Source organism: Miscanthus floridulus, chromosome 19 (genome assembly GCF_019320115.1).
Source record: "Miscanthus floridulus cultivar M001 chromosome 19, ASM1932011v1, whole genome shotgun sequence".
Taxonomy (NCBI): domain Eukaryota; kingdom Viridiplantae; phylum Streptophyta; class Magnoliopsida; order Poales; family Poaceae; genus Miscanthus; species Miscanthus floridulus.
Window position 1 is genome coordinate 25,722,748 of NC_089598.1, and position 71,766 is coordinate 25,794,513.

The 71,766-nt window shown below is 48.1% G+C and overlaps 3 protein-coding genes and 1 pseudogene across 3 annotated transcripts; 2 read left to right on the plus strand and 2 right to left on the minus strand.

Moving 5' to 3' along the window:
• Positions 1–17,402: 17,402 nt before the first annotated feature.
• Positions 17,403–21,073, plus strand: LOC136525752 (uncharacterized; annotated as a pseudogene).
• Positions 21,074–26,502: 5,429 nt separating this feature from the next.
• LOC136527643 (ubiquitin-conjugating enzyme E2 34-like) lies at positions 26,503–30,760 on the plus strand. The gene is made up of 9 exons (XM_066520433.1): positions 26,503–26,867; positions 26,986–27,040; positions 28,696–28,734; positions 28,839–28,902; positions 29,071–29,132; positions 29,215–29,254; positions 29,570–29,597; positions 29,826–29,917; positions 30,287–30,760. Exons 1-9 carry the CDS (start codon positions 26,811–26,813, stop codon positions 30,567–30,569), a joined length of 720 nt encoding a protein of 239 aa, XP_066376530.1. The 5' UTR covers positions 26,503–26,810; the 3' UTR covers positions 30,570–30,760.
• A 2,244-nt stretch (positions 30,761–33,004) lies between these two features.
• Positions 33,005–36,738, minus strand: LOC136527887 (uncharacterized). Its single transcript, XM_066520744.1, has 7 exons — positions 36,457–36,738; positions 35,787–36,365; positions 35,427–35,524; positions 35,259–35,283; positions 35,036–35,156; positions 34,819–34,953; positions 33,005–33,558 (listed from the first exon to the last, which is right to left on the minus strand). The coding sequence occupies exons 2-7, from the start codon at positions 36,319–36,321 to the stop codon at positions 33,348–33,350; spliced, it is 1,125 nt and encodes a 374-aa protein (XP_066376841.1). The 5' UTR covers positions 36,322–36,365; positions 36,457–36,738; the 3' UTR covers positions 33,005–33,347.
• Positions 36,739–42,368: 5,630 nt separating this feature from the next.
• On the minus strand, positions 42,369–43,656 carry LOC136528162 (RING-H2 finger protein ATL60-like). The gene has a single exon (XM_066521084.1). The coding sequence runs from the start codon at positions 43,654–43,656 to the stop codon at positions 42,595–42,597; it is 1,062 nt and encodes a 353-aa protein (XP_066377181.1). The 3' UTR covers positions 42,369–42,594.
• Positions 43,657–71,766: the final 28,110 nt, after the last annotated feature.

A 71,766-nucleotide genomic window follows, 5' to 3' on the forward strand; every position in this document is an offset into this window, starting at 1 on the left:
GCCACAAAGCCGAAAGAAAGTGGCCACCGGAGCCAGCCGCGACTGAGGAGTGGGTGCCGTCGAAGACGTCGGCGGCGGATCTCGATAAGATGGTGGCGGCGGGCGTTCTCCCCGACCAGTCTTACTGCTGGATGGCGGCCAGCTAGTGGTAGAGCCCTTCCCGACACCAAATACTGATGAGGCTGTAGTATTTGAGGATTATTTCTAGCGAGGGTTAGGGTTTCCTGTCCACCCCTTTCTAAGGGATCTTATGGAGTTTTGGGCGATTAGCCTCTATAATCTGCACCCCAACACCATTCTGCATGTTTCTATCTTTATCCATTTCTGCGAGGCGTTTCTCGGTGTTCTTCCGCACTTCAACCTCTTCAGGCACTTGTTCTGTCTGAAGAAGGAGGGGGGTAGCGGTTCCAAGGTGGTCAGCGGTGTGTACCTGCAGCTCAGGGATGGGATGGCCAGCGAATATATCAATGTTCCGCTGAATACCTCCCTAAAGGTTGGAACTCCAGATGGTTCTATATCAAACAAAGTCACCCGTTGATTCATTGCGACGTCCACCACATCCCGGTTAACCATAGTAACTAGTCTGGAGAGACCCAACAACGCTGACATGGAGCAAGTAATGGAACTTTTGGAATTGAGTAAAGGCTTGGAGCTTAGGGGTGAACTGGTTGCAGCTAGTTTCATAGTTCGGCGCATCCAACCCTACAAAGAGAGGGCCCACCCGGCATTTGACTTTAAAGGTGACAACGACGGTACCCGTGAAAACACAGACCATCTGATGAAGAAGGAAGTGATAGACCGTGCCATGGATCTATTTTCTTCGAATGTCTCGTTCAGCTAGCCTAAAGGGACGAAGGCTTTCAACTGCACCAACCCGCCTCCTCAGGTAACCATTTCGCTTCGCGTCTATTAGGCATTAATTGCCGAGCATAGGACTGACTCACTTATGAAAAGATTCATTCGCTAGGATAGGGCAATATACTTTTCAGACGTGCCGAGAGCCAATTTGCCAAAAGGAGTAGATCCCCGGTGGCCACTGTAGCGTGAAGAGGGTGAGCTGAGCTCCTCATCGGATAGTCCATCCCCAATTTCAGAGAAGGTCCGTGGGAAGAGACCGGCAGTAGACGAGCCGGTCCAAAAAAGGAGAAAAACCGACAGCTCTCATGCACACAAACCAGGAGGCATCTCTCTTGGAGAGGACCGAGCAGCTCGGCCACGACAAACTGCTGTGCTGGAGTGGTCGGACGATGACGAGGACCAGTCAGCACTTCCGCCGAGCACGACGGAGGTGCCGGCGGATGATGACGCTCCCAAGCATCAAGCAAGGGAAAGTGATGGTCAGGCAACGGCGGACGCCCCTGGCTATGCAAACTATCGAAATCCCCAAACAACGCATAGAGGGTGGGGCCTTCCGAGCACCAAGAAGAGCGGCAGCCCGCTATGGAGGCATAGGAGTCCTTCCACAAGGCCGACCAAGCGGCCACGCCTGGGGGGTCAGGCAGGCATCGCCGATTCAAGAAAATCAATCGGAAAACCAAACCGTAAGTATATTTGCCTTGGAGTAATTATATTGTTCTTTAATTTCACCTTGTTTATGAAAAGCTGACATTACGCAGTGCGATGCCGAGGCCCATGACCTCAGAGGAAAAAACGACGACTGCTCCCGTCCAGGAGTCCCCTGCTGCTGGACGAATAGTAGACGGGCCAGCCGCCGCTCCCAGCAGACCCGGTGATGGTGAATCGTTGGCGCACACGACCGGCGCGTCGGCGACCGCAACCGCGGCTTCGACCGAAAAAAGTCGTTACCTTGGAAGCGGAAACTGTGGCTGTTGTTGATGCGCCTAGAGGTTATAGATGCGACTCCGTCAGCTGCTGAGGAGCAAACATCGTCACCCGCAGGGGTGCCAGGAGTGGTCAGAGCGGCAGCCCGACCATGGAGCCCCCCGAAGGTACCTCAAGCGATGGTGGAGGAGGACGAGGTCGTGGAGATCGAGCGTGCCACGCCTGAGCCCCAGTCCGTCCGGAATTCTCCGGAAACACGGGGAAGAGGTGGTAGTCGTCGAGGAAGAAAACACCTCCAGAGAGATAAAGAGGTTGAAATCCGCCGTCGCCGGAGTTATGACTCAAATCGAGGTGAGTGCCACGCCAATAACACCGATAAATGTTGTCGGAAGATCAAGGTTTAACTTTTGCATTGTTAATCCGCAGGGGATAGCTCGGACAGCTGAACAACGTCACCAAATGATAAAGAGGATGGAGCCCCTCGCCGAGGAAAATAAGATACTCCTGGGAGGCTTTAAGTCTTTCGGAGAAAAGTATTCAGAGGGCCCAGCATGAGCGGGACCTTGCGGAGTCGAATTTGTGGGACCTTGAACATCAAAATGGGGTTCTATCCGAGCGACTAACGGCTTCGTCTGAGCAGCTGAAGAAGACATCCGAGGAGCTAGCAATTGTATCCAAGGAACTTAAGAAGATGTCCGAGCAGTTGAGCAAGAAAAACGGAGAACTTGATAGTAAAACTGAACAGCTCGACCGGAAGTGCCAGCAGTTGGAGGATGCATCCAAGGTGAAATCGGGTATTCTTTTTCACATAATGTGCTTTGCAGTAAGTGGCCATATATTTTTCTGTTTCTTATCTTTTGTGCTTGCAGAGCAAGATGCAGAACTCAACCAGGCTTCGCCAGACCGTCGAACAAATCCGACAAGAAAAAACAAAGGAGTCGGATCGAGCTGACAAACTGGCCGAAGAATTGAAAGGTAGGTTTCCCCTGATCGGAAGTGACGCCGTAATTATTTTTTGCCGTGACGAACCATTGTAATTCTTGCAGATTATCGACATAAAACCAAGGCACAGTTTGATGTGCTGGTGCAAGAAGGCAAAGTCCAGAAGGACAACTTCAACACTATAACTGCCACAATTAAACCAGTGCTGGACTACGTCGACGTTGAACCAGTTCCCCGTCTAGATGGTAGGCAGCAAGGGCCAGACACCATCGTTCAGAGATGCAAGGCAGCGTGGGAGAACTTCAAAAACTTCAACCGCGACGTCTGTTTTGACCGCCGCTACTCATGCCCTTGCGGTGGTTCGGTCCCATTATCCGTCCGTCGACGTCCAGTCGATAGGTGGTGGGTTCACCGATGGGCTGAGCGACGCGCAGACCCAGCAGCTGGAGGATGACATTGAGGATGTGGCGAAAGTGCTTGTCGGCGATATAGACCTGTTTGGCGAAACATAAGCTATTGGCGAAGCTTAAAGAACTGCTCGGATATTACCGCCTATAATACTTGATTTATCTGGCTATGAAGAATCTGTGTATTATCAACCCAATGCACTTTTTCCCAATATAAGCTGTGTTCGATCATTTAGTTTTCACTGAACTAGATGCCTTAGTTAGGTCGTGATCCGTAACGCATAACGCGGAGCCCATGCGTATGTTGGAGAAATAGGCGTTGTAATAAGACCGTGTCCTGTCGGCCAACACGCCGAGCACCGAGCTCATGGTACAGTTTGGTGGGATGTTATAGCCTTGGTGTCCTCCAGAATTACTATTGCAGAAAAACGTTCTGCCCAGCAGCCAACGTGAGTAACTGTGGCGAGAGAAATGGCTAAAGCGGCGTCCGAGCGGTTAGTTCATATCTGAAATCTAGGCCTTGACTAGCCCATAGTCCATAACGTCGAGCGCAGAGGCGCTGACACGTGTAGGACAAACAGGCATGGCCAAGGAACCGTAGCCGACCAACCGTAACGCAGAGGGCGGAGCTCCTAAGCACGTGTAGGATGTAGTCAGGGGACTGGGTCGTTTCCATAGAAAACAGAAGGAAAAAAGATGTGTTGTTTGACGATCGACGGGCTATGTTGCGAATATTGAAAGTGCAACACCAGTCGTTGTTTTTGTAGAAAAAACCTGCGCGTCTCAGAGGAAGCATAGTAGGTGATTTTTGGAAAAATCAGTGTTCGGTGATTGGGAGTTAATGTGTTCAGGCGAATTGGAGATGTCGTGTTTGGCGAATTGGAGAGGTCGTGTTCGGCGAATTGGAGAGGTCGTGTTCGGCGATCGGGAGGCGAGCGTATTGGAGGCCATCGCGGAGTGGCTTACATCTCGCTAATGGTAGTTGAAGCTTATGATAAAGGAAAAAATGTAGAGAAATTATGGAGACCTAGAACTTTATTAATATTAAAGTAAAGAATACATATCTATGTTATTTCAGGGGTAGAATCGTATAAGGTGCTCTATGTGCCAGGAGTTGGGAACATCGAGTCCATCTAAATCGCATAAGCGATAAGACCCTGGTCGAGTAACACCTTTTACGATGTAAGGGCCCTCCCATGGTGAAGACAACTTGTGAAGCCCTTCGGTTTTTTGTTTCCGACGTAAGACGAGGTCACCGATCGCGAACGAACGACCTTTGACGTTACGGTTGTAATACCTCCGCAGACCTTCGAGGTACTTGGTTGTGCGAACGCAAGTAATCAGACGTTCTTCCTCGGCCCAATCAATGTCTTCTGTCTGAACAGCTGCATGCTTGGTCTTCATCATAGTTTTCTACTATGGGTGCTCGGAATGCAATATCCGCTGGAAGTATGGACCTCTGAGCCATAGACCATAAAATATGGAGATACGTCGGTACTGCGACAAGCTTGAGTGCGCAGTCCCCTAGACCACAGCTGGTAGTTCTTTGAGCCATCTGCCCAGGGTGCTTTTCTTCTTTCTGATAGAGCCTTTTCTTGAGGGCGTCGAGGATCATACCATTAGCTTGCTCGACCTAACCGTTAGCTCTAGGATGAGCAACGGAAACGTATTTAACAGAGATGCACCTGTCCTCACAGAAGTCCCAAAAATGATGGCCGGTAAAAGTTGTCCCGAGGTCGGTGATGATGCTGTTCGGGAGACCAAATCTGTGTACGATGTCCTCAAAGAGCTCGACTGCTTTCTTAGCAGTAGCTACGACGAGTGGTTTGTACTCGATCCACTTGGAGAACTTATCGATGGCGACATACATGTACCGGAAACCTTCTGGTGCAGGTTTGAAAGGCCCGATCATATCCAGTCCCCAGCATGCGAATGGCCAAGAAGCTGGAATGGTTTGTAATTCTTGTGCCGGCACATGTATTTGCTTGGCGAAAAATTGACATCCCTCACATCGTCGGACAAGATCTTCTGCATCGGTAATGGCCGTGGGCCAGTAGAAACCTGCTCGAAAAGCTTTGCCAACCAGTGTTCTCAAAGCCGCATGATTGCCACAGGAGCCAGAGTGAATTTCAGATAATAGCTTCACACCGTCGTCTTGGATGATGCATTTCTGTAGTATCCCTTCCTTGGCACTTTTCCTCATCAGGCTACCAGTCCACCAACACGTAGTGCTTACTTCGGTGAATTAGTCGTTCAGTTTTCAATTTTGTCGACGGGTACTTTCGCCGTTGGAGAGGTACTTGATGAATTGTTCCCGCCAATCGGCGATCTGCGAAGGTATCATGAGCACCAACTACTCGGCAGGGGGTACTTCTACAACTTCCTTGTCTTCCTTAATGGATGGTGTCAAAGGTCCTGAACTGAAGATCCCCTGCCAGAGCCATGGTACGAGAAGATCCTATCTTCGATAGTAGGTCGGCTATTTGGTTTTGATCTCGTACCACGTGGTAGGTACTCGATGCCGTAGAATTTTCCTTCAAGCTTCTGATTTCGGCGCAGTAAGCGTTCATCTTCTCACTGGAACAGGACCAATCTTTATTGAGTTGATTGATAACCAGCGCGGAATCCCCAGTATACCATAAGGCATTTGATGCCGAGCTCGATGGCTATACGGAGGCCATGGAGACATGCTTCGTATTCCGTGGTGTTGTTAGAGACCGGGAAGTGTATGCGAAGAACGTATTGGAGTTTATCCTTTGTCGGTGTGATGAACAGAATGCCCGCACCAGCCCCGTTAATATTAAGGGCGCCGTCGAAGTACATCACCCAGTGCTCACGGCAAGTGGCGGCGACGGGTTCTTGGATTTCGGTCCACTCAGCGATGAAATCGGCGAGCGCCTGCGACTTTACGGTCGGCCTGCTTCTGAAGTCAATGGAGTAGGTGCCGAGCTCAATAGCCCACTTGATGATACGACCGTTGGCCTCTTTATTTTAGAGAATGTCTCCCAGAGGGAACTCGGTGACCACGACGATCTTGTAGTATTCGAAGTAATGTCGGAGCTTGCGTGAGGTGATTAAGATTGCATATAACAGCTTTTGCACCTGAGGATAACGAGTTTTGGGCTCATTAAGTACCTCGCTGATGAAATAGACCGGACATTGTACCTTGTAGGCGTGTCCAGTTTCCTCGTGTTCGACGACAATAGCCGTACTGACAACTCGAGAAGTGGCGGCGATGTAAACCAGCAGAGTTTCATCTGGTCGTGGCGCTATCATGATTGGAGGTTTTGTTAAAAACAATTTAAGCTGCTTGAAAGTTGTGTCTGCCTCCTCCGACCAAGAAAAAAGCTCGGAGGCCTTGAGGAGCTTGAAGAAAGGTAGCCCTTTTTCACCGAGGCGCGATATAAATCGGCTTAACGCAGCCATGCAGCCTGTAAGCTTCTGTATATCCTTGACACACAGTCGGCCGTTTCATGTTGGTGATGGCGGAGACTTTATCAGGGTTTGGTTCGATGCCCCGAGCGCTGACGATGTAGCCGAGCAGGATACCGGATGGAACTCCGAAGATGCACTTTGAAGGGTTTAGCTTCCATCGGTATTTGCTTAGGTTGGAGAAAGTTTCTTCAAGGTCGGTGATAAGATTGTCGGTGGTTCTAGTCTTGACGACCACATCATCGATGTAGGCTTCGATGCTTGCGGCCGATCTGTTGGTCAAGGCACGTCTGGATAGCCCTTTGGTAGGTCGCGCCGGCGTTCTTTAGTCCGAAGGACATAGTGGTGTAGCAGTATGCACCGAAAGGACGTGATGAACGAATGTTTTAACCTGGTCTTCCTCCTTGAGGGAGATCTGATGGTAGCCTGAGTAACAATCGAGAAAGGAGAGCAACTCGCAGCCGACGGTGGAGTCTACAACCTTCATCTATCCGAGGCAAATCGAAGGGGTCTTTAGGGCAGTGTTTGTTAAGATCAGTATAATCAACACACATTCTCCATTCTTTATTCTTTTTCTTAACAAGAATAGGATTAGCTAACCAATCTGGATGATACACTTATTTTATAAATCCGGCAGCTAAAAGCCATTTTATTTCTACCCTAATAGCCTCCTTTTTGTCCAGCGCTGAATTCGGCGAAGTTTCTGCTTGATCGGCTTAGCGGTCGGCGAGACATTCAAGGAGTGCTCGATCTTCTCCCATGGTACCCCCAGCATGTCTATAGGTTTCCAAGCAAACACATCGGTGTTGGCACGTAGGAAGGAGACTGAGCATGCTTTCCTATTTGGGGTCAAGGTGAGCCCCGATTTTCACCTGTCTTTGAAGGGTCATCGAGGACCGAGGCCGATCTCCTTGACTTCCTTGGACTTGGCAGAGGCCCGAGGAGGCTCTGGGATCTCCATGTCATCAGTAGATGCGGTCTTGGCTTCGGCGACCACGCTGGCCTATCTGGATGGAGAGGTCGGTGGCTTTCGGCGAGGGCGAGACTTTCTGTCTCATAGGCATAGGCGATGGAGAGGTTGGCCCATAGAGACAGGACTCCTATAGGTAAAGGCATCTTCAACACCAGATACGCATAGTGCGGAACGGCCATGAACTTGGTCAGAGCCAGACTGCTCTAGTATGGCGTGGTAGGCGGTGTCGAAGTTGGAGACATAAAAGTTGATATGCTCCACTCTATAGTTGGTTGCCATGCTGAACTGTACTGGTAGGGTAATTTCCCCAAGTGGTCTAGATGCCCTGCCAGGTACCACGCCCTAGAAGGAGCAGTCTGAGGGCGTGAGGTCTGTTGTCCTGAGTCCGAGCTCCCTTAAAGCCCCGGCGAAGAGTAGATTCAAAGCGCTCCCACCATCGACGAGGACTTTTCTGAATAGCACCTTCTGGACAGTCGCGTCAAGGACGAGGGGAAAACACCCCATGTAGGGTATGCCCGCCCACTGGTCAGCTCTGCTGAAGGTGATGGAGATTTCGGACCATGGACGATAGCTAGGGTTGGCGGTAGTTTCTTCTAAGACTACGGATGAGCACTCGTCGGGCAGCGAGCTTCCGTTCCCTTCTGCTTTCGTTGGAGGCGAAACCCCCGAAGATGGTGGCGACCACCTTGTCGTGGTCCTGGAAGGCGTTATTATTATCCCCTGGTGGTCGGCGTCCTTCGTTCCCACCATTGTCGTCGTTGTACTTTTTCTCCTGGAACTCCTTAGCCACACCAAGGCAATCTTTCATCTTGTGTTTGGCGTTTTTGTGCAGGGGGCACGGGCCGTCGAGGATCTTCTTGTACTGCTCATCATAGTTGTGCTTTGCGCGTGGCTCATTGACGTTGGCAACAAAGTGATCTGGTCGGCGGTGGCGATTCTGACCAGGTTTGAATCCGTCTGGCCGATCACGTCCGCTGTCTCGGTGGAAACTACTGGTCGTCGTAGCGGCGATCATTGTACTGTCGGTTGTCGTTGCGGTCATCGTGGCGGCGAATGTTGTTTTGTCGGTCGTCGTGGCGGCGAGGCGGGCGATTAGTGCCCGTATCTTCGTTAAAACGCACCTCTGCTTCCTCGGCGTCAGCGTACTGGTTTGCGGTTGTGATCATCTCGCCGATGCCGGTAGGTGGCTTTCTATTGAACTTAGAACGGAGTTCTCGATGATGAAGTCCTCGGACTGAAGGCGGTGATGACTTCGGCTTCCATGATGTTGGGAATAGAATTCCTCATCTCGGAAAAGCGTCTGATGTAGCTGCGGAGTAGTTCGGACGGCTTTTGGTTGATGCGGTTGAGATCGTGCTTGGTGCCCGGCCGCCTACAAGTGGCCATGTAGTTGTCGGTGAAAACTCTCTTCAGATCTTCCCAAGAGCCGATGGAGTCCGGGGCGAGGCTTGTGAACCAGCTCATGGCGGCTGGCGTGAGCATAACAGGGAGATAGTTTGCCATGACGTTGGTGTCTCCTCCGACAGGCGCGGATGGCGGTGGCATAAGCCTGTAGCCATTGAGTTGGGTTCATCCTTCCTTCATAGGGCTCAACTCCGGTGATTTTGAAACCACGGGGCCACTGGAGTGTTCGGAGTGCCCTAGTGAACGCAGGGGGCCCTTCTGGGCTGCTGGGACCAACATCGGCAAGTGTTGCCGACGACGATCGGCTCCAGAGTTGAGTCTAGGGTTGCCGTATTCCTGCTCGTACTCCTGGCAACGTCGTACTTCATCTTCATGGCGCCCGAAACGTCGTTGGTCGATACGCCGTCGTGCGTCCCAAAGATTGCTGAGGTGCACTCGGGCATCCTGTTCGACCTCTTGGTCGTGCTGGCGATGATGCTCAGGCGCGGTGGCCTCCAACTCCCCCCTGGGGAGGTGGTGACTAGTCGGCGAAGCGGCTTTGATTGGGGCGGCGATTGGATCTAGGATCAACTGATCGGCGGATCACGCTTGTGGAGCACGAAGGTCTCTGAACTTCTCGGATCTCGTTAACTTGACTAGTGTGCCGCTTTAAGCATAGCGGCGACCTTAGCGAGCTCAGGGCGTCTGCGGGAGGTGAGCGAGTTCGTTGGCGGCCACGGCCAAATTAGCGCTCAGAGTCTTGAAGACGGCGTGGCCGTCAACACGGAGGAATTCTTCGTTGAGGTTGCGATGAAGGGGCCTTCCTTGTGAATCGAACTGGTTATCACGAGCGGCCTCGGCCATCACGTGATGTCACGTTCGTTATCACGCTGTTGCGTGCGGTTGGCAGTTCCTGTTTTCACAGGGCGGCGCGTTCCTCATCTGTTTCGCCGTTCCAGGGGGGCTGTCGATACTGACGTTGAAAATCGCGCCACCCCGGAAAGGTAGGAGAGGAGGTTGCTTGGTGAAGGTCTCGGTGAGGGGCTCGGTGGATCCTTGAGATTCGGAGTCCGGATTTTCCTCAAGGATAGTTTGGAGAGATGCTCCGAGACCCCGGCCGGTGTGCAGCATGTTGACGGTTGGTGGAAATTGGTTGGCGAGCTGGTCGGCGAATTTGCCCCTCAGGGCGTCCTGATATGTAGTTGCGGTGTTGGCGAGCCCGAAAGGCAGGGCGGCGGGCCCTAGAGTCTGCCGAGCATTGAACATTGATAGATCGGGATCAGAGGGTGCTCGGTGCTAACAAGGGTGTCCAGAGCCGACTCAGCAATGGAGAGGCAATCGGCGAGTTTCAGGCCGACCTGATCGATAGATTCGATCAGATCGTCATTGTTGACATGCCTCCTCTGGTAGCAAGGAAGCGAGCGGTGGGTGGCTGATGGAGCCGACCCTGAAGTGGTTCCGAGATTGGATCTGTAGTTGTAGATGCGAGGGTGGTCGGTGCAGAGCAGATCTGCACTGGCTCGAGAAGCTCTCCAACTCCATCGGCATTGATGACCCACGTGATGGATCCGACCGTGAAGATCTGGCCGGGCTGCGGGAGGGACGAAGAGCCTGTGGAAAAAACCATCTTGTTTGACAAGGAAACAGCACGCACACCCCTACCTGGCATGCCAACTGTCGATAGAATATCGTTGGCAGTCCACCGAGGGGCACCCCGCGATGGTAGATTGATCGGTAGAGGAGCGTGTAATCGAGAACAAGAAGGCAACAAAGACACACGAGTTATACAGGTTCAGGCCGTCGGTACGACGTAATACCTTACTCCTGTGGTCTGTTGGTTTGCATTAGCTATCGTATGATTTGCCGTGAATTTGTAGGGGGTCCCTGCCCGCCTTATATAGTCTGGAGGGCAAGGTTACAAGTCAGTTAGATATGAGAGATAATCGGAAAGTAATAACAGATTACAAGAAACTATGGGATCGTACATATCCTATCAGATCTCGTAACATCCTCAGGATATCCTCTCCGTGCCTTGCGGGGGCCGTCGAGCAGAATCATGCCCCGCAAGTCTCCTTCTTGCAGGCTGGGCCGCCCCTGGAGGCATAGCCCATGTGACCTGCCGTGGGTATCCGGGATCGTACCCCCCACACTCTTCCACTTCATATTTTTAGTGGAAGGAATAAACGGTAAGGCAAAAGCATTCCAATGGGATAACTTATGGAAGTAATAATAGGGTGAACTACGCTAAATCTTTTGAAAAAAAATCAAAATATTTTGCCGCATAATACTATGTCTAGTAATAAAGAAACCGACCTGAGAAAATAAAAAAACAATTATAGGGTGAATTACACTATGTGTATGATTGGACACCAGCAATACCTTGGCTCTTTCAGGAATCAGGTGACTCCTTGTTCAGCTCTTACACTCTATGAGCATGCCACGGCTCTGTAGATCACAAAATCCAAACACCAGTTAGAGAGTTTTGGGACCACTCGCATGATGTTTTCTTCAACCAAACAATCAATATCAATAGGTAGCGACTGCCTGTAAGACAACACATAATCCAGTAAATTCCTGAAACCTTAATGAAACTGAGGTGGAAGGTTACCCATTCTCCAAAAGGGTAGAGAAACAACAGAGCATGTAGTATCCTGTATCCTATAAGAAATATGGAAATATAATCGTCTCATATAAAATTATCAAGTAGAGAGTTGACCTATTACTATGTTATGGTCAATTGGTCATGGCATGGGCACTTTTTTGTTTCAATATGACCAGAGAGAAGGAAAGTCGGTGTCCACATATATAAAAGGAAATGATCCCAGATCTTAGTATTGTACAGGAAACAGGAAAATAACCTAGCAGATCAAAACATGGAGAGGGGCCCTAATTATTTGTAAACTGAGATTCATCAATTCCTTTGCACAAACCATAGAAGAGGAAATATATAATTGGGGGTACCTTGTGCACGAACCATTGATGGACACCTGCTGATGGTGGGGAGATGCTGATCTTGCATATGTGTTGAACGAAAAGTGCAGAAACATACTCTCTTTTTGCTTGAAGCTACTGATACCTGTGTACAGATCGAAAAGGAGGCTTGAAACTTGGTAGTAAAAGTAAAAGAGATCAACAAAAACACAACATTTTACCGCCAAAAGTTTTTTTGTGCTAAAGCACTGTCATAGGAAAAAAGACAGACGTTGGTTTCCTAAAATTGAACTGATTAACCCAAAAAAAATATAACATGTTTGTCAAGGTAACAGTATAGTATGTACCCTTGCACAGATCCCAATCCAAAGTTATCAAATATTAATCATGGCATTAACCTGCAGATCACTGGTTTTGATTCATTGTCTTTTATTCATGCAATCATTCTGTAAATGAGGCAGCAAGAACTATTGCAAAAACTACACAACATAGTGTTTGGTTCAGTGTAGGGTAACATGTAAAAAGAAGTATGCACAATACTATCAGTGCTTGGTAGGGGATGATACGAAAGCTTAAGGCATGAGTCTGCACTGATTTTCCCCCTACAACTAGCAATGGATGGCTTAGATGGTGGGGACGCTTGGGAAAAAGGATAAGCATGCATTAGTGTACTGAATAACTGTGCAGTACAATGTAGGCAAAAATGTTGCACATGTCGTATATGCACAGCTTGCAAGAGGAGTACAAATACCATGAGAAAAGGTGGCATTACTAGAGTTCGGCATACTTTCAGTAAGTATAGTAGAACGATGCATAAGTGCCTTGAAGATACCGTACTTGGGATCTTGATGCTGTTTGTCCAGGGGTCGATAAACAATCAGGTGGTTGTTGCCTCATCCTTTAGGTACAAAACGTGCCTAAAGTATGTTTTAAAGGAATTAAGTTGTGTAGTTGGGCACTCAACATCAGAGCAGTAGAATGGAATGGTAAAGGGAGGCATGTCTAGAGCACACTAGGTGTACATGAACAAATTAATCGTAGCTGGCCTGGTGTTCATGAACAAATCAATCGTAGCTCACAGCCTTGTATGAGCAGCGCAAAAAAGAAACTAATAAGATGGAGGACATGGAAAAAAAGGGAGAGCAAATTAACAAACTCAGTTTTGGTGTCTAATATCAAGTATGCAAACATTCATAGTATGATGAAGATGAGTACTAACTTTGTCTGCCTCTCTGTGGCATGATTGGCAAGGATCCTAAAGTCTTCTTAACATTGAATGAGAAGTTATATAAGGATTTTAGGTTTGTTCAATCTGCTACCTCAATCCATGGCATCAGATTATTGAGAAGCAATTAAAATAGACATCTGTTAGAGGTCCGTACGGTCTTACCGCTTGGATTTTGTTAAGAGCATTGGAAATAATGTTGCTTCACTAGGTAATGAAAATAGGACACTTACTAATAGATGTTGAATCTTTAGGAGGTTGGTATGCTCGTACAAATGCACATGCACTAAATTGGCATCTGCACATAACATCGGAAAATGAGAATAGAGAGGGAAAAAAGGGGGACGTTGTTGGTCCACTCATCGTGTGAAAGCCGCCGCTGCAGGAGTGAGCAAGGGCGAAGCGTCGTGAGGGAATGTCGCTGCCATGGGGCTATGCCGCGGCGACCGAGATGAGTCGAATGCGGGCCGGCGCCACTGTGTGGTCCGCGCCATGCCACCGCACCTTGGCGACGATGGTGCGGTGCTAGTGCAGGAGTGCGCGAGGACAAAGGGGCAGGTGAAAGGTCCTTGTGTGGTTTTGGTAATTGAGTGACAAGCTAGGTGGACTAATTGTGTTTATGTGAGATACACAGGTGATTAGTCCATAGGTACATGTGTGTGAGCAACATATGCCATGAAGGTGAAAATGGCTTAGGAGATGTTGCAAAGCTCACACATGTGATGATGAATGAGCTCATTGCAAATGAGACATGACATTGAGTCATGTGATTCAAGGTGGAGAAGATCAAGACATAACTTGGCTTGATGGACCAGGTTATAAGCGTGAAGGGTAAGTCGGAAGGCTTTGGAGCGATGGACCGTGTGGCGGTGAAGCTTGAGCAAGATTTGGCGCCGATCGACGAAGGCAACGGTGAAAAGCAAGTGAAGTGAAGATCGATGATCCAATATGATCATGTGATGATATGAAGTGGATCATATCATTGTTGAGCGTGGTGGTGCATGTGTTGCATCAACATTGGAGAAAATAGAATGGAATGCGCAAGGCAAAGGTATAACCTAGGACATTTCATTTCACCGGTCATAGGTGTGTAGCGAAGTTGATGACTTGGGTTTAGGATAGATGGCCGTACTATCAAGAGGGGCAAACTTGTTTGCATATCAGTCATCTAGTGCCACTTGAGTGGTCTAACTTTGCATCGTCACTAGGATCGAGTGGTGTGGCAAGTTGAGTGGCTAATCCTTTGGAAAATGATTGTGAAAATGCTAACACACATACACTTGGTGGTGTTGGCACATTTATAGAGGAGATGAAGATAGGAGTTGATGTGGATCAACTCGGTGATGAAACAGAGGCGAGAAGGGTTCAAAACTTCACTAGTGGAGTGTCCACCCGTAGAGTACGGATAGTCCGACAGTGCCACCAGCGCCCTATATAGAAAAGATAAGTTTTCATAGAGTGCACCGGACGCTGGTCACACAGTGACTGGACGCTGGGGTCTTATGTCCGGTTAGTGGCAGCAGTGAAGGCACAGGCGTCGATCTTCAACGGGACGTTGGGACACTTCGTGACCGGATGCTGGGTGGGTGCATCTGGTCCCGCTGATGTGGCAGCACATAGAAAAGGAGAAAGGACCAGATGCTGATGCTACGTCCGATCGTGACTGACCGGACGCGTCCGGTCGCGGTTGAGCAGCTCTAGGAGCTTATTGGAAGTGACCGGACGCTGGAGTCCTACGTCCGGTCTTGGCACTGTGTTGCGTCTGGTCATCACTTGACCATTGAGATCAAGCGACTAAGGTTGAATGGAGGCGACATGTGGCGAGCATCCAATGACTGAACGCTGAGGTCCTGCATCCTGGTCGATCTGACCGGAGCATCCAGGTCACCCCGAGCTGTGTCTAGTGAAGGGGTACAATGGCTCTATTTTCATGGGGGCTATAAATAGAAGGGGTCTCGGCCTTAGGCTGGTAGCTGGGCACACTAGAGCCTTAGGTGACTTATGTGGTGGTGCTTGGGAGCCCTCTAACTCACTCTAGCTTGATAGTGTTCATCCGATTGAGTGAGTGAGCGATTCTAGTGCGATTGCATCGTGATGTTGCATCGAGTGGCACTAGGTGATCAAGTTGTAAGTCAGTGGTGCTTGTTATTCTTGGAGGTTGCCACATCCTAGACGGCTTGGTGGTGGTCTCCGTCGAAGCCTGCAAGAAGCTTATGCGGTGCTCCAGAGAAGAGCCTTGTGAGGGGTATTGTGCTCGCCCCGCGGGAGCCACGAAGAGCAACTCTAGTTGAGCGTGTCATTGAGCTACCCTCACTTTTGAGGTAGGTTTTGCGGTGCCCGACATGCAGGCTTGGCGGGTGATGACAATTAGCCGTCGAACCACCAAGTGAGCGGTCGACACAATAGGGACGTAGCATGTTGGCAAGCACGTGAACCTCGAGAGAAAATCACCGTATCAACCTTGTTCTTCTTCCTATTGGTTTGCAATCCCCTTACACAAGCTTGTGATTACTTTTCTATACATTATGCTTGTGTAGTTGCTCTTGTAATTAGTTACCTTGTGTAGCTCACTAGTTACCTTCTTGCTTATGTAGCATAGAAGTAGCTCCCTTGCGTGGCTAATTTTATTTGTGTAACCTTGTTAGTCACATTGCTTTGTTTGTGTAGCTAAGTATTTGTTCTCTCTAATTTGGCATTAGGTTGCCTTGTTATTGAGCATTGCTAGTGAGCTTAGTTGGCTTTGTGCTTTTGCTTACTAGCATGTGTATGAGCTCCCTTATTACTTGAAGTACTAGTGGCATAGGTTTGTGTGACCTTGCTCCTAAAATTGGTTAAGTGAGCTCTAGCTAGCCCAACACCTTTGTTGCTTAATTAGGATCTTTATAAGGTGCTAGAGAACATAGATAGATGGGATGTAGTCTTGGCTAGACCGATAGTTTTAATTCTGCACTTGTTTCGGCTAGCCGGCAGCGATTAAGTTTTAGAAATGACTATTCATCCCCTCTAGTCGCCTATCTCGACCCTACAGTAAGGGCCATAGGACCTCGCCACCGTGGCCAAGGCGGGTAGGAGCGGCCAAGATGGGTGGAGGCGGGCGTACGCTACCGAGGAGCCAGACGGCGGTGGGCTAGAGGCGGTGCCATATGGATCGACACACGCAAGGGCATCGGGATGGGAAAGGGCGCAGTGGCCACCGTTCGAAGGGGATGGGGAAGGGCACCGCCACCATGGTCGCTGGGGAGCAGGGCTAGCGGCGTGGTGGCTTTGGTGTCGCATCTGGGGATGCATGCCTGTGGCGGACGCACGGGCGACGGCGGCTGACTGTGGGTGGGCACGGGCGTAGGGTGGCACGATGGGGGTGCGGCGATGGCGCGACCAGAATCACAGGGAGCAGGTTTTGTTTCCTTGGAGCGACGTTCAGGTGTAGGGGGGCGGAGAAAGATCGCATGGGCGGTAGGCAGGATGATGGAGGAATGTCGCATCAAAAAGTGTCCACGCTTTGTTCTTTTTAGTTGTAGGAGATATGGATCCACTGGTAGACGCGTATGCGTACAGGAATGTCTACTCGCGTTAAGTCTCTGCCTCCTCCATTAGACGGAGGTCGCACCGTCGTCGCTCTCTGTTCCTCCCATCCCTGTTCCCCTTCTTCCCTCTACGACGATTGAAGGCGGTGGTGCCTTGGCCTTGGGCCACATCCAGGACACCACCGAGCAAACGCAGGACAGCGTGGCAAGCCACCTCCGGCAACGCGGCGAGCAGCGTGGTCGGCGGAGCTTCGCGAGCTGCGGCAATGGCGAGCGTGCGGTGCACTACGGTAATAGCTAGAGCACAACTGGGCTATGGGTCAACGAGCATAGCCTGTGCAGCCAGCAGCACAACTGCTGACACAACGTAGGAGTCCACGTGCGAGATGGACGCTGGTGGGAGGCCGGAAGGACGCGTGCAAGATGGACGGACGTGGCCACTGGACTCGCTAACGAACGCCAGGTGCGTCCTCCATTCATCCCTAGCAGCATGGCCCAAGATACGGCCCCACTTGTTGGTCATGTGGCGCTCCCCGAGGTGGTCGCCATGGCAGAGCTCTCGCATGGAGCGGTAGACGGTGGCCATGCTCCGTAGCTCCGCCGACAGGGGAGTGAGCTGCTGCTGCCGTAGCTCATGAGCGTCGCCGGCCACGCTGCTCGTCGTGTCCCTGCAGGAGCCACCTGACGAAGGTGGCTCGCCCCACAGCCTGTGTGCTCGCCCCTATCTCGCCGCGTCCAGCCGGTAAGAACTCGCTGCCGTCATTGAGCCACCAGACGAAACTCGCTATGAGCCACCGCTTGGGATGGAACTCGAGGTCATGCTCCATCGGGTCGTAGCTGATGTGTACGCAAGCACTGACCGTGTCGCTGCCGCCGAGGGCGCGCTTCGAGGTGCGTGGTGCGGCTGCTGGGGAGGAGGAGGTCGCGGCGGAGGGCGTCTTCTTCTCCCGGTCGTAGCGAGAAGGGCGACGCCAAGGCACGGGGCCCACACGCCGATCTCCATCACCCACCTCACCGTCTCCATCTCAACCTGTTGCCATGCATGCACGCTGCTCTGCGAGGCCGTCGCGCAGCGCCTCTTCCCCAACGGCTCTGCGCCCGAGCTCGTCGCGGACCTTGAGGTCTTCATCTCGGCGCGCGCGTGCGAGATGATCGTGTACACCCACGTCGCTTCCATGGCCATGAAGAACTACAAGGAGCTCTTCATCAAGCATGACGCTGACTACTTCAACGCCTACCTCGCTGATGTCAAGTCTGGGAAGAAGCGGATTCCCACGGGCGCGCTGCTCCTACACGAGAATGGCGGCGGCGTGGCTGACCTACGGTGGCAGCGAATGGTCACGACATGTGCGTGCTCGGCAAGCTGACAAACTGTGTTCGGGAGCATGTCTGGCCTACCCATGGACATGTGCATGGCCCTAGGGCGTTTGGAGATCCTGACGCTGCCGATGAGCACGCAGTCTCCGATCTTGGGCTGAGCCAGTGTAGCTGTTCCACGAACAAGCTAAACCAGCTACTCTGTGTCCTCAGGCATGGCCTCCGCGGCGACCTACAACAGTGCCCCACCAGTGGCCACTCAACGCTCACGCTTGCTGGCGCGGATGGTGGTGGCTACAACCTACAGAGCCAGTGCTTGCGTTCCGTTCGCGCGCTGGCCGCCGAGGACGAGCGCCACCGCTCCAGCTCGCCACGTGGGCGAGCGCTCCTCCGCAGCAGGAGAGCTCATTCTAACGAAGTAGCTGGATCCTTAACACCTATACGCGTACGTGTATGCATATATGTCTGGCAATGCGCCTATATATGTAGCAGGGGTAGAAAATGGCATGAATGAAAGAGAGATAAAATTATAATGACAGATATTTGAATAGGCGAATTGTAACGTCGCTTCTCAAAACTTCAGGAATTATAATGGCTTGAATAAAAAAAACTTTTTCTTTTGTCTGCCTTTAAGGATAAAAGCATTAGAGTCTCCAAGGTGAGAAGTAGGCTTCACGTTGGTTCTTCCCCTCCCCTGTACCTAGGGCTGGACAAAATACTCACGGCTCGTCAACTCGTTTGACTCGTGTCCAGCTCAGCTCAGTTCGTTTTAATTTTTTCACGAGCTGAGTTGGAAGTCTAGCTCGCTGTTTTAACTAGTTAGTTCGAGCCAGCTCGCGAGCCACTCATGAGCTCAAACGAACTGAGGCCTATCAGCCCACAACCATAAATCTAGAAGATGGTGATGCTGACCTAGAAGTGTACACCTATTCTATTGATATGCAATCCTTATTTTCAGTTATTTCATATGAATTTTGATTTTATAATTGTTGTGGTACTTAAATGTTGATTTATGAATTGTTTCTTAGGGAGAAGATGATGACGCTGACATTAAATTTGTGGACTTTTCTAAGTCTGTGGTGGCAAGCAACTAGTAAGTATGTTGGAAACTACATGAATCATAGATGGACTAGTTATGTTACATGATTAATACTTTTGATGAACCTGATATATATTAATTATGTATGATTACATAATGCTAAACGTCACCTTTTGGAATTATTAGTGGACATGAACATTATAAATATGCGTGTCCTTTTTTTTATAGCTCGCGAGCTAAACGAACCAGCTCAAGCACGCTAACGAGCCAAGCTTAACGAGGCTGAGCTGCGCTGACTCATTAGCCTGACAAGCGACCTCGACCTGGACCGAGCCGAGCCGGCTCGATATTCAGCCTACCCATGCCCCTTCCATCCCCTCCAATCCGCTTCCGCAAGCTCCTTTGACAAGATCATAGATCGGCAGCTTCCCAGCTGATCTGAAGCTTTCATCCGTTCAGAATCGCCTGAGATCGACATCTGCCCGGTAAATTTCTTCCACTTTCTACGTGCCCTCTCCCCTCCTTCCTAATCGCAAAATCCCACCGCCTGCCACCGATTCACTGTCCCGTCCTCCCCAAGATGCTTTACCTACTTGAGGAACCACACAGATTCACTCTTCTCGACTCCCTCGCTCATTTCCTGTTTCCACTCAACACCATGGAAATCCATCTCTCCCAAGCCGCCAGATCCACCCATCCTGCCTACTCCTCCAGATCCACCTGTCGCCGCCGCCGAGACGGAGCACCGGGACCGGGCACAGCTGGTCCAGCCACAGTCGTCGGGTCGCCCCACCACGCCAAGCCGGCAACTGCAGGGCCCGCGTCCACCCAGGCTGAACGTCCGGATGCAATCGCACGCCATCAAGACGCCCTCGGGGTTTGGGGTTCCGCCCGCACCAGCGCTCGGGCAGGGGAGGCGGGACCACCACCACCAAAACCCGCAGCCCAGCCAGGCGCCCGTCATCATCTACGACGCTTCGGCCAAGGTCATCCACGCCAAGCCGAGCGAGTTCATGGCGTTCGTGCAGTGGCTCACGGACCCCGGTGGATCCGGCACGCCGCCGCTGCCGCAGTCGCCCAACGTGCAGTCGCAGCAGGGCCAGCCACAGTACGAGCGCCACATGGTGCACGACGACGACGACGACGCACTGCTGGGCCAAGCGTTCCTGCCCCCCGAGCTGCTGCTCTCACCGTCCGCGGCCATGTCCCCGGCCCAGCGCCTGGCCACCAGGCACCATCGAGAGGTCTGTGCGCCCCATGCCCGCGCCGGCGCCGGACTACGACGTCGACGGCACCCTCGTGGCCGCGCGCCACCCCTGCATCATGTCCCTGCTGCCGCCGGCCGCCGCGTCGGGGCTGTTCTCGCCGCTGCCCTTCGTCATCGCAATAATTGCGATGCCGGAGCACTGTCCAGCCATCCTCTCTGTCATTGAGGACGGCCGGATCTACATCTCCGATGATAGGCCTCCGATGCAGGGCCCATATCTCCAATGCCCTCACCATGACTCTACGCACCCTGCTCTCCGAAGGTTTGGCAAGGGTGCTGACGTTCAGCATCTGTTCCCCCAGCACCCTCCCAACGGTGCAGATGAGAATCAAGGTGTCAATCTTGACGGATTGCGGTCTCCGACTACTCCTGTGGCTCTACAGCGCCACCAAGACGCTACCACTCAGGCTCTGGCGCCAGCCTTCAAGGCACCACGGGGGCCATGAGTTTACTGGCATGGAACTGCCGAGGCTCAGGCGGGAGCCTTCGCAGTTCCAAGATGACACACCTTGCCCGCCTAATCAGTTCCACTAATGCACAGGTATGTTTTATCTCTGAAACCAGAAACTCCACCATTAAAAAAACTGCTCTTATGAACCGTTTTAGTTCATTTGATGCGTTTGTAGTTCCAGCGCAAGGCCAGTCGGGAGGCCTTTGGCTAATTTGGAACAATGATGTAGATCTCACTGTTGTAGACCACTGTCACTACTATATCATGGCTAGCATGAAGCAGTCGGTCTTATATGCATCTATGGTGATCCCCATCACCGTGCCACTGATAATATCTGGAGTCAAGTGCAAAATTTTGTTGTTAATAATCGCAACTTGCCTATGTTTTGTATGGGGGATATGAACAATATCATGCATGTTAATGAAAAGTTAGGTCCTAGGGCTGCTGATGTTAGACGTATTGCAATTTTTTGTTCACATGTTAAGGAATGTGGTCTTATTGATATGGGTTATAATGGTCCGGCATACACTTGGACTAACAAATGTTTCAGCACCACGCCCACGTATGAAAGACTTGATCGCTGCCTAGGATATGCGGAATGGTGTTTGGCGTTTCCGATGACTACGATCTACCATTTGCCGATGCTTCGCAGCGACCATGCTCCTATCCTGGTGGTTCTAAACTCTAAAAGATTCCGAACTAACAAGCCATTCTGCTTTGAAAATTGGTGGTTGCTTGAACAGGAATATCAGATGGTGGCTCAGAAGAGTTGGCAACGTTCAGCCTCCAAAACTTCACACAAAAAACTAGATACCTAGCCTCAGACCTTCGCAAATGGCGCAAAAGCAAACCCAGGCTCAATGACCAGCTGGCTGCTATAGAGGATCAGCTGCTACAACAACAATCCAAGCCGCCTAACCAGCAAAACTTCTCTATCCAAAAACATCTAGCCCAGCAACACCAAGATATTCTGGTAAAAAAATGAAGAATACCATATCCAGCGAGCCAAGAAGGACTGGGCCCTCAAAGGTGATCGCAACACCACCTATTTCCACCATGCCATCATTAAAAGGAATCGCAAGAACCGCATTACCCATCTTGAGAACCCAGATGCAACTGAGTCAACCACCCCCCAGCAGCTAGCTCAAACCCTTATTGCCTACTTCAAAAGCATTTTTTCCACCCAAACAGCTACCAATCAAATTCCAAATTTTGCAGGGCACACCGAATCTACACAGAATGAAAATTCGGCGACGGACAGTCACACTCCAGCCACTGACCCATTTACTAATTCTATTCCAGAATTCCAGGAACTCCATAGTATAGTAAAAAACATGAGGAACAATGCAGCACCTGGACCTGATGGACTCAATGCTGCATTTTACAAGACGGCGTGGTCATGGCTGGCTCAGGATGTGCACAACCTGGTAACAGATTTCTACAAAAATGCTCAATTTCCAGAAGATATAAATCACACTTTTATTACTCTTATTCCTAAAAAAGATAAGCCTCTTGTTCCTCAGGACTTTAGACCCATCAGTCTTTGCAATGTAATCTGCAAAATCATTTCAAAATCTCTTGCTGACAGAAGCAAGCATCACCTTCCTCACTCTATCAACCTTGCTCAGGCAGCGTTCATTAAAAATAGACATATCTCAGCCAACATCATTATCACTCAGGAAATCATTCACTCCTTCAATTTAAAATCTTGGAATCAACAGGCTTTCCTTTTGAAGTTGGATCTTGCCAAGGCTTTCGACCGTCTGGAATAGGGATTTCATTGCGGCAGCTCTTCGTCGTCAAGGGTATCATAGCAATTTCATCCGCCTCATCCATGCTTGCATACCCATGCCCACCTTCTCTGTCCTCGTCAACGGTGAACCCACTGATTCCTTTCGATCCCAGCGTGGAATCCGGCAGGGATGCCCTTTGTTGCCCTACCTTTTTGTTATTGCCATCAATGAACTTACCCATCGTCTTCAGACTGAACTGCAGCACAACAACCTTTCTGGGGTTACTCTGGGTCCCGGCTGCCCCCCTATCCACTCCCTTCTGTTCGTGGACGATTTGACTCTCTGTGGCAAAGCCTCTGTTGATGAAGCCATGACCATCCGCAACATTTTTGAACAGTTCTCCAATCTCTCTGGCCAAATTCCTAATTTCCAAAAATCGGCTATCCTGTTCAGCAAGACTGTTGACAAGCACACCAAAGACCAAATTAGGTCTATTTTTCCAGTGCCTGATCTTCAGCCCAACACCATGCACCTAGGCCACCCTATGATCTTCAATCACAGTGACAGGAACAAAGCCTATGAATTCATCATCAACAAATTTCGTGCTAAGCTTACTACTGTCAAAGCTAACAAGCTTAACCATGCTGGCCGCCTCACCTATATTAAATCAGTCTTGGCCTCCATTCTTGTTTATTACATGTCCACTGTCCTTTTCTCCAAGACTTTTGTGGAGAAAATCAACTCATCATTCGTAGATTCTGGTGCACTGGAGTGCAGGAAGACAACCCCACTAATCCTATTGCTTTTCGTTCTTGGGAGGACATTTGCCAGCCGAAAGAAAATGGGGGCCTGGGCATCAGAGATCTCTACACTGTCAACAAAAGCCTCATCACTCAGGCAGCTTGGAACATAGTTACTAACAAAAATAGCTTCCTGACTAGGCATTCTCAAAGCAATATATTTCCACAACTCCGCTTTTTGGACGGCAACTTCTACTGGCCCTCGATCTGTTTTCTGGGCTTCAATCTGGCAGGTTAAAAAGGACCTCATTCAGAACACAGTCTACCAGGTTCATGCAGGGAACAGCTCCATTTGGTCCTCACCTTGGTGCATCATTTGGGATTCCATTCATGATCACCTCATCCTTCCAGTTTCCCAATCCCCTTTACCAAGTGTTGTTGCTGATCTATGGATGCCTAACACTCAAACCTGGAACAATGATTTAATATCAAACATTTTTTATGAACAAGCTGTGCAGATCATCTCCCAGGTCCAAACTGTGCAGAGTGAAGAACAAGACATTCTCAGGTGGATTCCAGCAAAAAAGGGTGATTGCACAACTAGAAATATTTATAAACACTTAAGTTCCCAAATGCAGGTTACTCTACCACCGCAAGGTTCTCGCAGCATCACTCCACAAGCAAATCAAATCCTTCAAAGAATGTGGAGACAAAAGGTCCTACCGCCACTCATCAAAACCTTTGCATGGCGGCTCATCAGAAGGGCCCTTGCGACGGGGGAGAGGGCTGCAAGATACTCGACTCACATTGAAAAACATTGCAGCACCTGTGACAAAATTGAGACTGATGCTCACCTCTTCTTCCACTGCGATTTCGCCAGTGCGGTATGGTTCTCTTCTGACCCACCTCTTCGGTTAGACAATTTGCCTGACGAGGACGATGGGGTTCAAATAATTCTGTCTACTTTCATAACTACAGTCAGTTTCGGATTACTTACTACAAAAAAATTTGACAACCATGTGGTACATTTGGAAAGCAAGAAATGACACCAGATTTGCAAGAAAAAATTGGTCCCCGTGGCAGGTACATCACGCCGTTGCTGCACACATCTCGGTTGCAAACTCAGTTGCAACTGCAGGAGACGAACAGGCAGGACATATACAGCCATTGACAACCCAGGATGAAGGAGCTGTCACTGGCAACGCTGAAACAGAGCTTCTGCAACAGCAGCACCACAATGACAGAGGACCGACATTGCACGGTACAGCAGCTACTCTTGCACCAAACACAGAAACTAACAATCTACAGCACCGGGAGGACAGGTTCAATCGGCAGCTACAGAGCCTCTGCACCAACACACTACCAGGTACTACTACTCTTGCAGGAAACAAAACAAGGTAGCCACGTCCAGAACCACCCGTGTATGAACGAGCAGCCAACACACACGCCATTCAACGACAACCTACCAGGTATGAATCCTATAACTGCAGGAACCAGCTCGCCACCAATTATTCAACACCAGGCGCACAGGTCCACTGAGAACTCCTTAGGCTGCGTTTAGTTGTAGGAATTTAGGATTTTAGGGGCTACTGTAGCACGTTCGTTTTTATTTGACAAATAGTGTTCAAACATGGACTAATTAGGCTCAAAACGTTCGTCTCGCAATTTCCCACCAAACTGTGCAATTAGTTTTTCTTTTCGTCTACATTTAATGCTCCATGCACGGACCGCAAACATTCGATGTGACAGGTACTGTAGTAACTTTTTGGAAGTTGAGGTGGAACTAAACAAGGGCTTAGGCAGATTCACTGTCAAGTGCCAGCACTACTGACAGGTTCCAGATGCTACACAGATGCATCCACTTTGCCTGATCAAGCCTCATCGCCAACAAAACAAGCTGGCCTCGGACTATTTATTATCAATACACAGGTGCATCCACCTCAAAACATATACATCAAGGCAGCCTTGACCAACTCTACCTCAGTTATAATGGCTGAGGCAGCAGCTTTGGCCCTTGCTGCAGCTGTCACAGCTCAGTTGCGATTGCAGCACACAAACTTCCAATCTGACAGTCAAGAGCTTGTTTCTTTCGTCAACAACTCTGATCGCTCCAACCCTCCTAATTGGAGAATCAAGCACCTTACTCAACACTTCTTCAACTGGACACACCAAAGAAGCACAAGGACATTCAAGATAAGTAGGAGCCAAAATCAAACTGCTGATACACTCGCAAGACAGGCTCTTCGGGACATACAACATGTTCGCTTGTTGGTTTCAGTCAGGGCTTATCAGTCAGTTAATAATATTTTTCTCTCACTACAAACCAGCACCTAGTCGGGCTTATCAGCCCAGAAACCAACCAGCGAACAGGCTTGATAGTGTCGTCTCCTACAACCTTTTCTTATGTTTGCTCAAACGCAGCTCATGTCAATCGGTGCACATTAAGTGTCAGCGCTGCAGTCTGTATCTATCGACTCTGTAACTGTGCTCACAGCTAGATGCTATTGAAATAATATTACGTTTGTTGTAAAAAAAAACATTAAAGGCATTGCCCTTCGCTACGCTGCGTGTAATGACTCGAAAATTCAACCCTATTGAAAATATTTTAACCATTTCATGTTAAACCTAAACCCGCCACTAATTTGATCCTATGTGCTCCTTAAAGGAATCCAGGAGTCTAGTTAGCCACCTTAAGCTCTGTTCGGCAGGAACTTATTGCTGTTGTGGTTGATTTGTTGTAAGAGAAAAATATTATTTCATGGCTAAAGAAGTAGGATTGATTCTGACTTATAAGTTCAAGTAAACAGAGCCTTAGTCGTTGGCTCGTTTTCTTTAGCTACCGAGAAAGACAATATGATGACCAGTCATTTTAGAACCCCGAATAGATTACTGTTGAAGTTAATTTCTTCCTCATAAACTGTAAACAGCCTTGGGTCCACGAAAGCAATAACAACTTTCTTAGAGATGATCTTAACAATTCCATACGTCAAAGCAATACACTGATCGATTATTTTGACATTCCATTAGGGCAGGGGGTTCGCACACTCTGACTCCCTATGTACTCGACGTAAACCTCCACATGATTATTTTTTTTACGAACCATATGAAAAAATTTCAATCTCTTGTCTCTTCTCATAATAAAAAGAAAACCAAACGTGAACCTCCGCGTAAACCTCGACGGTCGACATCTCATCCGTACCGTTCCGTCGGCCGGGACGACTAACCAAACCAGCTACACGCGGCGCGGACGCACACGCGCCTACGCGGCTACGCCGCACCGGCTCGAATCTCCAAGCACATCATGCGCCATTAAGAACCCCCTCCGAAAAATAAAAATTCCCCACCCATTTGGCTCGGCTTTGCTTTCTCCCCTCGCACCGGGGAACGCGGCCGCCGATCCGCTCCCGATCCCCTACCCTCCCCTCCCCACCCCTCCTCCTTCCCGCCGACTGATCCCACCAAATCCGCGCCCGGGCAGTCCCGGATTCGATTGGCAAGCGCGATTGGCCGCTCCTGATCAGCCGCGCCGCGGGATAGGGCTGGATTTGATTGGATTGGATCCCCAATTGTGTGTTGCCGCGTCCGTGCGTTCGGGCGGGCGGGGGGGATTGCTTTAGGGTTTCGGCGGGTGCGGTCACCGTGTAGGCGGTGGTAGGGTTTTGCCATGGCTGAGAAGGGCTGCCTCAAGCGGCTCCAGAAGGAGTACCACGCGCTCTGCAAGGTGAGCTCCGCTTTGATTCCCCGGCTGCTGGATTGGGGTCGATTGGTGCGCGCTGCGTTGATTGGGCTTCGTCGTGGCTCGATTTCTAACGGTTGATTTTGGTTTGGCTGGATTACAGGAGCCGCCGCCGCAGATCGTGGCTTGCCCGCTGCCCAACGACATATTGGAGTGGCGTGAGTAGCCTACTCCGCTGACACTTGCTACTTGTAGATTCGATTCGTTGCCTTTTGGTTGGCTAATGTTTGCGGTGAACTGGGTGTGATTGGTTGATTGCGCCTGATTTTGTCGGAAGCGATGGTGTAGGCGTAGCCGCGTAACGCGTAACGCATACGCTAATGTTGGGTTAGCAATCATTTTGTTCGGTTTTGGAAGTTTCTATATACATGGTGCTCGTGCATTGCGTGATGTGCTCAGCTTATCTGCTCACTGCTTATGGTTCTTGAGCAGTGAGTGCTGCCTAGCAATTTATTGTTTAAAGTTCAATCTGTCGGATGGGAGCCTTAGTTCTGTATGGTGAGCTGAATTTAGTATACTGTTTGCTCATATAGGGTTCTGGCAGTACTACACATTAGCAAGATACAAATTCTACTGCGTGTTGTGAGTGTCAATCATTATGCATATAGAAAGTTCAGTGACAAGAATTCTGAAAATAGGGAACAATTGTGTAACTGATTGTTGTTTTGTTTCAAACTTTCTATCTGCAAATAGACAGTAGTGCATCAAGGTGTTTGCATGGCATGCTTGTGGTGCAATATATATTTGATGCATTCGCTAGATATTTGTTCAACAATCATTTGGATATCTGGTTTAGTTGCACTATTGCCTTATCTAGTCATGTGAGAGATTGTGCTTGTACTGCTTATGGTGCATGGCTCTGTGACTTCCATATGTTTGTTTATAGTTATATTTGTGTCACCATCTAGTTTTTTTTATTGGCATAACTATAATCGTCAAGTGCAACAGAAATAGTCAGCACTGTACATGTTGTCAGATGGTGACTGCTAATTGTGTGCATCAACCTGTCTAGTAGTAATAGATTATTACTTTGTTATTAGGCATTGCAGGTTCTTGTTGGGCTATTTATGACAAATTGAGCACCATTGATTGCTACTCATAGCCTTCAACTTGCCTCTTGGATGGCTCGTGCAATAAGTGTAGGTTTTAGTTAGTCTTTTACCTTGTATGCTTAAAGGAAAGGAATTAGAATAAATTATGTGATTGATATATGCCTTCATGGAAGGGTTAAAGTTTTGTGTTATCAGTTAATATGATTTTCTAATTTGATTTGATTGGTGCGATTTGATAGTAATAGATTACTAGACATTGTAGGGTCTTGGTGGGCTATCAATGACTAATTAGCACCATTGATTTCTATTAAAAGCCTGCAACTTGCCTCCTTGGATAGGTGATGCTAAAAGTGTATAGTTTTTAGTTAGTCATTTACCTTGTGTGCTTTAAGGAAATCAATTATAGTAAACTATGTGATTGTTATAGGTGTCTATGGAAAGGTTAGAAGTTTGTACTTCTTAGGTATTACACCTTCTCTGAATTTGATGGTTGCGATTTTAATAAGTGATGCATTTATCAGTGGCAACAGAATACCCCTGGCCCTGTATTTTTTGCCTCATGTATGCCTCGATGCTGAAGTGCCCTTACTCATTTGAAGCTTTGGTTTATAGTTACAATCCATTTTATTCTTCAGATTGTATCTAGAAGGATCTGTATTTGTCATGCTTATCTTAATGCAATACCAATTTTCTTGCTTTCTTTCAGTGCTATATTTGCCTGTTTGGCACTGACTTATGTGTTTTTCTTCTTTTAATGCCAGACTATGTACTTGAAGGAAGTAAAGGCACACCCTTTGAAGGTAAAGATCATACATACTATACCGCATTATCTGCTACATCCAATTTTATTTTGTTACTTATAATCTCTAACAATGTTTTTCATGTTTTGATTTCCCACCTGCAGGTGGATATTACTATGGGAAGCTCAAATTCCCACCGGATTATCCTTTTAAACCCCCAAGTATCAGGTGCGGAAACCTTTAATGTTGTTAATACATGATAAATGTTTGTGTTTTAATGGCATGCTGCTTCTTATTAGAGTGTAAAGATTGAAAACTGTAACTAGAAGATTTTTATTAGATGTAGATTAAAATGCTAATTCTTTGTTTCTGTTTCTAACTTATTTAATTGTTCAGCATGACAACCCCTAGCGGCAGGTTTGCGCCACACAAAAGAATATGCCTGTCAATGAGTGACTGTAAGTTCTGAACTTGTTTGCGGATCATACCTTTTGTTATTATTACCTCTGAAATAATGCTCGTTATTACAATGCTTTGCAGTTCATCCTGAATCTTGGAATCCAATGTGGTCTGTTGCAAGGTACGCACATACCGATAACTAGCTACATGGTTGTAATGTGTTTTTTGAAGCCATAGTGTACCTTTAATTTTTCAGCTACTGTACAATGTACAGACGCTAATTGCTGCTAGTCAAATCACTACTCTGTGGTAATCCGCAATCATTTCAACTTCTGTTGCCATGAGATGGGACAACTGAAATGATAGTCTCACTGTTAGTGCTTCATTAGTTATGCTGTTCCAGTGATCCTTCACTATCGAGCAGTCAGTATGCTTCAGTTAATTGTTTGTATTTTCTTTCCTTTGTTGGTCTGACATGTAAGCCTTTATGCTGCAGCATTCTCACTGGGCTCCTGTCCTTCATGGTAAGTTGTTCCTTGCACCTCATTATGAGTTAACCTTACCAAGGAAGAATGTCTAGGTCTAGTCATAATTTCTAGCACACATTAAATTTGGAAGATTAGTTATTGCTCCAGGCTAACAATTTAATGTTAGTTGCTCAACATTACAGCAAGCAATTCTTGGCATTTCCCTTGCAAGAACTCCCTTGTTTTAAGGTGTTTTCTCAATGTTGATAATTCTCATACTTGCAGATGGATGATGCACTGACAACTGGAAGCATCAAGACATCAGATGCAGAAAAGAGACGTTTAGCAAAAGCTTCCCTTGCCTACAATTGTGAGAGGTAGATGCATTTCTCTGCAGGCTATTTCATTCTGACCATTTTCTTTCTGTAGAACCATTGCAAACTACCCCTTAAGGCAGTTTAAAAAAAAAACTACCCCTTAAGGAACAGAATGCACATTAGCTTCTGAACAAGTTGTGTAGTATGTATACTTTTACATGAAAGACCACACAAAAAAAAACTTTTACATGAAAGAAACAACTGAATTTTGGTCAGTATGCTGCATTTTCAAGTGTAAACATTGATTAATAAAATTGTTACGTTACTATCACTTCATCTGCAGCAAGTTATACTTGAAGTCATGTTCTAAATACCTTTTGTTCATCGTGGCAAGTCTGTGGCTCAATAATTTAATTGTTTCTCTTGCAGCAAAAACTGTCCGCACTTCAGGAAACTTTTCCCAGAGTATGTTGAGAAGTACAATCAACAGAAACAATTGGAGAACACTGCTGCAGAGCCGGTGCCTCAGGAGAATCCTGCACCTGCTCCATCCCCTGCTGTCCAGCAAGCTCCGTTCGTTGCCAATAGGGCGCAGCCACTGGCGGAGGCGCGCCGGGACAAGAACCAGAAGAAGGCGGTGCCCTTCTGGATGGTGCTGGTCATGTTTTCAGTTTTCGGTGCAGTGATGGCGTTGCCCCTAATGCAACTTTGACAATAATAAAGACAATGAGAAGGTGTGATACCGGGACGTAATTTTGTATAGTTTTCCATTCCATTGGTTTGTGTGTGTGACTCAGTTCACCCCTAGACTACCTACCACCTTGGAGTCATATTGATGAACCTGTGATGGTAACATCTGTAGAACCTGATAACTCACTTAGTAGCGTCAGAAGCTCGTTCGTATTTTGCTTCTGTTTCCAAAATCGTATACTTATTATTTTTCTCTTGCTGTAGCTCATCTTTGCTATGTGTGCTCACTTCAGGTTCAGTTCACAATTTCACATTCTCTTTCCAAGTTCACAATTTCACCTTCTTACATGAGTGCACGGTGCGTATTGCATCCTCGTGCAAGCATATGGCAACATGACCCGGCAACCTGATAACTCACTTAGGCACACTACAGGTAAAGCTCCTGACTGAAATTGCAGTCCGCTACTCAACATCATCGCCTGGACCAGCGTACGGGCCTGTTTGGATCATCGAGCTAAAATTTAGCTAGGTATAATTTCAAAGCTAAACTTTATCCGGCTAAAAGTTCTCTTGGCTAAACTTTAGCTGGGTTGAAATAACTAAACTTTAGTTGTGCCGTTTGGATCCCTAGCAGTTAAATTTAGGCGGTTAAAGTTTACTCGATGGATCCAAACAGGCTCTAAATCGCTGTTTTCCAACTAGAATTTGAATCCGCCAAGTGAAGTAACAGATCATTATTAGCCCAATTCCATTACCACAGTCACTTGCGCGTCTCCAACTCAGCGAACGATTAGTGGGTCACGTGCGAGGCGGGCCTGTCCTCACTTGTTAGTTGCGCATTCAACGAAGTGTGTGCCGTTGGCGCATGCACGCATACAGACGGAGCTGCTCGAGCAAGCCATCCTACTAACGTACCAGGGCGTGCCGTGCATTAATGTATCATATTTATGGTTTCATTTTTTTTTTGTTTTTTTCTCTTTTTAATTTTTATACCTGTTATTTTATACGTACACCGTTTTTTATATTTCTACTAATATGTTATAATATTAATTTGTACATCTAAATTCTTGAATATAACTTATACGTCCAACTTTACATCTAAGTCATTCATCAAGTTAGATATCTAAGTTATACAAGCAAGTTATTATCGTATAAGTTATCCATGCTGACTTTATATATGTAACTTTGTTCATCTAACTTCTGTGTTTCTAAGTTTTGTCATAAGTTATACGTTAATTCCTTCTGTACCGGTGTGTTTTATGTGATGAGGTGAACAAAACCCCAATTCTGTTTTAGCGGTTGTTCACCCGATTCTACCGCAGCGAACGATAGACCGCTACTGCGCCAGACTCGTAACTTCCCTTTTCCGTGCTATTCATTTCTGTCTTTTCCTTTACTCAGTTCTCAAATATATTTTCCCCATTTCATGGCATGCAGATATCCATACATGCGGGTGTTTTTAGTGCATGTTGGTCGGATTTGTTGTTTCTTTTTTCTTTTTTTTTTCTTTCTACCATTTTTTTCTCTTTTTTGTTACTTATTTATAAGTTATACCACATGGTTATTTCTATACAATTTTTTTTTGTTAATATGTTACAATATTAATTTTATATCTAAGTTCTTGAATATAACCTATACGTCCAACTTTATATCTAAGTCATTCAATAAGTTACATATCTAAGTTATACAAACAGATTATTATAATATAAAATCAATGTTGACTTGAACACGTTATTATAATATAAATTATCAATGTTGACTCGAAAGTATAAGTTTGCTAATCTAACTTACACGTTATATAAATCAGTTATTATAATATAAGTTATTAATGAGACTTGTACATATAAATTTGCTAACCTAACTTATAAATCTAACTTCTACATGCATGTCATCTAGCTTACAAAAGTATATTTTATTTGATTACCATCACCCCAAGTGCTTCGGACCGCGCGAAAGCTGAAACAGCGGCGCACACACGAGACCAGCTAATAAAGAAATCATGCGGGAATGTTTTTTTTTCCTAAAAAGAATGCTATGGAGATGTCTACGGCTTGTTTAACTGATAAGTCATGACTGAAAGTACTGCTGACTGATTTGACGTGAGAGAAAAATATTGTTCGTTGACTGAAAAAATACAACTTATAAACCAAACAAGTCCAAGCGAGCAGGGCGCTGATGTTCACGATATTTTAATCAGATGATTGTTCGCGGAATAGTGTGACCCCATCATTAATTCTCTTGTGAAGTTCAGCAGATGTATTCCTTCCCGGTTTGTGATGATTCGGAAATGCGGCTCCGTTCGACTTACCCCATATTCGGCCGGCTTGTTCGGCTTCTTTTTTTAGCCAAAACAGTGTTTTTCTCAAACAACAATTCAGCCAGAACAGTATTTTTCAGCCAAAATTCTACCAACCGCCTGCAAGTTCAAAGACTGAACTCCCGAGAGAGGAGAGAGAGTTTTCTGTATCAGAACGATTCATAATACCATCTTAGCCATATGGCAGCGTCGATATATACATAGTACACCCCTTACGGTAAAAGGATGAAATAATATGAGAGCAGAAACGCCTACAGCTCAGACTGACCTAGGTTTTCTTCCATGCCTCAACCAGGCTGCGGTAATGAAGCAACCGGTCGGCCCCTTACTAAATGATAGAATATCCTAGCTTACGTTGACATCTGTATTGAAAATCAAGCTCTAGGAATAAAGCAGTCTTCACCCTATCAAGTTTCTTTAGAGATCAGGCAAAAGGAATCATTTGCTTAGCTCAAACAGTGCTTCTCACAAGATAGAAGAATGTCAGCTCTCAGGTACTACCCAAGAAAGAAGTTTCTCCTCAACTTCTTCCCAGTTGTGAACCTTTGTCACCAGCGGATGCGATTCGTCAACTCCAGTTTTGCACCAAGGATATGAGTTATCGTAGTCAAATAGAAGGACCCTCATGCCATCATTAGCACACTCTAAAGCATATCTCGGGTTGTCATCAATTAGAACCTGAGCGCCAAAAGACCTACAATGAGTTATGCCACAGCAAATAAGTTAGCCTCAGCTCTAAAGAGAAGAGACAGCTATAAATGACTGCTTGTAACAGTAACAGTTAGCTGACGACACCAGGTTTGTATAAATCAGCTGAGGCATGTCTGCCCTAAAAATAATCTAGAACACAAATAAGAAACCACCAAGGTTGCCACAGTTTTTAACTAATAATGTGTTAGTGTGTCTTAAGTCATGATGCAATGCTGGTGAACGAGTTAGTATTATGAGCAGAAACAGCTACACGCCTACACCACTGCTTGCAGCAATAAGATTAATTGAGGTATGTTGCACCCTAAATAGTATTTAAAAAAACAAAAACAGGCAAACAGTTTTAACCATTGTTAGAGCATCTCCAGCACACACAATAACATACACACCATCACCTTTTTTAGTCATCGTGCAGGAAATCAAGCCTCCAGCGGACTAGCCAACGGCCTCGCCATCTCCGTGTGACACGGTACTGGGCAAGGGTGGCCAGCCAAATTTGGCGGGTGGGCATGCTTTGCTATCCTCCAGTATGTGAGGCAGACAGCTAGGACTGGTGCTTATTCACATTCTTTGGCTTCAAGACTGCATTCCTTTCCCCCTCTTTCATAAATTAAAAATGTGACTGTAGCAAGTTCCTGACATCACGTCCATTTTTTTTTTGGTTGATAGAATAAATAACAAATAAGCCATTCTGATTGGATTTAACTCAGAATCTCTTCTGGACTCTAAATTAAAATTCCTCAGAATTGACTGTTTTTATAAAGTACCCAGTGCAGAGAGCTCCCGCTCTGTGCGGGGTCTGGGGAAGGGTGTTAGTGGCAAGCCTTACCCTCGCCTGTGCAATGCTAGGAGACCGCGACTCGAACCCGGGACCTTCCGGTCACAGGCGGTAAGGCTCTACCGCTTGCACCAGGCCCGCCCTTCCACTGTTTTTATAAAGTATTTGAACTTAAATTGTACTGAGCTAATTCTTAAAAATCAAGGAAAAAAATGCATCAATTCATGTCAACTTGAATACCAATAAAACATAGATCAACATGGTATGGAGAGCAAGATTTCACTAGTCTGCTGGAGTTTGCTGAAATATGGAAAGGGAATCTTATGGAGTGGATAGAGAAACAATGATATGGAGGGTGGGATTTGGAGAGTTCTGGAGATGCTCTTATGCTTCAGTGCATGTTAATCTATGTTACCACTTATCAGTCACCTAAAATGATTGGGACACTATGTTCCCTCAGTGTATTACCTGCAAATCTCTGATTTTGGCCTTGATTGACCTTCCAAAGCAAAATGATTCCCAAAATGGATCTGCTCAAATAAGCCTGGATAATACTTCTCGATCCATTCCAATGTGTGATTCTTAATTACATCCTGCCGAGATCTTTTAAAAGAAGGATATATTAGGCAAACTCAAATAATGAAAGGCAAATTGATTTGTCTCTTATATCAAATAAATGACTTACGTTACTACAGACAAGCTACAGAAAGAAGAAAGAGTTTGGAGAGCATCCCAAGCCCCCGGGATAGGATGAATACCATCTTGGAAGTAACGGGTTGCGAAGAACTCGTGGACAAGAAAATTAGCTGCAGAGTTTTAGACCAGTGCTTGATTTCATATGATGACTTGTATGTTTAAAACAATAGGTGTAATTCCAAATGAAACAAAGATAAGTAGCATAACCACACCTCTTTCTCGAGAACAGTTCCATATCTGCATAGAGTTTTGAAAAAAAAAAAGGATGTAAGAACCGCCTGGTGAACATTCAACTTGGATAGCTCAAATAAAATGTGACCAATCAAAATCACAAATTCCAGGAGTCAATTTTTTTCAGGGAGCCAGGACTTCATGTTCACCTTAAAGAACTCGTATACATGGTACTCTGATACTGAGTGATTCCAAGAATAACGATCAGCAATAAATTTGTTCAGAGCCGCAAGAAAGCTACCAAGAACTGCAAGCAAGATATACAGTACAAGGTAGTGTAAGAAAGGTCAACCATAACAAAGTCAAAAATGGTGCTACTTCCTTGACCAGCTGCAAAAAAATTCAAGGCTGTTCAAATGTTTGTCATTCAATTAATTGTTTCTAGACTTCCGACTACGAAATCAACCACTAATAATACTAAAACAGTCAATGCATTCGACTACAAACACTACAAATGCACAGCTGACAATTTCAGATGAGCAACTCTATGCCGTAATCATTTCACATACCTTCATCCACATCAACAGCAACCACCATCTTAGCCGCCACAGCCTGCTCCGGGAACCCTAGCGGCTTCCCTCGCCGACAGGCACCATTCCCGTTCACGCTCTTGGCACTTGCGGCGGCCTCCTCCAGCGGCAGCAGCACCTCCGGATCGCGCATCAGCTGCCGCTGCGTGGTAAGCACCTGCGCCTTCATCCCCGCCGCCTCCCCGTCCACCCTCCTCCTGAACTCGCCGCCGCCGCCACCATCCTGCCAACCCAAGCACCCCCTCAAGCTGAGCGCGCCGCTCGGCGCGAACCTCCTACCGGTCCCGGCTCCCAGATCAAGGAACACCGCCGCCTTACCCGGCAGCGTCCTGCCACTCTCGCCGCCGCAGCGCGCGGTCGACTGGTCGAACCTGCAGAGGCAGGCGCGGTTCGCGGCGGCCGCCGAGGGCGGCGGCGGAGGCATGGCGGAGCTAGGGTTCCAATTCCAATTCCACCCCAGAGGCGGAGGCCGGAGACGATCCAACAGCGACCGCACGGCTCCGCGGCTTAGCATGTCGACACGAGCATTCCCTTCCTTCCCCGGGCAGCCCAACAAACCTGCACGCATCGCATTCGGCAAATCAGATTCGTCACAACAGAATCGAGAAGAAACAAAGCGCAGATCGCAATAAGCGACGGAATCGCTTGCCTGAACACGCGAGATGAGGGTTAGGATCGGGACGAATCGAATGCCCCGGTGAGGTCGGAGGTCGGCGCCTCAGTCCTCACACCGGTCCCGTGATCCGGGGCATCCCTTTCAAGCAAGATCGCAGGTTGCGGCGAGGGAAAACCTCGTGAAATTCGTGTGGAAATTCTCAGGGCATATACGAAACGGAGATGGCAAGGCGGATTTCTTGGTCGCCTCTAGTGTTTCTTTTTCGTTTTTTTTTTCTTTCGCTCTTGCTGTTCGATTTGTGGGATTTGTGAGCCAAAAAAAAAACGTGGTCTGAGGAATTTGTGTGCGATATTTTTTTTTGTACGTCAGTGACGGTGGTGGTGGTGGGCTCGCTTCTTTTTCGGGAAAGGGAGCCTGTCCACGCTCATCATAGGTTTCTGGCGTTTTGCACATGAGTCCATACTGCGAGTATTACGGCTAGGATAAGCATGTCTTTAAAAAACAAGAATGATTTTACTTAAAAAAAAGTGCATGCCACATGCAAATCATGCCACTCGTGAGTATTACTAGAGAGCACAATGGAAGGATAAAAGAAAACATGTTTTACTTATGGGTATCTTTTGTGTGCAGGGGTAAATAAACCGTGTTTTACTTATGATTTGGTCATACTTGTTTTACTTAGGGCTGAAGTAAAACATGTATGAATAGATCATAAATAAATTAAGAAAATAGATATAATTTGGTCATACTTGTTTTAATGAGGGCTTGAGCACAACCGAGACACGGCAGCGTGTTTGTCCCACGAGTCATCTTCTTCCTCTTTTTTTTTCCCCAAACCAAACAGATATAAGGATGGCGGTGAGAGGTTGATTCGGCCAAGGGAGGATTTGCCGGTGATAATGGATGGAACCACGAGCTTTACCACTCACGAGTGCAAAGGGCAGAGGGCACGGACAAACTCAGTAGAGCTCATTTCTAGGACAGAGCCACATAGGTGAAGCACAAGGCAAGAAACAGTGGCAGTAATAGGAGCTCAGTGACAGCGAGCACCGAAACGGAGATAGCAGAGGCACTGATGCTAGACTTGAGGGAGTATCAGGTCAGTGGTGAACCATTTCAAAAATTTATGAACCTGTTTAATCTAAAGGCTAAATAAAGGGGTACGAACCCGCGGTAAATCCTTTAAAACGTTTGTGGACCAAAAAAATCATTTTTTAGAGTTAATGAACCAAATCGAAATATTTGCATAAGTTTTGTGCATTTAACTCTATTTTGGCATAACCAAGCGTAGTATAGGGATGCGGATTATCCTCGTCGTCGGCATCCCTCGACTTTCACAGCCCTCGTCGCTTTCTCAATGAGTCAGCATTTTGTCACAACACGCGAGTGCACTTTTGAGTTTTGAGTCGAGGACGAGAAGCGATTTTGTTATTATACGCTGGATGACTGGTCGGAGAGAAGATCCACCAAATCAGTCTTGTACCTAGTTATTAATCGATAGGTAAAGACGGGGTTAGGAGTCCACGCTGACTGCGACGAGCTGCGATAACCAGTAGGTATATCCTCCAAAAGGTAGACGAAACGCCGTGCAGAACAAGATCGCCGAAAATTAGCATAAACCCACAAACCAAGAGAGTCCTTGTCACTGATTTTCTTATATATATCTACAAAAATTAGTTCCCCGCCAAAAAATATAACTACGTTTAGAATTTCTCCATGGATTCAAAGTGGGTGGCAAAAGATCTAAGACGAAAAGATCTAAGACGGTCTTTATTAAACTATAGTCAGCGTGTGATCCGTGTACCATGTATGGCAATGGTGTTTTCATTGCATGTCTCCGTGCTATTTAAATGGAAATGCACACTCTTATCATTTTTATTAATCCGCTGAATGGAATGCCATCCATTCACCTAGCCAATCTAGATTGAAAACTCAAATGTTATTGAAGGTGTAATAAATTTTTGAACTCTATAAACGTACTAAGGGAGTAGCAGAATCATTGGCAACTTCTGCATGCAATAAATATTGTTTTATTACGGTGACCGTGTCCGTCCCTTCGCTGCGCCCGCCGAATAAGGAAAATGAGACTGAGAAACCTCCCCTGCTCTCCTCTGCTCCACCGTCAACGGTCATCGTCCGATCCATGGTGTTCCCTTCCTCTCCTTCCCCAAAAAACCTACCGCCGCCACCTCCACCACCCAAGCCCCCACACCCACCGGACCTCCCTTGGCGCTGCTCCTGCTCCATCACCCGTGCTGCCTAACGGCATGCACACCGCCGCACCAACGTGTGGAGACCGCTTCCTTGGCCATTAGCTGCCCACTGAGGGCGCCACGCGGGTTCTCGCGCCCGACAACGCCAACAGGGCCGGGCACCGGCGCGGTACTCCTCCGGCCTCACCTCCTGCTACGGCTGCGGCGATCCGCTACAAACGGCGGAGGAGGCCGCACGGGGATGCATCGCATGCTGCAAGCATATGTTTCAAGTGTTTCAATTGTTTCAGAGGTATGTTGCAAGTGTTTCGTATGGATGTTGCATATGTTGTAATGGTTATACACGTATGTTGCAAACGTCTGTTATCAATGTTTCATTTGTTTTTCATATGTACGTTGTAAGTGTGTTTATCTGGATGCTGTATATGTGTTTTTATCTAGACGTTGCGTATATTTGCAATGATTTTCAAGCATTTTCACGTGTTTCTACGAGTTTTTGTGCCCCGCCTACTGCAGCTGCCGGAGGGGGCGCGATGGGATGGGTCGGGCGAGGCGCAGATGGGGTTAAGCGGTACGCGGAGTGCAGGTGCAGGACTGTGGTGCAAGCGCGGGCGTCTGGAACTCTGAACGTGGACGTCCGTCCGGACTCCGAAAGAAAAAGAGAGAGAGTACAATAGTCCATCTCCATAAGCCGTGGTCGGCCTGCAAACCCGTACGCCAATTTGGGCCTTTATCAGGAATCCCGAGCGGCCCGTCTACTACGACTACGGGGCCGACTGGCCGAGCGCGCCCCCACGCAGCCGAGTTGCCCGCGTCTCCGGAGTCCGGAGTCCAGACCGCACCCGGTCCACCCCGCGCGGGCGCGCGACGCTGTTGTTGTTGTCCGCCGCAGCCGCAGCCGCAAATGCGCAATCCCGGGAGTCCCACTCACTCTGCCGGACAGTGGACGTGCCGCGCCGCACGCACGGGCATGAGAGAATTCTTTATTTGACACTGGAAAAATGAGTCGTTCTTTTTTTTTTGGCCCTAAAACTTTCTTCGTTCCCTATTTGACACTTACTTCAACTTTCGTTCCTAATTTGACACTGCTGTCAAATCCGTTAGCTAACGGTGTTAACTGGCCGTTAAAAAGACGTTTTTGCCCCTAGAAAAAAACGGCGAAGCAAATTTGAGAGGAAAAAAACCTGCGCCCGCCTCTGATGCATGCGCCCAGCTAAAAAAAAGGCGCATGTTTTTTTTCTCTCAAATTTGCTTCGCCGTTTTTTTTTCTAGGGGCAAAAACGTCTTTTTAACGGCCAGTTAACACCGTTAGCTAACGGATTTGACGGCAGTGTCAAATTAGGAACGAAAGTTGAAGTGAGTGTCAAATAGGGAACGAAGAAAATTTCAGAGCGAAACGACCCATTTTTCCAGTATAACTAAGGAATTCTCTCCACGGGCACGGGCCCGGCCGCCGCACGTCCGCCTCCAAGTCCCTCCTACTCCCCAGCCGCGGGCGACGCCGCGAGACCAGCGCGCCGGGCCGCACGCCACGCACCATCACGCCATACTAGGGGCGTGGCCGCTCCGCAGTTACTACGCTCACGCCACCTCACTTTGCCTACTGTCTATGCGTGCGACCGTGACCGAGCGGCCCGCCGGAGTCCCGGATGCCTCTCTACCCTTCGCTTCGCGGTGTGCTTCATTAACCCCCCCGGGAAACACGTGTTCGCTGACCAGCTATTACCACGGTCGACGCACGCACGGGCACAGTAACCGCCCCGGAACCCAACCTCGCCGTCCGGCCACGTTCGTCAACGGCCCGCCTAACCTCTCCGCCCAGCCCCCTCCAAAGCCGCCGCGATAAAACTATCTCGGCGAGAGAATTTCGTCGCCCGGTTTACACTCACAGCGCCGGGGTTAGCCGGGTAGGTGAGATGAGGTGCGGTGGCTGACGCACGCAAGCACGCAGCGCTACCGGCTGCAACTGCAAGACCCGCGGCAGCTAGCTCGTCTGACGTGAGGCCATGACACGGTTTCCTCGCCCCAATTTCGTGCAGCCAACTCCCCGTCCCCTGACTCCCCTCAGATTCGCGCACCTGCATTCTTTAAACACATATTAAAAGTCTAAAACAATCACGCCCAATCATCAGTCTGTTCGCTTCCCCTGCTGCCATCCGGCTTCCGGCAGGCTCCGACGACCTGTTCCTGTTCCTGTTCCTGTTCCTGTTCCTGCGACGGAGACCGCGACTGACTTGCGCCCAAGAAACTTCGCAGTAGCCCGCCGCGCGCTCGGCAACGGCAAGTTGGCAAGGTGACGCGACCTTGTCCTGAATCCTCTGATCGTGCGAGCGACCCATTGGCCGCCACCATGACTTCACCGCGCATTCGCACGGCCGCGCGACATGCCTGCGTACTTTTATATACACTCCCGGCGCCTCTCACACGTGGTTGACTGACCGGCGACTGCTGGCTGCTGCTACGAAACACAAGGTGTCAAGGACAAGGCACAAGGGGCATGCATGCGGTTTCAAGTCAATTGCTGCTTAATTTATGGAGAACGGGGAGGGCGGGTCAAAGCTTGTAGTATTCCGCATGCCCGCGAGCCGCCGTTGGTGTCAGGCTCGACGCGCCGGCGGACGCGGCGCCGTGTTTGATCGGCAACCGACGACCGACCGGAGATGTAACGGGACTGCACCGGATCGGACAAGGAGGAGAGTGGCTTCACGGAAACGAACTTCAGGCCTCACGATTGGGTGAAGGGATGTGACGATCTCAGACGGCAACGCGACATGGGACCGCTGGGCCCTGCAGGAACAAGTTTTCGTCAGCTGGAACGAACTCTTTGCCTGAAACGCGTAGACCTTGTCCCCTACTCCGGTCAGTCTACAGTTGAATTTCCACTTTGTTAGGCACATTTCCATTCGTTCTTCTACCTTTCCGGCTTTCCGTCGACAATCACCTTTTTCAGTTTCCTGCCGTGCAGTTAGATCATTTCTAGGCCATGTTTAGATTGCAAAAAATTGCAACTCGATGAATAGTAGCATTTTCGTCTTATTTGGTAAATATTGTCCAATCGTGGACCAACTAAGCTCAAAAGATTCATCTCGTGATTTTCAACTAAACTGTGCAATTAATTATTTTTTTACCTACATTTAATGCTTCATGCAAGCGGCTAAAAATTGATGTGATGGAGAGAGAGTGAAAAAACTTAGAATTTAGAGGTGATCTAAACAAGGCCCTAGTGTCATGATCCTGACTCCTCCTTAGGCTACCTAAAATACCTAAAATATAAGATATATTCGTCTTTTGGATAGCACTACATGCAAAAGATTTAATACATATTCGATATTTTTTTCAACAACTAAGACAAAAAAAAAAAACTCTTTCTGCAAATATGTTTTCAACAGAGAGAACATCTATATTTAGATTGTGCCTCTCAGATAACCAAAAATTAATCTTTCATATAGATACTCTGTTAAAAGTTGTATATGTATTAATTTTATATCTCTGCCTATCTATTTTAGATTTAGGTGGCCATATGACTTCTTTATTGGAGACGGTCTGAGGACGGTAGTTTGTGAGTGGCAGCAACGAGTGACCTAGTGTTCCTCGCACCTTGTATTGCAGTACTGCCAGTTTCTCAAACAAGAGGAACACGTATTCAAGTGGAACACATGCACCTCCTCGTAGCAAGCAAGGAAACATCCTCACGAGACAAGCCAACAAAGTAAAAAATTCAAGAAAAGTCTCTTGATTAACATATGAACAAATTCACCATTTATCCTCCCCAACAACAACCAATCAACATCAGTCTTTTCCTCTGTTTACACAGGAATTTTTTACCAAAAAAAATCTTTTTTTTTTCGAATCAAGAAGAGTAAAGAACAGGGGGAAAGAAGGAAAGAATGAATGCATGTGCGCGCTCCGGTGATTGGCGAGTGGAGCCAAATGCGTCCCGGAGCTTAGGGGATCTGGATCAGTTCGCCGACGACGGAGGCGTCTTCGGCGTCTTGGGCGTCTTCGGCGGGCGGGCGGCTTCGGCTCCGGCGAGCCCCTGCTCGATGTCACCGGCGCCGTCGCGCGGGCTCGGGCTGTAGGAGGAGGTGCCGACCACGGCCTGCTTGCCTCTGCTCAGCAGCCGGCGCAGCGACCGCAGCCTGGCGGAGACCGGGGACCGCATCTCGTCGGCGGTTCCGCCGGGCATCCGGCTCGCCGGCAGCGGGGAGTTCATGGGCGGCGTGTTCAGGGCCACGGGCCGCATGGGGATGTCGATGACCAGCTTCTCCTTCCTGAGCCCGGAGGAGGCCGAGGAGCTGGCGGACGCGGCGCTGGCGCTGGCGACGGGCTGCGGCGGGGGTGGGGGCGTGGCGAGGCCGGCGTTGGTGACCTCGTCGTGGGTGCCCCAGAAGAGGACGTTGGTGGGGAACACGGGGAACTCCAGCGACGCGCCCGAGGGCTCCTCCCGCGGCAGCGCGTTGAGGTCGCCGGCGGCGCCGACGGGGGCGCGGCAGAGCGGGCAGGTGTCGTGGGAGTGGAACCACATGTCGATGCACTCCACGTGGAACCCGTGCCCGCACTTGGGCAGCGTCCGCACCTTCTCGCCGTCGGCCACCTCGGACAGGCACACCGCGCACTCCAGCGCGTCCTTGTCCCTGCCGCCGGGGGAGCCGGCGCCGGCGTAGACGGTGACGGGGAGGGAGCGCAGGACGGAGGCGGGCAGGCCGCGCTGCGGGAACGGGGACGACTCGACGAAGAGGAACCGCGAGGACGGCGAGGTCGGCGCCAGGAGCGGGTTGGCGCCCAGGTAGCGCTTGGCGTAGAGGTAGAGCAGGAAGACGAAGACGACGACCATGAAGAGGAAGATGACCGCGGCGAGGAGCACCCCGTTGCTGATGGCCAGCTGCTGCTGCCCCAAGCTGGCCGAGCCCGGGAACATCCCGTCGCTGCCGCTTCCGCTGGGGCTGGGCAACACCGGCGGCGCGCCCGCGGTGGGCGCCGCCGACGAGGACGAAGAGACCGAGGACGTCGTGGGGATCATGGCTGGCAGTGGCAGCTGGCTCCAAGGAACGAGCGAGCTTCTCGCGGTGCCTGCCGGTGCTTTGTTTCGATCTTGGCTGGCTGACGCCGCCGCTGATGAGAGAAGCGAAGAGGAGACGACGGCTGGACACGAGAAGAGACTGATGAGAGGAGCGAACGGCGAGCTGCAAGGAACGGCCACTCTGCGTATTTGAAGGTGAGGGTGGTGAGGCCACGGCGGCTGGGCGTCGTGGCAATGGTGGGATCCTCTGCGGCGCAGCATGCGGCGAGTGGGCCACGGCATGCCCTACCCACCTGCCTACCTGGCGCAGAGGATCCGGGGATGCGTGGCGGACTTTGTCAACTAGTGGTTGGGGGCGCGGAACGAGACAACGCCCCGGTCGCGGGTCGCCCCAGTCTGTTTTGACTGCTCTGCCGCCCCCCTTCTGCTCTGCTGGGCGTTCGGGCTCGGCTGCCCCGAACCGCGGCGGCGGCGGCGACCTCGCAGAACCATCCAACTGGCGGGCGCCGCGCCGCGGCCTGCAGAAACCGGAAGGTCTGCCGTGCCGCGGCGCCGGGGTGACGAAGGCGTGGCCATCGTCACTGGGTGGGCGTCTTCCCCGTCTACGGGATTTTCGGCGCGAAATCGCTCGCGTTCGACGTGCCGCGTGCGTGCGTGCGTGCGTGGCTGGCCGGACGAGGCGTGCGTCGTGCGCGAGGTGGCCTGGGCTGGCGCCTTGCCTTACCATTCGGCGGACGGGATCCGTTGATTTTTGGGTTCCGGTACAGGATACGAAATTGATTGGGGTTTCGTGGTACTACTCGCGTGAATCTAGCAAGCCAAGCAGCGTGCCGGCCGGCCCCGTTGAAGTTGCAAACACATGTGGATGGAACATTGCACGCTTGGTCGCGTTCGCTTCATTGAAAAAACGAAACACTGTTATGGTTAATTTGTTGTGAGAGAAAAATACTGTTCTACTTAAAAAAACAAGGTAAAAAGCACGAATTATAAAAGAAACGAATAGACAATGGCCAGACAGTGTTCCCCAGCGTCCAATTTTGGACGGCCAGGACTGCGATCGCTGTCCAGGCTAAGTACACAACTAGACAGCCCCTTAGGCCAGCTCGAGTGTTGAAAAAAAAACGAACTGGGGGAAAAGCAAATCGAACCATCAATGCTGGAGTAGTCGAACCATGGATGTCAACGGCAACGAAAATGGGACTCTGCAGACATGAGAGAATACAGAGCAACGAGCAAAAACATTACATCATGCTATGTAAATTGTTTGGAGAATACAGAACATACAGAGCAACCACACAGCCCCAGATTTCGAATCAAAACTTGCATTTCCTACGGCCAATGCTCGTATACTAGTAAATTGTTTGACTCATGTTTGACGCAATTTACTTGGACAATCGTAACAAGCTTAAAGTTATTCTACAACGAGGCCCCTTCGGTCATTACTTTCTTATGAATTTTATTTGAGCAAAACACAGCATAAAAGCATATGCACACATATTAGGCTGCGTTTAGTAAGTGAAATTTGGGAAATTGGCTACGGTAGTATTTTCGTTTTTATTTAGCAATTAGTGTTCAATCATGGACTAATTAGGCTCAAAACGTTCGTCTCGCGATTTTCAACCAAACTGTGCAATTAGTTTTTTTTCATCTACATTTAATGCTCTATGCACGTATCACAAGATTCGATGTGATAGGTACTGTAGCACTTTTTTGGAACTAAACACAACCTAACACTTATGAAAGCGCACACATATCCTTCTCGACATAACTAGCGTCCGAATGCTAAGCCCCCATTCGGATGCGTGTCTGCCCCTACCTGCTGCACCTGTCCCGCATGTTGCTGTGCTTGCCCACGCATTCGGACGCTAGTTATGTCCCGCATGTTGCTGCGCCAGTGCCTGTTGCTGCGCATGCAGTTGGACACCGCCTCCGCGTGTGCCTGCTTGCGGTGCCCGTTAATGTTCTATCGTGAAGCACTTCTGCAACATATATCTGAAACCGGTGAAACATTATAGGACCATGTTTGGTTACCCCTTCTAAAAACTTTAGGAGCTAAAATCTGGATAAAATTTGCCTAAAGAATCAAACACTTCCTCCTAAAAGCTCTAAAAAAACTTTAGAAGGGGCCAAAAACTTTAGGAGCTCCACCCCCTCCTAAAAGCTCATAAAGTCCCTTCTGGACCCCATTACCCCTCCCGACCGCACGCGTTTTCAACCCCCGCGCCTATCCTTGTTGTTCCTTCTCTGCGCGTTCCTTGTCTCACCTCCGCCGCCCCCATCCCCCTCGGCGCTCCCTGCCTCCTCCATGCTGGTGCCCCGCCGGATCCTCCGCGCGGAGCTCCCTCGCACCGCCGGATCCGCCGCCCCAGCTCCCTCGCGCCGCCGGATCCGCCGGCTCCGCCGCCCGTGCTCCATCCCGTGGCCCGCCTCCGGCTCAGCCTGCACCTCATCCCCCAACTCCCTGCTGCTCTCGCGTCCCCCACCCCACGTGCCTCCGCCGGCGAGCTCCATGCGGCGGCGGCTCGTCCTCGGCGTTGGCACCCCGGCCGCGGCGCCGCCGGCGGTGCTGCGGGATGGGGCGGCCACGCTGTTCGTTACCACGGGCGCCTACGCCCTGGTGCGCACCTTGGACGTGCTCACCGAGCACCAGCTCGTCGAGAAGGTCTCGGCCTTCGCTGATCCCCCAGTATTTCTTGTCTTGTCTGAAACGAAGTTTTAGTTCAAAATCTGTCGTGTTTGGATACATCGCATGTCCCTTGCCATAATCGTGAGCTGATTGCTGCTCAAATTGATCCGACGATTCGCTGAATTCGGAATTCGTAACAAATGGGGTTGTGGTTTTGATTGATCGAAGGAGCATAAAAGCCATCATTTACTAATGATGTTTCTTGTTCGCTTCTGATTCATGTCATAAATAAAGGCAGAGTTTGAGCAGGAAAATTGTGCATGTGCTATCCGGCGTTCTGTTCATGTCATCCTAGCCACTATTCAGGTATGCCATTCCACCGCATGGAGCTTCAGAATGTTCACATTTGGAATGACACAGCTTAAGAAAAAGGGTGCATGTTCACCAGGCGCATGCAAAGGAGGAGGAGGGCAGGGAGGAGTACTGCATGGTCTTTTTGGTAGAACATTTATTGCTTTTAGTCAGTTTTAGGAGGTGAAACCAAACACATATTAGGAGGTTTTAGGCAGCCTTCTAAAAGCTCATAAAACTTTTAGCTCCTAAAGTTTAAGGAGCTTGGAACCAAATAGGGTCTAATATATGCTTGTAACATATGTGTATAGCCACTCAATTTATGCAACATCCAGATAAAACACTTGCAACATACGTCTGAAACAGATGAAATATTTTGAATAGACGCGTGGAAAATATCTTTGAAACACTTGGATCATACCTCTAAAACACTTATAACATAACTCTGAAACATCTGAAACACTTGAAACAAGCATTTGCAACATACAGGTCCTGCTGTGGTGTATTCGGCTGATCGTGGGAGACGATATCCCGCCGGCGACGACCTTCTCCCGGTGACGCCGGGGTGGTGGTGGTGCAGTGCACGCCGTGGTCGTGATGGGCGAGCGTGGATTGGGGCGCAGTGATTGATCCGTGACTCGAGGCTGAGTAGGGCAGGACGGCACTACGCTGTGCAGGACGGGGCGCGCGCGTGCGGGGATGGCAGAGCGGGGTGGCCGGATGCAGGACGGGGGGTGCGCACGGGGATGCCCGGGCGGTTTGATGGAGTGGAAAGAACAGGATATTTTTTTAGGGGCAAAGTGCGTCCGAAGTGGCATGCGGCGTTGGGATGGGGCGGACGCCGTGGCCCAGCGTTACCGAATCTGGACAACTGGTATGAATCTTGTTATCAACAAACATACCACATATCATTAAATAAATAATGTTATTAACTTATGGAACAAAGTAGATAACTTAAACTTGAATAAACGCGTACTAATATAAAGAATCTAACCGGCTCGTGTAAGTTTATGATTAACAGTTGACATATTTACATCATCACAATATGTACCGCCAAGTAAAACTACTACACAGCTTGCCGTTTGATCCCCGCTGCGCTCGTTCAGGCCTTGTTTATATGTACGTGTATCCACTTTGATCCATATATATTGAAATGGAATAAAATAAAACTTAGTTTAATTCTACTCTAATCTAATTCAACACGTATAGATTGAGATAAATACGCGCGCCTCTAAACAAGCCTCACGGAAGTATACGGTTTTTTTCGGCGTGGTCGCTGGCGTTTTCGTCAAAGAAGGCAGACAGTGCTGTCAACCGTGACCAACGGGCCGGGACTACGGGACTGGGGAAGTTGATCCGTGCGTTCAAAGGGTTGGTGTGAGTGAGGAAACGCGTGTCTTGTCGACGAGACCATTACAGAGCGGAGAATGGAAGTCTTCGTGCACGGCCAATCACGGCTTCCCCGCGTCGTGCTGGCGCGCTCGTGCCGGGAAATTGTGTGTCTGCCCCCGCCGCTCGTCAGCTCCCGCGTGGATTAGCTACAGCCACTTTCTTCGTCCAGGGAGCGTAGTACGGGTGGCGTCGCACGGCACGGTTAAATGATCACATGCTGAAAAGTTAGTGCTCCTCCAGGTCACCTCACCTCTCACCTGTGATGAGCACTAAAACCTGGGATTTTTTTGACCCGTGTGGCTGAGTGCCTCGCTTGTGTTAACTCGTCGCCCGTCGAAACAGAGAGATGACGCGTGCTGCGTGTGGCCGTGTGGCCGTGTGGGAGTCAGAACCTGGCACTCAGGTTCATGACAGTGGCAAATTTCCGCGACACCGGCCCGCACTGTAGCGTGAACGCACACAGTGTGCAAAGTGACACGAAGTTCACGGGAAGCCGCGCGCACTGAAGCTGGGACAGAGTCGCAAGTGTCAAACATGCCTAGGCCTTGTTTAGCTGACGATTTTTTTTTGGCAAAATAGTACTATAGTATTTTCGTTGTTATTTGACAATTAGTGTTCAATCATAGTCTAATTAGGCTTAAAAGATTCGTCTCGTGAATTTCGTCTAACTTGTATAATTAGTTTTATTTTTTATTTATATTTAATGCTTCATGCATGCGTCTAAAGATTCGATGTGATAAAAAATCTTGAAAATTTTTGCAAAATTTTAGAAACTAAAAGTTACCCTGTAAGTCGGAGTGGGAGGCCGGAAGCTACTGCTAGCGGTACACCGTCCCATACTCCACACTATTTACAGTCACAAATCTACTGGAGGCTATCGTCGCGCCTCGCGCGGCGAGGTCCTACTCTTTGCGAAGGCCTGGTAGAGTGGTAGGTCTGCTGACGCCATCCTCCAAACGACCCGGTCTGCGGGCAGTACCCGACGTGCGCAGGCAGGGGAGACTGGGTGAGCTCACTTCACTGACGCACTGACCGGTGACCGCGGTAAAGGAGCGGATGCGGACATGTTCTCGGGATCGGGATTTGCCGGGCGAGTGACGGGCAGACGGGACGCAAAAGCGCAGGGAAAGGCACTGAGGAGGCGTCGTGGGAGTGCGTCCTGCGCGGGAGGGGCGGACCGGCCGCGGGAGACGCGGAGCGAGCCGCGGGGCACCGAGCACGCACGGCATCCGGGGCAGAAAGGCCACCCCAGTGCGTTCGGTGCTTCGGTTCGTGGCGCTGTGCCAGACGACCTCATGGCAGCACAGCGAGCGCTCGGTCGTCGGTCCTCCGGGACCCCCGGCGCCGTAGGGAAAGGGAAAACACCGGAGCCAGCCGCGACGACACGACGCGCGGACGCGGCCGATGATGACGCCAAGGTCACCGTTTCCGCGCTTTCGAGCGGCCGGGCGGGGTCACCTCAGTCAGGCAGCAGGCACACTGTCGCCTCACCTGCCGGGCCGCAGGGTCAGCCGCGGAATGGGTTCTAGGGCCTGATTGGTTTGCTGCATCCGTCTTGGCCTGGCTCGGCAGATGCACCGTTCGCTTGATTGGTTGGCTGGATTACTGGTTCGGCCAGGCCGAGCAGATGCAAAAGCGGCCACTCGGCCAGGCTCCTGAGATACGCAGAACATCGGCGTTTCCGTTCTGCCGGTGCCACGCTTCCGTCCGCACAAGGGAAAAAAAGCAGCTAGGGCATGTTTGATGGAATCCTGGAGTCAATCTGTCTGGGTGGATGGGCCTTGTCTTGGCTGAGATCCGTTTAAATGCAGCCCTGGTCATTAACCTGGTCCAGGCATCGGTGTGCAGGCCTAGACGTCCAAAAACGAGCGCCTGGCGCTACAACACGACTGACTGATTTTGTACAGCATTAAAGTCAATTCAAGTTAATTAATTATTGCCTTTTTTTACTACCAACAAATAACGTACAGCCGTACAGGTTGCTCCTAAACAATTCTAATCATGTTACTGTTCACCAACGCATGGAAGAGATCTTTTATTGTTCATCAATATTAAAGTTTATTTTGCAATCTAGATTATGATTATTTTATTTTGCAATATTAAAGCTTATTTAAAAATTATCTATCTTCATATTATTTAATCATAAGTGTTAAAGTTATGTTATATTATATTAGAAATCATATTTTATCATCATATTAGTTTCTCAAGTCCAGGCACCAACCAAACACATTTTTCTTACATTTGCCTGGCCAGGCAAAAAGCATAACTTTTCAGGCAACTCCTAGGCATCTGTTTTTGCCAGGCAAGGTGCCCAGGCCTCCAACCAAACAGGCCCCTAACGCGTGCAACCGTATACGGGTACAGGCAACCAAGCGTTGTTTCTAGTAAACCAGGCTAACCGAAACGAGCCGAGATTTTCAAAATAGAAATCTCAATCCCTGCACAGATGTAATAGTCCCAGAAATAGAAGCTATCACGTACGACCTCTATTTCAGCTGATTTCATTTTCATATAAAGCGTTACAATCATTATTTATTGTAGATCTCAAGTATACTTGGATAATAACCTACTACAAACTACGAGATCAGATCTTCGGGGATCGATCCACAAACAAGAAAAACAACGGCAATCTATGAGAGCGTAACAATGAAGCTTGGCGAAGTCCACATCCAGAGGCCGTCGTGACCTTATACTGTTCCTAACAATCTTGCAAGTCCATCATTCTGCACGTCGCCAGATGTGTGCAGGCCATGGTCAGCACCTAAGAGCTTTATGTGGCCTATTTCTAAGGGATCTGGCGATCCTATTATTTCGGACCGTGGGTTGCATCCTAGTATGTAATAAATAATAATAATAGTAATATCCACCAAAACAGCTCCAAGTCCTGAGTCCACCAACGAGTCAGGTTCCCACTCTCATTCTCACGGCCTGAATCCACCCAAGGAGTCAAGTTCCCACTCTCGCGCATCACCTCAAGTCATCTCACCCATCATCCCTCTTCTTCCACAGTCACACCTCCGTCTCGCTCTCTAGGTGACAATGACAACTCTCTCTCATCCTTGCCTCAATGGCCTCAAGCTGGACCTTAGATCAACCAGGGGGAGAGAAGAAAACAATATCTCACAATAATTAGGGTAACAGAACACATAATATTGTCCATATTCGAGGACGCGGATATACGTATAGATTATAAACTCTGCAGAGTATGTACAACTTGGAAATCCCACACGAAGTGCCCTTAGCATGGGGCCGCCCGACTAAGGAGCAAAACACCCAAACTCGAACCCGCCGTAATGGCACCATCCTGCCTCTCTCAGGCCTAGGAAATACACCGGGTCGCCGTTGGGTACCTAAAGCTGTGAATCCGAACCAACCGGGCCAGTGGTGGTCGAGTCTCGGGATAGTATGAGCCCCACGTTCACCCTCCTTAACACTATCCGCTAACTCCTACAGTAATGGTGCCATCCTAAGCAAAGTCACAAGCCTAGGACCCCACCCATGGAGCGTGTGGTGTGCACGTAAAAGTCCTGTGAAGCATGATCACACCAACATACCGGTCCTTATATGGCTACAGCAACCATCTCCTCCAATGGGTCGCAAAAGACCCGTGCCCTCGACGGCACAATCACCACACCACCTTCATATCCACAAGTTGTACCCACCACAGGTACCTTCAGGGAGCCCCAAGTACTCCCCGGCATGACCCGCCATAGGTACCTTTAGGGAGCCTCAAGTACCCCCCGGCATGTCACGTCAGTCACTCTAGCCGAAGTTCACCCTCATACCTCAACTCTAACACCTCACTCGCAAGAAAAGGAGAATCACTCATCCCAAGTATCACTACACAAGGCATCAGCTCGAAAAGCCTCCACTCACATCCGCCATCCAACATCCATCAAGTCTCAATAATCAAAGTAGTGAGGTATATGCAAGCAAGCAAGGTATAGCATAAGCATGTGCTAATATAAGTAGGAGCGGGTATGCCAGGGTATATGGGTTTGATTCAAGGCAGGGGCTCAATCAATGCAATCAAGAAGCAAGCAAGCAACAAAATAAAAGCGCTAGCATAACTACTGCAATGTCTAAATAGGTTACTAAGAGAATAGTGCTGCCATGACACCTGCGTTGTCGGGATGTGTCGGGTTCATAAACACGTGGTCCCCAATGAAACCGCTTCCTTACAAAAAATCGGCCCAGTAGACGGCGTTGCAACAACACATGCCTCCCGAGCCGACCTAGATACATAATGACAGGCCGGGACAACAATCCGGTCCTTGACCGGAAGGCCTGGCCAAGGTGGTGACAAAGTCCAACTCTGACCTCCTTTTTCGATCAGGGATATGCAGGACCTTTGCTAGCGGCACTTCCCCGACCGACACGGTCGGGGCCGACTAGGAACGACCGACCGGGGACGCCCTCTCGGTGAGGGTCCGAGAATCAGGCGGAGCAGATAAGGTAAGGCGCTCAAGTCAACCGCAATAACGAGGACCGTACCTTGCCATCCCCTACGCACCTGCAGGACGGTGCCACCAGGCTATACCAGACGGACACTATGCAACCTTCCAGGCGTGTCAGAGCACAAACAGTATTGTAGACGTCGACGTTTACCATACTATGCGAACACGGTAGAGCCTGCCATATGCATCTGGACATAAACAATATTGTGGGCGCCGACGACCTTCTCGTACCCGACAGCGTGGGCAATAAGACTAGGTAGCACACGTATACGTTCTATCTCTTTCTCTGACTTGTAAGGTCATCCCCTTCGACTATAAAAGGGGATGAGCTCTCTCCTAAAAATCTCTCTGGCTCTCCTCCAAAAAGAGAAGCTAGACGATTCGAGCATTCTTAAGGACCTGAGAACTCGAATAGCTCAATAGCCTTTAACACCCCCTTCTCATTCCTAATCGTTTGTAATCCCACAACAAACTTTGAGCATCTAGGCTCAGTAATAAAGTCACCGACCGACTGAAACTGGACATATGACACGTTGCCTGAACCATTTTATAAATCCTGTGTCATTGAGTGCTAGGCCATATCCGATCACAACGCACGGTAAAACTATAAATATTTACTTGTTGGTCACTTTTCGCACCGACAAGGTGGTAAGCTTCAATTTGTCGATGTAGTCGTACTCAGCACAGTCTGTCTCGGCCTTTGAGAGCTTCCTCGGATCCAAAGCTAAGCAAAACGCACGCGGAAATAAATACGAGCTACTACTAGCAATAAGATCCAATAAACAACGATTAGAAGATCTAAGTGATCCCATCAAGGGCACCAAAAAATTGTTTATGATTTTAGAGAAAAATAGAAACTGGTATCATAATTTTCTGAGCTAGGATGAGTTAGCTATGAATTTATGAAGTTGGATAGGTTTTCTGAAAAGAAAACAGAAAAGGAAAAAAGGGCTAGGACCAGGTGGACCTCCCTTGACTGGGCTCAGCCCGAACTGAGGCCAGGTCACAGGTTAAGGCTTTTCTGGGCTGGCCTGCTGGCGGGCTTCCGCTAGGCTTCGTGGACCGGCAGGGCTGCTTTCGGACTGTGGGCTGGCCCCCAAGCCAGAGTGGAGGAGGGCACCTCCCAGGTGTTCGACGCCGGGACTGCTGGGGCTCGCCACGCCTGCGGCTTGCGTGGTCGACGCCCGTGTGAACGAGTTTGTGGAGCAGGGCGGCGGGAGAAGCCAGTGTTGGGCTTGCCAAGTACGGTGACGATGAACAGGAGAGAAGGCAGGAGAGCGCTGCGCCCAGGCGTCCGGCGGACCTTCTCGGCTGGGCTCTGCGCCGAGCGTGTCCGCGCCGGCTGCGTGGTCGCGGAGAGTGCCGATGCTCTCGGCGTCACAAACTCGTGGATGCGGCAAGGATGGTGCGGCACGACGGCCGGGCAGGCAGACGTGCCAAAGAGTGGCGAAAAGGGTGGAGCTTGGCCAAGGATGGGCTCACCGGGGCGTGGTTGAAACACGGCTGTGCGGTACTGCGTGCAGGTGTCTGTGCAGCGCCGTGTCAGGGCGCCGCGGCCCGAGTGCGTAGGTGCTCGTGACTGGGTTTGTGCGTGCGTGCGCGCCGCGAGCGCCGAGCTGCGCGGGCGTGGAGACGAAGTTTGCACGGCATCCGTGCGGTGCGAGGTCGAGTGCCATGGCTAGAAGAGGTGGGCACACGACAGGTGCTCGACGCGATGCCGGACGAGTCCGGCAGCATCGCCGGCGAGGAAAGGCAGGGCCGAAGGTCACGGTGGTGCAGAACTGGTGCTAGGCGAAGTCGTGGAGAGCTCGCTGTTGTTCTTAGGCTGCACAGGACCGTTCTGTGGCTTGTGCAGGTGCTCGGTGACAGGCCCAAAGGGCTCGGCGTGTGCTCTCGTGAAGCCGTGCTCGTGCCTGAGTGCGCCGGCGTGCTCGTGGTGTCCTGTGCACCCTCCAAGGCAACAAGATAAGAAGGTTTGAAGGTTGACTAGTTGACCTACAAACTATATGCAACACAACATCAAACAATGTTTCAAGATTTTTTTTTAAAAGTTGGGTTTTTTATTACATGCAAATCCACAGGTTGTTACACTAACTAGAACCAAACATGATGGCCTTGCATGCGTAGAGCATGGCTGGCGAGGGCCAGGTTCCCAAATACGAGCCAGGTTGCTCTCATACGGCAACCAATCAGGCCTTAAGTCTTCTTTTTTTTGATAAGTCCATTTTAAGTCTTGAAGCAACAGGTGATCCGGTGTCTAAAGTTTAGTCAACTTAAAAAGAAATTATTAGTTCATTAGACCTCACCAGTAATCTAATTTTGTATAAGTTTAGTCTTTAATTTTAGACGACTAAGCTTTTAGATCACGATCCAAAAATGACATAATTTTTGTTTTTCAAGTTTAGACCTCTCCCAAGATAAATGGTGTTAGGGTAATGCTTTGGCCCTATACCTTGACACCAAGGGCCATGCTGCCTATCTAAGCGCTAACAAGGGCGACACCAAGGTCTATATCTTAAGGTCAGCTAGCGTGCCGCGCCGTGACCCCTCTTGTTCTTCTCCCATTCGTGAAACACACGCCCACCCTATCTCTCTCCACCCTCTTGGATCTAGAAAATGGACCGTTCTGAGTTGGGGTTCTACTAGAGCAAGGTAACCTTCTCCCCCTCTCCTCCAGATTTTGTCCACAAATTTGAAGTATTTATGTGTGGTATTTGGTTGGAATATTATGATGAGGTCGGAGATAAAATAATTTGAGTTTGTTCGCTGGTTAGAGCTTAGAAATTTCACCATAGATTTGTATCTTGATGTAGCTAGTGAGGTATGTGATGTAGCATTTTTTGTGATAGTTTTAGATGTGAATATGTATAAATGAATATGTGTGATAGTGTTTGTTGTTATATAATGAATACCGAATTCATCTTATAGAATGACTAGCAATGAATTTGGATGTTGTTATGGATTTAGGGTTGTTGGGTTATGTGTCTCGATCACATTTGGTAGAATTTTAGATAAACTCCCTTACCTAGGGTTATGCAATGTTTTTAGATGTATCCATTGTTAGTTGATAATATAATGTACTTGAAAGAACTAATGTATTCTAACTTTCTAGGTGAAATAAATTTTGATGATGCATAATGATTTTTGTTGCAATATTTTTTCCTCATGCTGATATGTCTGATGCTCAAGTTGCTCCCAAAGGGCTACGTCCCTTACTATCCCATGCATGGTGTGATCAAGAAATTTGATCGTTGCTACCGCATCTTCCAACTTTGATTGTGGCTATCCCACACATGTGAAGCAATCAAGACATCCTGAATCGACCACACGGGTTTACTAAACATGCCAAGTGAAGCTTATATGGACCCTTCATTAGAGGATTGAACGATGCAAATTCTTTTAGTGAATAGATGGACCAAAAATGGTTGGTCCTAAGATTTAGGCTATTCCCATATGACAAGGATAAGAGTTGGTCGTACGATGAGTTCAAGCATTGGGTGCCTCTTCAAAACCCTCTAGAAACAACGGAGGAGAAGGCTTCTACCAATGGACATCATGTAACAAAACCCTCTGCTATTCCATTGTAAAGTTCATGCAAAATAAATGTTCCGGAACCGCCTGAAATAACACACTTACGGAGGCGCTCGTCTTTCACCAGACACTAAGCACCCCGAAAGCAGGCTACAGCGGGCGGTATCCGTCGGGCACACCCCAAGGGAGAACCCAAAAGATCCATATTTTCCCCCAAGGATCCAATAATGAGAACGAGTTACAATACTTAATACATTTCATACATCCAGAGTTCTTAGAAATTCATTATTACATTGCTAAATGTCAGAGTGCGGAATATTAAACAGCGAAATAAAAATAAACATCTAGCGATAAGGAACAAGGATCCATTTGTACCCACCAGAAGAATCCGTCACACAATGGTACTTCTCAAACATTACCTGCAACAGGGGTAAAGAAACCCTGAGTACACAATATACTCGCAAGACTTATCCGACTAGAGGGAATAGCTTCCTGACTCCAAGGGATATGCAAAGCTTTATGGTTTGCTGATTTTCTTTTTGTAGAAAGTAATACTAATAGTGAGTCATTATTGATGTTATTATTAATAGCCATTTTAATTTATTACCTAGCCATTCTATGTAAGCATTTGCTCTACTTTCAAGCAAGAGTTGAGCAATCAGTTCCATTTCATCACCTTCCATCTTTCAGTTCTTACTACGATGCTAGAGTTAAGACAAGCCGTACCGACTCAGCGGTGATTCGCGAATCAATGTCCCCAGCAGGGTACCCCGAAAACACACGCCCCCACTTGTACCCTAGGCACAAGTAGGACCAACCCATCACCCTCCTGTCAAGGAGTCTAGGTCCCTGTCCAAACTTGGACTCTAAGCCCCCGCTTCTATGTCCCGGACTTAGTGCGGTGCAAGGACCTCCACCATCCCCGCCTCCAATCAGTCGATCTGGAAAGAGCCGGAACCCACGACAAGAGAGCAACAAGTCTTCCCTACGCCCATACCCAAGTATGTGCTCAGGATAATAGATCTGTGACTTGCCTAGCGTCCATTGCAATGACCGGTCCTTAACCGACACGGACAGGGAAAAAAGTGTAACCAAGCTATTCCCTGTTGGTTGCAGGACACAACCTCTTACACCCACTAGTATCAAAACCATATCCCTGCCCGATCACCATTTTCCTTTCCACCATTTTATCATGAGTGATCATAATTATCACCTATTGTGAGTAACGACAGGTTACTCACGCTACCAAAATCCTGAGCATAGCAGCTACTCGATCTGAACTAGTAGGACTCATAGGTAGATATATTTATGCATGTAGTTTCCATAAAATGCCTGTAATGTAAATGCACATCATATATATATATATATATATATATATATATATATATATATATATATATATATATATATATATATATATATATATATATATTCAGTGATCATAAAATATGGGTTATGCACCGGGGCTTGCCTTGGGCAGGCGATGGATTAGCAAAGTCAGCACCAAAAGGCTCCGAGGCTTCCTCCTGCATGAGGATCTCCTCCTTGTACTCCTCAATGACCTCTTCATAATCCTGTTCGCCCACGGGCACGAACTCTACCAACCCGTGATCTACATGCATGAAATGATGATGCAACACTTAATAATACGTCAACATCAACTCTTAAACTAAAAATACATCTATCACGTTACTAAGCTAGTCCTACCGACTAAGGTGCTAAGTTACCTACTATTACCACTAACAAGTATGATGCATGACATATATTATCTTAGCAACTAAAGGTATTCTTACTCTCAATACCGATTTACTCTATATATAATAAAACCAGGGTACTAGCTATTCTGTTTATCAACCTACTCTAGTGCTACAAAATTTACAGTGAGTACATAATAATCTAAAGAACCTACTGTAAAAACTGCATGACTAAATCTATCATCCATTTGCCACAACAATTCCTACAAATATTAATCTACATAATACTAAGCTTTCTAAATTGAATTTATGAACCTATCATTATCATAGCTAACTGTAAACTAACTACATCAATAGATCGATAGTATTTTTGTGAACCTAACAAATTTTATTTCACTATTTTAGGACATCTATAGAATTTACTATTATTTTTCAAAGTTTAGCTCAAAGCTAAATTGAATAAACATTTGTTAATTCACTGGAAATTGAAAAACTAAACTTCACCGCGCGCGGCCCACTACTCGTGGCTCGGCCTAGGCTCCCGCAACGCGCACAAACGCGAGCCGCCGATGCGGCCCACGCGCGTGGCGCACGGACACGGACCACACAACGTGGCCCACGACGAAGCCTTCATGGGAGCTGGTTCTTTTGCTAAAGAGTCCCCATTATCTTTCCTATTCATGAAGCTCACTCGAACGCTATTTAATTGAGTCATGGTCTTCACATCTAGCACCATGTTGTTACTCGAATTCACGTTTTCCAAGGTCCCTACCTAGAACCGCTAAAGGCCATGGCACCTTCGACGAGCTCGGACCTCCTCGGCCTCAACCAACACCTCCCTAGCACTCTACGAGTGAAGCGCAACCGATCGAGGTCTCACACGCCACAAAAGGTGCAGCACGACGGTGTGGCCATGCCCCGCAGTGGGGTCTGGCCGCGACAACACTGGCGCTGACGAATGTAGCTAGCCCAACACCTCTACATCTATCCTGTATCCATCTACCAACTATGAGCAACCATATAGAAGTCCTATTTGAATCACTACTACACCCAATCGCGTTGGCCACGGGAACGACATCCACACCAGTTCACCGGCAGCAGCGAACTCGTCCCAGTGACCTAGACCTCAACCGGTTCAACCACCGACCCTAGGAGCAAGAGGGCCTTACCAGAGACATGTAGGGCAGACGGGACGAAGTCGTGGGGCTCGGCAAGGTGGTTGGGCATGAGCACGGGGTGACTCTGGTTCACGGCAAGCGCGGTGACGCCCCCGACGACTTGCTGCTCCACCAGCGAAGTTGCTGCATGGGCAAGGCAAACCATTCAAGGAGACGCAAAAGCCCTGCTCAATTGAGACAAAGGAGCAAGGGGCGACATCCTGGCTGAGTGTCCGCCTCGGCGGCCATGGCAGACCACCGTGGGGGAAAAGCTCCGCATTACCTCACTAGAAGATGACGGCTCGTCAGAACGACTCTAATTGTGAGCTAACTACCAGAGCTAGTTGGGTGCATGGATAATTGGACAGAGGTGGACTATGCAAGGCCAATTGGATGGGCGATGATGTTTAGACTTATGGTGGTCGATGGTGGGGGAAAACTCCAATTGAAGCCGCATCACCGTACGGCGGCAACAGCGGCAAGCTTGGCATGAAGTTGGACTCCCACTTGACCTCCAGACGTGCGCAATTATGAGAGTAGGGCCAAGCTCTATGGTTTGCCTTGGCGTGACTCGGCCGACACGGCGCCATTGCAGGTGATGTGACGGTGGCTTGGCGTGGCGCAAATTTCTAATTGGGGAAGGACGGCAGCACGACGGGGAAGACTCCATGGCGCATATGAGTCCGGCACGGCGATGTGTGACCATAGCGCCACGACCCGCAAGATGACGGTGCACGGCACAGCGCGCCGCAGAGACTGACGTCGGTTTTGGGGAGGCAACAACGTGGCGTGGCATTGAGCACGGACGTGATGGCGAGGTCAGGCGGGCAGGTCTACGCACGTGTAGCTATGAAGGTCAACGATAGTAGTGGCCGCGTGACAGCGACGGTCGGAGCGCTGTGCGTCCAGGTGCGCAACGCGACACGATGACGAGTAGCATGGCGCTGGCGGACGTGACGGCGGCAGACCAGCCAGGCTTGCTGGCGTGATGCACGTGCATGTGTGAATGTGCGCTAGAGCGTGGCAACAGTGGCCGTGGCCAATAGCGCGGAGCCACACGTGCGGGCGTGTGTGTGCATGCACGATGGGCGGTCCAGCGCAGCGCATCGAGAGCCATCATGGTGACCGCACCCAGGCATTGGCATCGTTCAAAATGTGACTTGCATGCTTTTTAAAGCGGCTCAAAAATCCCACTCAATGATTAAAATGCTAAACCAACTATTTTACGTTCGAGATGGGGTATCAAGCTACTAAAACCAACCTTAAGACCATGCCACTACTTAACCCGATGCCCCTATAAAAATTGTCGAACTTAGCTTCGTCGAACCATTTTCTAATTTATGAAAATCGACTAAGTTTTTGTTCGGATTCGTGTCAACTTCATTTTCAAGCTACCAACTATGCTATCTAGCGAACCCAATTCTCGACCGCAAGTATTTCACCGCCACCTATGAAGTTTGTACCACAAACTTTATTAAAGTGTCGGGTATGCGTTCCATAGCATTTTTGTTCAATAAAAATCATTTAGAACCCTAAGTGATATAACGCGACATGAAACATAACATTCATTTCACGTTTTCGATGGTTTTGAGTCACAGAAATTGATTTACACTCTATAATTCATACACTATCATATAAATATGATGCAGATGCAATGTTTTAGCAAAAATTGTACAGTGTAACACCGAGGGTGTTACAAATCTACCCCCCTAAAACAAAATCTCGACCCGAGATTTAATGTGCTTAGTGTGGGAAAGGAGATAGGAAATACATTTCAACGTAACAACTACTCATCAGAACTAGAGAGAAGGTGGGGGTAATGCTTCAATATATAACTCTCTTGTTCCCACGTGGCTTCATCCTCTGAATGGTTTTGCCACTGTAACTTGTAGAACTTTACCACACTGTTCCTTGTCACTCTTTCCTTTTCATCTAGGATTTTGACAGGGTGCTCAATATAAGTCAAATTAGGCTGGAGTGGAAGTCCTTCAATTTCTATAGCTTCATCAGGAACCCACAAACATTTCTTCAATTGCGATACATGAAACACATTGTGTACTACAGATAAAATATTAGGAAGCTGGAGACGATAAGCAACAGGGCCACACTGCTTTAAAATTTTGTAAGGACCCATGTATCGGGGAGCTAGCTTACCATGGATACCAAACTGATGCACTCCTCTCATAGGAGACACCTTGAGGTACACATAATCCCCAACTGCAAACTCTAAGGGCCTTCTTCGCTTGTCCGTATAGGCTTTCTATTGGCTCTGAGCTATCTTCAAATGACTCTAAATAATGACAACTTGCTCTCGAGCCTCTTTGATGAAATCAGGCCCAAAGTATCCACGGTCTCCCACTTCCACCCAGTTTAGTGGTGTCCTACATTTCTTCCCATATAGAGCTTCAAATGGTGTCATGCGGATGCTTTCTTGGTAGCTATTATTGTTAGAAAATTCATCTAACTTCAGGCATCCATCCCACTTCTCAAGAAAAGAAATGGCACAAGCTCTCAACATATCCTCGAGCACCTAGTTCACCCTTTTAGTTTGGCCATCAGTTTGGGGGTGATAGGCTGAACTTTGGAGGGGACTAGTCCCAAGACACTCCTAGAGTTGCTCCTAGAAGCGAGAGACAAAAACTGATCCCCTATCAGATATGATAGTAAGGGAAACTCCATGCAGGGTCACAATCTGGTCCAAGTACAACTCGACATACTGTCTGGCAGAATATTTGGAATTCACTGGGAGGAAATGAGCTGACTTGGTGAGGCGATCCATAATGACCCAGATAGAGTTATAGCCCTTGGATGTGCGGGGTAAACCCATAATGAAATCCATGGAAATATCCTCCTATTTCCAAACAAGAATGGGTAAGGGCTACAGATATCCTAGAGTACGCATATGATCTGCCTTAACTCTATCACAAGTGTCGCACTCCGCGACGTGCCAGGTGATGTCCTGCTTCATGTTGGACTACTAGTACAAGTGGTGCAAATCATGATACATCTTGTTGCTGCCAGGATGAATAGACAACTTTGAATGATGGGCTTCATTCAAAATCTTCCTTCTCAGCTCCCCATTGGATGGAACCACCAATCTATCCTTGTACCTCACTACATCTTGCTCATCAATACTAAAGTGAGGGCCACATCCTTCGGCAATCAATTTCTTGATGTGAGGAATTTCTTCAGTGTCTTGCCTCTGCTCTAGAATAATCTGCTCAAGCAACTCTAAGGTCAAAGCAATGTGAGCTAGCACCTCTGCATGGTTGAGAGACAAAGGTGTTTCTTTAACCGGATATGACTTTCGGCTCAAGGCATTAGCTACCACATTAGCCTTTCCTGGGTGGTAATGTCCCTCCAAGTTATAATCCTTAATCAATTCCAACCATCTCCTTTGCCTCATATTCAACTTAGACTGAGTGAAAATATACTTGAGGCTCTTATGATCTATAAAAATATGCACCTTGTTGCTCAACAGATAGTGCCTCCAAATCTTTAGAGCGTGGATAACAATAGCCAACTCTAAATCATGGGTGGGTAATTTACTTCGTGCTTTTTTAGTTGGCGCAAAGCATAAGCTACCACACACCCATCTTGCATAAGCACACATCCCAACCCGTCTTCGAGGCATCACAATACACATCAAAGGGTCGGTCAATATCTAGCTGGGCCAACACTGGAGCAGTGGTCAGAAATGTTTTTAGAGCTTGGAAGGCTTCTTCACAGGCTGGGCTCTAGTCAAACTTGGCTTCTTTTTGGAGCAGCTTAGTCATTGGCTGAGCTATCTTGGAGAAATCCAGTAAAACATCGATAGTACCCAGCTAGACCAAGGAACTGATGAATCTGATGCATAGACTTGGGAGACTTCTAATTCAGCACATCCTACACCTTGCTGGGATCTATAGAAATGCCGTCAGGTGTCAACACATGCCCCCAAAACTGCACTCGATCTAACCAGAATTCACACTTGCTGAATTTAGCATACAACCCTCAATCGAGTCAGCACAATCCGAAGGTGTTGGGCATGCTCTTCATCATTCTTGGAATAGATTAGGATATCATCAATGAACACCACAACAAACTTGTCTAGCTCTGGCATAAAGACCGAATTCATTAGGTACATGAAGAATGCTGGAGCATTGGTGAGACTAAAAGACATTACTAGATACTCATACAACCCATACCTAGTACAAAAAGCTATCTTTGGTATATCATGTGGTCTGATCTTGATCTGATGATAGCCTGAATGAAGGACAATCTTGGAGAACACCTTGGCACTAGCAAGCTGATCAAACAAAGTATCTATGCAGTGCAAAGGATACTTGTTCTTAATTATTACCGCATTAAGAGGGCGGTAATCCACACACATCCGCAGAGTACCATCCTTCTTCACAAAAATGGCTGGACAACCCCATGGTGAAGAGCTAGGATGGATGAAGCCTTTTTCCAACAATTCTTCCAAATGTTTCTTTATTTTAGCCAACTCCTTTGGAGCCATGCGGTATGGGCGTCGGGAGATAGGAGCAGTACCAGGCTCTAGCTCAATGGAGAATTCCACCTCTCTGTCTGGTGGCAACCCAGGTAGATCTTCAAGAAAAACATCTAGGAACTCATGTACTATCAGAATAGAGGCAAGATCAGGAGAGGCTTCAGCATGAGCAGCAACAGGTAAGACTAGATCTGAGGGTACAAGAAGAGACATCCTATCCTCAGAAGAAGGAAGCCGTAACTCCATAATTCTCTACTATAGATCCAAGACTACCCCATATACCCACAACCAGTTCATTCCAAGAATAGCATCAATGCCTTGCCCAAGCAGCACCATGAACTAGAGATGGTAAGTATGAGTGGCTAATACCAAGCTCAGTGTGTTCGTTCGGGTATTGATGCACATCTACGCACCCAGAGTATGGATTCTATAGGCATATGGTATATCCATAAGAGGTATATTGTGTCGGTCTACAAATCCCATGCTCATGAATGAATGTGATGCACCAAAATCAAATAACACATAAGCTGGATGGGAATCAATGGTGAACATACTAGCCATCCTTGATTCCTACTGCAGTATCTGCTCAGCATCCGTGAAGTTCACCTATCCAGATCGGCTGGCTGGCACTTTCCTCTTGATCACTGTCCGCTTGACTAGCTTGGAGTTAGCCGATGGTTGAGCAGACTAGGCTGGCTAGTTTTGGGGACACCCTCGAGCATAGTGGCCATCCTTGCCACATTTGAAACAAGCGCCCGACTTGTTTCCCTATCCCAGATGAGGTGGGACCTATTGTCCCTGAGGCTGTTGGGGTTGCACCTGCTGAGGGGGTGCACAGTACTATGTGGAAGAAGCCTAAGAAGTATGCTAGGGCTACCGAAATGAATGCCTGCCTAATGATTGATAGGGCACTTGTCAGACAACCTATACTTTCTGAGTATGGGGGTGTCTAGAAGACCCCGTAGCCACTTGCTTTCTCTTCCACTCTGCCTGGGAATCCCGCTGCAAGCCCTCTATGGCGATGGCAGCATTCATCAATGCCCCAAAGGTCTGATAGTTCCTAGTATACAATTTCTCCTGAAGGCTGCAAGAGAGGCCATGATAGAAGTGGTCCCTCTTCTTCTCATCTATGTCCACATGAGTGCCAGCATACTAGGACAAGTGATTGAACTTATTGACGTAGTCCATCACTGTTATACTCCCTTGCTGTAGGTCTAGGAATTAAGTCAGCTTCCTGTTGAGGATATCAGCAAGAATATAGAACTCTCTATGCTGTGGTGAACTCCTGCTAAGTCACCCGGTGATCTAGCTACTGCATGGCATTGAAGGTATCCCACCATGCACTCGTGGACCCCAACAACTGCTGCGCTGCAAAGCGCACCTTCTGTTCATCAGTCACATTGAGCAACATGAACTTCTGCTCCAGAATGTGAAGCTAATGCTCCGCATCTAGGGGCTCAACTAATGGTGTGAACATGGGCGGGTGCATCTTGAGGAAATCCTGGTAAGAGTAGGGTCCCTCAGGACCGCGAGCACCACCCCTGTTCCCACCAATGCCCCCGTGGCCTCCATGGGCGAAGCCAGCGATTGCCTATGCCATCAGCTCCATGGCACAGGTAGACTCATGGCGAGCAGCCATCAGTTTTGCCATCATCTCTGTGGGAGTCATCGATGGTGGCGGTGGCAGTGGTGGAGAAGGAGGAGCCAATAGTGGAGCCTCATGGCTCTCCCTGTTACCATGCTCATTGGTCTGACCACTTTCACCTTAGCCCTCGCCAAGACCATGGCCCGCACTGGCACTGGTGCTCCCACGTCGGGACCTCAAATTCATTTGGAAGAGATAGGAACCAACCACTAAGGACAACCTTCTAGATTAGAACAATGGATGAGAGGAATGACAAGACATCTATTAAAGCATTCTTTTAGTTGTCCTATTAATTTACTAATCCAATTATACGTGTAGGGGGGATTTAGTTTTTAGCAAAATTCTACTATCATGATGCATGCATCGGCCTATACGTTCACTCGAGTCGGAATATAGTGGCATTCGCAAAATTTCGGCACATCACACACTCATTTTCCATATGCTAAGCGATTTCTTACGCAACATAAGTCAGTATACCTATAGAAAACTGATTAGATAAAACCAGTGCCGCTATCCTAGATAGACCATATTGCTGGGGCTTATACTTATTTACATACTTTAGCGCATCCTATTTTTCTCAAAACTTTTGTTGGTCAAATTTTTAAGTTTTGAAAAGAGTGATGAAACTCGTAACCCATTATTGGTTCTGGTACCAACTGTGGTAGAACTGCCTGAAATAACACACTTACGGAGGCGCTCGTGTTCCATCAGACACTAAGCATCCCAAAAGCGGGCTACAGTGGGCAGTATCCATCGGGCACACCCTAAGGGAGAACCCAAAAGATCCACATTTTTCCCCAAGGATCCAATAATGAGAATGAGTTACAATACTTAATACATTTCATACATCTAGAGTTCTTAGAAATTCATTATTACATTGCCAAATGTCAGAGTGCGGAATATTAAATAGCAGAATAAAAATAAACATCTAGCGATAAGGAACAATGATTTGTCTGTGCCCACCAGAAGAATCCTTCACACAATGGTACTTCTCAAACATTACCTACAATAGGGGTAAAGAAACGCTGAGTACACAATGTACTTGCAAGACTTATTCGACTAGTGGGAATAGCTTCCCAACTGCAAGGGATATGCAAAGATTTATGGTTTGCTGGTTTCCTTTTTGCAGAAAGCAATACTAATAGCGAGTCCTTATTGATGTTATTATTAATAGCCATATTAATTTATTACCTAGCCATTCTATGTAAGCACCTGCTCTACTTTCAAGCAAGAGTTGAGCAATTAGTTCCATTTCACCATCTTCCATCTTTCAGTTCTTATTACGATGCTAGAGTTAAGACAAGCCATACTGACTCGGTGGCGATTCACGAATCAATGTCCCTAGCTAGGTACCCCAAAAACACATGCCCCGCTTGTACCCTAGGCACAAGTAGGACCAACCCATCATCCTCCTATCAAGGGGTCTAGGTCCCCATCCAATCTTGGACTCTAAGCCCCCGCTTCTAAGTCCTGGACTTAGTGTGGTGCTCGGGATAATAGATCTGTGACTTGCCTAGCGTCCATTGCAACAACCAGTCCTTAACTGACATGGATAGGGAAAAAAGTGTAACCAAGCTATGCCCTATTGGCCGCAGGACACAACCTCTTACACCCACCAGTACCCAAACCATATCCCTGCCCGATCACCATTTTCCTTTCCACTATTTTATCATGAGTGATCATAATTATCACCTATTGTGAGTAACGGTAGGTTACTCATGCTACCGAAATCCTGAGCATATCAGCTACTCGACCTAAACTAGTAGGACTCATAGATAGATATATTTATGCATGTAGTTTCCATAAAATGCCTATAATGTAAATGCACATCATATATATATATATTCAGTGATCATAAAATATGTGTTATGCACCGGGGCTTGCCTTGGGCAGGCGGTGGGTTAGCAAAGTCAACACCAAAAGGCTCTAGGGCTTCCTCCTGCATGAGGATCTCCTCCTCGTACTCCTCATTGACCTTTTCGTAATCCTGTTTGTCCACGGGCATGAACTCTACCAACTCGTGATCTACATGCATGAAATGATGATGCAACACTTAATAATATGGCAACAGCAACTCTTAAACTAAAAATACATCTATCACGTTACTAAGCTAGTCCTACCGACTAAGGTGCTAAGTTACCTACTATTACCACTAACAAGTACGACACATAACATATATTATCTTAGCAACTAAAGGTATTCTTACTCTCAATACCGATTTACTCTATATATAATAAAACAAGGGTACTAGCTATTCTGTTTATCAACCTACTCTAGTGCTACAAAATTTAAAGTGAGTACATAATAATCTAATGAACCTACTGTAAAAACTTCAGGACTAAATCTATCATCCATTTGCCACAATAATTCCTACAAATATTAATCTATATAATACTAAGCTTTCTAAATTGAATTTATGAACCTATCATTATCATAGCTAACCATAAACTAACTACACCAATAGATCGATAGCATTTTTGTGAACCTAACAAATTTTGTTTTACTATTTTAGGACATCTATAGAATTTCCTATTATTTTTCAAAGTTTGCTCAAAACTAAATTGATTAAACATTTGTTAATTCACTGGAAATTGAAAAACTAAACTTCACCGCACGGCCCACTACTCGTGGCTCGGCCTAGGCTCCCGCAACGTGAGCCGCCAGTGCGGCCCACGCACACGGCGTGCGGACACGACCCACGCAACATGGCCCACGACGGAGCCCACACGGGAGCTGGTTCTTTTGCTAAAGAGTCCTTGTTATCTTTCCTATTCGTGAAGCTCACTCGAATGCTATTTAACTGAGTCACGGTCTTCACATCTAGCACCCTGCTGTTACTCGAATTCATGTTTTCCAAGGTCCCTACCCTGAACTACTAACAGCCGTGGCACCTCCGACCCAAATGGCGGCGAGCACAGACCTCCTCGGCCTCAACCAACACCTCCCTAGCACTCTATGAGTGAAGCACAACCGATCGAGGTCTCACATGCCACAAATGGTGCAGCACGACAGCGTGGCCATGCGCCACGGCGGGGTCTGGCCATGGCAACACCGGCACCGGTGAATGTACCTAGCCCAACACCTCTACAGCTACCCTGTATCCATCTACTGACTACGAGCAACCATATAGAAGTCCTATTTGACTCACTACTGCACCCAATTGCGCTAGCCACAGGAACGACATCAACACCAGTTCACCGGCGGCAGCGAATTCGTACCGGTGACCTAGATATCAACCGGTTCAACCACCTACCCTAGGAGCAAGAGGGCCTCACCAGAGACACATAGGGTAGACAAGACAAAGTCATGGGGCTCGACAAGGTGGTTTGCCATGAGCACGGGATGACTCTGGTTCATGGCAAGTGCGGCAACGTCCTCGGCGACCTGCTGCTCCACCGGTGAAGTCACTGCACGGGCGAGGCAAACCATTCAAGGAGATGCAAAAGCCCTACTCAATTGAGACAAAGGAGCAAGGGGTGACATCCTGGCCGAGCACCCGCCTCGACGGCCATGGCGGACCGCCGTAGGGGAAAAGCTCTGCATTACCTCATTAGAAGATGATGGCTCATCAGAACGACTCCAATCGTGAGCTAACTACCAGAGCTAGTTGGGTGCACGGCTAATTGGACGGAGGTGGACTATGCAAGGCCAATTGGATGGGCGACGGTGTTCGGACTTAAGGTGATCGACGGTGGGGGAAAACTCCAATTGAAACCCCATCACCGTACGGCGGCAACAGTGGCAAGCTCGGTGCGAAGCTGGACTCCCACTCGACCTCTAGACATGCACAATTATGAGAGTAGGTCCAAGCTCTGCGGTTTATCTTAGTGCGACTCGGCCGACGCGATGGCATTGCAGGCGATGTGACGGCGGCTTGGCGTGGCGCAAATTTCTAATTGGGGACGGACGATAGCACAACGGGGAAGACTCCACGGCGCGTACGAGTCCAACACGGTGATGTGCGACCACAACGCCACGACCCGCAAGATGACGGTGCATGGCACGGCGCGCTGTAGAGACTAACACTGGTTCGGGGAGGCAACAACATGGCATGGCGTCAAGCGCGAACATGATGGCGAAGTTAGGCGGGCAGGCCTACGCATGTGCAGCTATGAAGGTCAATGGCAGCAGTGGCCGCGTGGCAGGGACGATCGAAGCGCAGCACGACTGGGTGCATAGCGCGATGCAACGGTGTGCAGCATGGCGCAGGCGGACGTGACGGCGGCAGACCAGCTAGGCTTGCTGGCGCGATGCACGTGCGTGTGTGAACATGCGCAAGAGCGCGACAACGGTGGCCATGGCCAGCAGCATGGAGCCACGCACACGGGCGTGCGTGCGCATGCGCGACGGGCGGTCTAGCATAGCACGCCGAGAGCCAGCTGGGTGACCGCGCCCAAGCGCTGGCATCGTTCAAAACATGACTTGCACACTTTTTAAAGCGGCTCAAAAATCCCACTCAATGATCTAAATGCTAAACCAACTATTTTACGTTCGAGATGGGGTATCAAGCTACTAAAACCAAGCTTAAGACCGTGCCACTGCTTAACCCGATTCCCCTATAAAAATTGTCGAACTTAGCTTCGTTGAACCATTTTCCGATTTACGAAAATCGACTAAGTTTTTGTTCAGATTCGCGTCAACTTCAATTTCCAAGCTACCAACTATGCTATCTAGCGAACCCTGTTCTCGACCGCAAGTATTTCACCACCACCTACGACGTTTGTGCCTCAAACTTTATTAAAGTGTTGGGTATGCGTTCTATAGCATTTTCGTTCAATAAAAATTCATTTAGAACCCTAAGTGATATAACGCGACATGAAACATAACATTCGTTTTGCGTTTCCGATGATCGTTTCGAGTCACATAAATTGATTTACACTCTATAATTCATACACTATCATATAAACATGATGCACATGCAATGTTTTGGCAAAAATGTGCAGTGTAACATCGAGGGTCTTACAGTAATCCTCGGTGATGACTTTATTTCGGTCTTTCAGTTCGGTTGAGGTCAAATGTAAGTGCTCCCCTCTAACCTAAACAAATCATTTGTAATTATTGCCCTTTTCATTGGTTCAATGTTTGACCGTTGATTGTGCTATGCAGGATGGATGGCCATTGTATGATTTTCAGGAGTACATATATGGCCCGAAGTCGCATTAGCCGTCTGAGCTTGATGTGGCCGAGTTTGCGGCTCGGTTAATTGGTTGTCCATGCCATAGTTTATGATACCCTACATGGATGTGTGGGATCAAGGCTCGTAAAAGGGGGTGGTTCAGTTAGATCCTGGTTATGGATACTACTATGGCAATCCATACGATGATTTCTAGGTGAGTTACAGACTTGGCCTAGTTGATAGTGTATAGTTCCATTCTCACCTCTCAATATTACTATGGTTTGATAAATTTCATTTGGAGGGTTAGACATGCAAATGGGAGCATTTCTCTTGTCGAAGCAATTTATTGGAGGAGCCTAAGGTGAGGGCACCTTGTGAGGCTCATAGGAAGAAATGGAAGATAGAGGATACGAAGCATCGAATGAGTCATGTGAGAGCTTAGTATTTTGTGTCCATGGACTTGGACAATCATAACTTGATTTGTGTCCATGGACTTGGACAAATTAAATGTTCTTAGTTAGGTTGCTCAAAGTTATGTTGTGCTATATATGTGGGTTTGTCCTATGAGTACTTGATGTTTTATGTGCCATTATATGTGTATCTTTGAGTTGTCATCAAAACAAACTTGTATGATCATTTTTCTTGACCACCTAGAGTTTTTTTGTAACTTATCACAGATCTGACCCTAATAAACATAACAACATAAGGTCATAAGCTGTCCACATATACATAACACGATGCGCACATGTGATGTCCGAAATCCACATGCAAATATATAGCCAACTGAATTTTGTGAAAGGTGACATGCAACACAAGTCAAATAATAAAAACATTAGTCGAGACCCAGTCCGATCCACAACAAAAAATAAAAATAAAAACAGCAAAATAATACGAGCGATCATGCCACAATGAGATTGGCGTTGTTCACCTAAAACACACGTGCACGCAACGAACAAGGACAATGCGGCTCTCTAGTTAATCACATATTCTATCTGACATGCATGCACGCGCCAGCAGCCTCCTCCCTCTACGCCTTCCTCTCTCGTTGGCCAGGCCTCTTCTCAGCTCCTTTTCGCTCCAACAAGGCCCGTGTTCCCTTTTGACACGAACAAGCCAGTAGGCCCACGCCTGAGGCCTTTCTGCTCCAATAAGGCCCGTGTTCTCTTTTGACACGAATAATGCTAGGCCCACGCCTGAGGCCCAAGAGCAGTGTTGCGATGACAATGCACGACAGCCGCGTCAGCAATCTATAGTACTAAGCACCATTTTTGTGTATATTTATTGTGCTTTGTATACCTATACATAGTACGGTAGATCGTCCAATCTCATGAATGGTTTAATACGCTGTACAGTACTACAGTTCAGTAATCTCTTGCAAGCCAGTACCTACTCCGTCCTGGCTGTGTGCCCACTGCCCAGTGCCCAACGAATAAAAAGTTGTTTTTCAACAGGCAGACTAGTGCATGCATGCAAAGATCCACAGCGCCAAGAACTGGTTTATTTTTTACTTGCAATAAGTGGCGGAGCTCGAACAAAAATTTAGGTGGGTCGCATCGTAGACACAACTTTTTAATGACAACACAAGGACACACATCAACAACTAATCTATGACAAATTTAATTAGCGATTGATGATGGTACCTTTGATTT

Coding starts and splice junctions, on each gene's coding strand:
- LOC136528162 (XM_066521084.1), bottom strand. CDS start 43,656: ATGATCCCCACGACGTCCTCGGTCTCTTCGTCCTCGTCGGCGGCGCCC.
- LOC136527887 (XM_066520744.1), bottom strand. CDS start 36,321: ATGCTAAGCCGCGGAGCCGTGCGGTCGCTGTTGGATCGTCTCCGGCCT. Junction 34,954..35,035: donor TGTAGCTTGTCTGTAGTAAC/GTAAGTCATTTA, acceptor TTCTTTTAAAAG/ATCTCGGCAGGATGTAATTA. Junction 33,559..34,818: donor CCAAAATCAGAGATTTGCAG/GTAATACACTGA, acceptor AACTCATTGTAG/GTCTTTTGGCGCTCAGGTTC.
- LOC136527643 (XM_066520433.1), top strand. CDS start 26,811: ATGGCTGAGAAGGGCTGCCTCAAGCGGCTCCAGAAGGAGTACCACGCG. Junction 26,868..26,985: donor AGTACCACGCGCTCTGCAAG/GTGAGCTCCGCT, acceptor GCTGGATTACAG/GAGCCGCCGCCGCAGATCGT. Junction 29,598..29,825: donor CTGGGCTCCTGTCCTTCATG/GTAAGTTGTTCC, acceptor TCATACTTGCAG/ATGGATGATGCACTGACAAC.